Below are 68,065 nucleotides of genomic sequence, written 5' to 3'. Positions count from 1 at the left end.
ATAGCGGGCATTATAAAAGGCCCTAGTAGGACTATTCGACTCTAACTAAGTTACTCAAATAGGGAGTTTTGAAACTCAATTGAGCCATATGCAAACTAAATTGTCTAAAAGTTATGCAACTTGCTAGTAATCAAGGGTTATATGAATTCCCTATAATCCAAAGGGATGTAGATTGCCCACAAAAACTTAGGGTAGGAAATCCTTACTATTGAAAGCTATGTAAGTCTCACGTCAATTCATTTTTTATTACTCTCGTTATGATATAAGACAAAAAATGAGACAAATCTAAAAAAATGAATTAACTACTCTCATTATGATATAAGACAAAAAATGAGATAAATCTTTAAAAAAAAGTGGGTAAGACAACTGACCCGGTCGACCAGGTCCCAACCTGGTCGACCCTAACTAGCTGACCTAGTCGATTGGGTCCCTAGACCACGGTACCTATGGCTACGGATTAGTAGTACCTATGGCTACGGTTATAATCCGTAGCCATAGGTCTACGTTTAAAAGGACATGTATCAGCAATCCCATGGATCTTAAAACAATCCACTAACATCACCATTATTACCTTAAAATTGATCCCATCCCTTGGTTGGACGGATTGGAAGGTAAAATCCCGGGATATGCTGGGTGTACCAAACAAACCCAGTGAACTTGTCCCGGGATATAGCAATCCTGTGGATCTTTTTCCAATCCACTAACACCACCATCATTACCTTAAAATCCATCCCATCCCTCCTAATCCCATGGGATTCGCCCGGCCAAACAAGCCCTTACTGGAGCAGAGTGAAGAAAGGGGGTGAAAACGGCAACAGTGAAAGCAACGCAGTGGAAAGGGGTGAAAGAAACGGGACTGAAATCAGTAGGGCAAACATGAAATTGAGCGGGGGAAACTAGAAAATCAGCAGGGCAAACTAGAAAATTAGCTGGGCAAACATGAAATTGAGCAGGGGAAACTAGAAAATCAGCAGGGCAAACTAGAAAATCAGCGGGGCAAATTAGAAAATCAACGGGGCAAACATGAAATTGAGCGAAGAAAACTAGAAAATCAGCGGGGCAAACTAGAAAATTAGTAGGGCAAACATGAAATTAAGCGCGGGAAACTAGAAAATCAGCGGGGCAAATTTGAAAATCAGCAAGGCAAACTAGGAAATCAGCGGGACAAACATGAAATTACTGGAATTCACCAAAGAGATACAGATCTAACTCAGGTGCAACAGCTAAAACTGCAATATTATGATTCCAATTGACAGCAACCCCCTAAACCCTAGATAAGCGCAGCCCCAATGGTGTTTCTTCCCATAATTTCAGTAAATTTTATGAATTCTCTTGATGGCTTTAGTAGGCTAGATATCTCACATTCATTTTACACTAATTACAAATCAGACAAATTGGAGAAGTTTAGAAACAATTGTAACTCTATCATGATTTTGGATTGGATGCCCCAATTAAAACCATTTCTAGTTTGCCCTGCTCAATTTCATGTTTGCCCCATTCAATTTCTAGTTTGGCCCGCTCAATTTTCAGTTTGCCCCGCTCAATTTCCAGTTTGTCCCGCTCAATTTTCAGTTTGCCCTGCTGATTTTCTAGTTTCCCCCGCTCAATTTTCAGTTTACCCCGCTGAATTTCATGTTTGCCCTGCTCAATTTCTAATTTGTCCCCCTCAAATTCCAGTTTGCTCCGCTGAATTTCATGTTTGCCCCGCTCAATTTCATGTTTGCCCCGCTCAATTTCATGTTTGCCCTGCTCAATTTCCAATTTAACCGCGAAGCGATTGAAATTGACCACGAACTGAATGAAATAGATTTTCGACCATCAACCTGATGGAATCTTGGAAGATAATTAGGTTGGTTCGCTAAATTAGCTTCTCCTACCCCAAAATCATATGTGGTAAGTTAAGTAAATCATTCTAGTTTAGGAGATATGCTTGTTAAATAAATAGACAAAGAAATGACTTTAAAGATAGAAAAATATTTTTATATACTTATATATACATATTTACATAATTATATATTAGAGAAAAATATAAGGGGGGAAAAGTTCTCCATGTAAATTTTTTTTTTTTTTTAAAAAAAAAGAGATAAAAGTGCATAGTATTGCAGCTATGGCTATAGTTCTAATCCGTAGCCATAGGCAGCTCTGACCCGGCCGACCCCAACTCACTGATTCCCTTTCTCTCTTTTTTTTTTTCTTCCCTGTTGTAATCCCCACCGATTTTTGTGGGTCCCATTATGAGGTATGGGTTATATCCAAACCGTCCATCTATTTGGCGAACTCATATTATGGCTTGAGATGAAAAATAAGACAGATCTAGGTATCAAGTGGACCACACTGTAAATGGCAGTGGGGAATTGAACCTCTAAGGGTTACAGAAGTTTTGGATCATTATGAAATTTGTTTTTCCTCTTCATTCAGGTCTTTGTGACCCTATGAATGAACTTAGATGGGGAGGATTTCTCACAAACATCACAGTGGGCCCCACTTGAGTTCCCATCACCGGACCGTCCGTTAGCGCTGGTCTCTGCATGCCAGCCAGAGGAAGGCAGGGGTATTTTCGTCCTCAAATTCGGTGTCTGAGGAGGTCTAAGTGCGTATGTTAAGTTTGTATTGCTTCGTAAAAACCACTGGATAAAAGGTGGAGTCCAAGGTCATAAATTTCTCTATTCTTTAGGAATCTTCCTATGGAGAAGTGCTGTAACATGCTCTGTCAGAGTATGGCGTTATGATTCTCTTGCAGAATCAATGGATATGTGATATGCATGGACCTCAATCCGAACCGTTCAAATTGTGGGATCCCTTATTTATATGGTGAAACTAAAATATTCCATATGGTATTTAATCCTAACCATCTAATTGATTTCTACCAAACACACGGTTGAAAGAAAAAATTAGCTTGGGATGATAAAGATGGTCCCGTCAATGACTCTAGGGATCAGCTTGCATTGGAGTATATTCAAAATTCATGGCGTGTTTGGCAGTGTATATTTGGAGTGTGCTCGGAATCCCCAGTGTGCATTTATCCATACAGGAACATGTAGACCGAAATCCTCCTCAGCTGACGAAGATTCTGAGGGTGCATGCGGATTGGTTCGGTTCCGGGGTGAAATCGAACCGAACCCTTCGCGACTGTTCCAAAACAACCAGAACCGGAATCAGACCATTTGCCTCCTAGAACTGAATTGGTGAGTGGAAAAACCAGTTTGGTTATACGGTCATGGTCTTTTTGTAATCCAGCCTAATTGTATATTGTTTTATAATATAGCCCATTAGGGTTGAAAGTTGGGTGGGTTGAACCCAGTCAACCTGTGACCGACCCGACATTGGGTTGGGTTTGGGCAAGATGTATCGAGTTCGATTTTAGGCTTGAGCTATACAAACACTAACCCGATAATCTTGGGTCGGGCTCGGGTTAAGGTCTAGGGTTGCCCAACCCAATCCCAAACCGATCAATATATAAGTTACTTATAAATTATAATTGCGTGTGGATCATATGTGTTGAAAGCATAGGAAATTCCGATGTCATTGGGTCTCATCGGTCCACATCATTTCCGATGATTCAAGCTAACAAGAAATGTTGGATTTCTCTATTCCAAATAGATTGTGTGCTACACAACACGACTTTTAAATGAGTAGTTGTCTTATATTTTAGCTTATTTGTTTAAAATAAATGAAGTTCTTTACGATAAATAACTACATATATAATTAATAAAATTATAAAAAAAAATGTGTATTAAAATATAATAAATTAATGCAATCATTAAAATATTAGTATGTATCCACCCGACCAACCCGATCGAACCTGCTTGGGTTCCGCTTGGGTTGACAATTTCCAACCCGAGGTTGGGTTGGGTTGGGTTAGGGTTTAGGTAAAAGAACCTTGGGTTGGGCTAGGGTTGAGCACCAACCCGACCCGACCCAACCCAACCCAACCCAACCGACTTTCAGCCCTATAGCCCATGTTCATTCGTGTTGTGATCCATTTGATGAATGGTCTAAATATCGTGTAAGGTGCGCAAAAAAAACTTTTATGGAAACAATCAAAGGACGCATTGTAAACCATAAATCATGAGTCAAATAGGTAACTAAAATACATTGTAAACTTGGTTCAATTCCAAGTTCAATTCTATGGTCCGGTTCTACGGTTCGATTTAGTTTTACAAAACCCCAAACTAAGAACCGAATCTGATTCTTAGGTTTTCAGAATCGAAACTTGAACCAGTGCACTTCAGAACCAGACTAAACCATGCAGTTTGGTTAGTTCCAATCCGATTTACCGATTTTACCAGTTCCATGTGCACCCATATTGTGTAATAAAGAGATCGCCACCCAGCAGACTGCATACTGAGTAACTCAGTACGCTCAACGTATTGAGTAAACTCTATGGGGCCCATAGTTATATATTTATTTTATCCAATCCATCCATCCATTTTAACAGATTATTTTAGGGCTTCAGCGCATAAATGAAGCATATACAAAGCTCAAGTGAACAACCATAGAAGAGGTGTGAATTGAACCTCTACCATTGAAAATTTCTTGGAGGCCACAAAAGTTTTGGAGCAAGTTAATATCTGTGTTTTCTCTTCATCCATGTATTTTTATCTAATGAACATGTTGGATGATAAATAAACATCACTGAGGGCCCTAGGAAGGTTTCAACGGTGAAAATCATTATTTCCACTATTTCCTATGGTATGTCCACTTGAGCTTTGGATATGCTTCAATTTTGGGCTAAAGCCCTAAAAGTATAGGAAAAAACGGATGGAAGGTGTGGATAAACCATATACATTCACAGTGGATCCAACTAAGTTTACTTGGTATGATAAAAGCATATTGAGTAACTCAATGCGCAATCCGATTTTCAGCACGGTGGCCTCGGTGGTGGGGAGGGGGTTCAACTTGGTGCATTTTTTTTTTTTATCTATAACCCTCATTTGTTTTTCCAGCTAATTTTTGTGCATGATCCTAAAATTCAAGGATATCTCAAATTTTAAAGATATTCAAAGTTTTAAGTGGACCACACCACAAAAAAGAGTACGAGGACCTATTTGGGAGCGTGGATTTGGAACTCTCTTAATTTGGAACCCCTTGGATTTGAAATCCTCCTATTGTGTTTGGCACCCTGAATTCAGAATCCCTTGTAATCCAAAAGTAGTGTACTTAGGATATTTACATAGGTTTTAATTTAATATTTACATAGGTTTTAATATAATTACTATGTAATTTAATTTACATAGCCTGTTGAAATATATACTTTGTTCAAAAATGATAAAATTCCAAGTCTTGATGGGCCACAAGCACGAAATCACATTAGAGTGACTTTTAATCATTGATTTACATGGACATTGTTTGGACAACATAGATCATCATATTAAAGTAATTATGGTGATGCAATTGATAACCTAATTATTCTGGGATATCATCAATGGGTAATGTGTCCAATAAATTTAATAATTTGGTGACACATATGTTACACATGTAAAATTTGAAAGTAATTTAGATGTAATATAAGCTTTTACCTTGGATTTCAAAAGATTTGAAATCCCCTTAACCTCTCTTAAAAAAAAAAGAAAAAAAAAACCATAATGCCAAACGACCCCTCATGTTTAAGTTAAAACCTTCCTAAGGCCGTAAGGTCCCACAGATTTAGAGAGGAAACATAAATATTAGCTTGATCCAAAACTTAGGTGCCCTTCAGGAGCTATAAACGGTGGTGTTCAACCGATACCGTTATCTTATGGTGTGGTCCACTTGAGATTTGGATATAATTGAATTTTGCGCTTATACACTAAAATAATCTGAAAAATGGACCGACAATGGCGATAGGACACCTGCATCAAGGTGAGGTGCATAACGGAGGTCACGTCGCAAGTCGCCGCTGAGGGGTACGCGGTTTGGCTAGTTTCGCTGCCATCAGCCAGGTGGTTACTGGTTGGTGCTATGTGGACCCCACCATGATGTATGTGTTTTATCTATGCCGTTCATACATTTTGAAAGATAATTTTAGATTTGATCCCAAAAATTAAATAGATCTAAATCTGAAGTGGACCACGCCATGGGAAAACAATAGTGATTAAATGTCCACCATTAAAAACTTTCTGGGACTCACTGTAATAGTTATTTGACATCTAACCTGTTCATTAGGTCATACAGACTTGGATGAAGGTAAACAATATATATCAGCTTGATCCAAAACTTTTGTGGCCCCCAGGAAGTCTTTAATGGTGGGAATTCAATTAAAAGTGTGCAGTCCACTTGAGATTTATATCTACCTCATTTTTAGGCTAATAACATAAAATGATCTAAAAGAATTACTGAACGGAATGGATGAAACACATACATTATGGTGGGGCCCACAGAACACCGACCACTAGCCATTGGCTAGTGGCAGGGTGAGTAGCCAAAATGAGGTCTCCGTAGTGAAGTAGGTGTACGGAGAATCCACGCCATGGAGGGGTGAGCTTCTAGATACCTTGTTGGTGTTAGGTGATGTAGGCCCAATCTGATGGATGTGCTTCATCCACACGGTCTATTATTTTTTTCAGTTCATTTTAAGGCACGAGTAAAAAAATGAAGCAAATTAAAAGAACAAGTGGACCACACCATAAGAAATAGTAGTGATTGAATGCCCACCGTTAAAAACTTATAGGGACTACAAAAGTTCTGGATCAAGCTAATATGTGCATTTTCCCTTCATTTAGGTCCGTGGGACATTATCAACGTATTGGATGGCTAATAAATATCACGGTGGGCCCGGTAAAGTTTCAATGGTGGGCATCATTATCTCTACCGTTTCCTATAGTGTGGTCCACTTGAACTTTAGATATACAGTAAATTTTGGAATCATGGAATAAAATGGATTGCCAAAAGGATGGACGGAGTTGATATAATTTTTATACATCACAGTGGTCCCCACAGCAGGGGGGTCACCACCCTACCCAATGTAAGGCCGAACACGCAGTATGAAGTAATGGGGATGGGAATCTTGGGATGCGGAAACGGATTGGCTACGCCCCCTGACATCAGCCAATGGCTGGTGGTCGGTGCTCTGTGGGCCCCACAATGATGTATGTGTTACATCCATGCGGTCAGTCTATGTTTATAGATCATTTTACGTTATGAGACCAAAATGGAGATATATCCCAATCTAAAATAGACCACATTACAGGAAACAGTGTTGAATGGGTGTCGACCATTAAAAATATCTTGGGGGCCATAGAAGTTTTACATCAAGCTGATTTTTGTTTTTTCCCTTCATCTGGGCCTGTATGACCTAATCAACAGATTGGATGTCAAATAAAAAGTACATTGGGCCTTAGGAGGATTTTAATGGTGGATATCCAATCACTATTGTGGATTTATATCCCTCTTATTTTTAAAATATAGCCCTAAAATGATCTGAAAAAATGGATGAACGGAATGGATGAAACACATACAACATGGAGGGGGAGTAGCCAATCCGTTTCCTTGGGATGCTGACTGTAGGTTCGTGTGTGGGTCACCATGATTTTGTATCTTTCATCAAACCCTCTTAACAGGAAAGAAGTTTATGAAGGATGGCAGCCGTGTGCAAGATCCTGGGCATCCACCAGGTGGGCCCCATGATCACGTGTCATGTCATGGATGTACAATAAGCAAGTGTGAGAATGGGTAACGTTATCAAATTTTAACCGTCCATTCGGCTGATGACCTAACAGACGTCCAAAGCACGGAGTGGGGCGCACCTGATGAACCGCCCGGATCCTCTGCCCCAATTTTACAGTCCAAACAGAGCGCGAGTAGAATTCCTTGTGCTACTCTCTTTAACTCAACAACCTTTCCATTTCCGAAAGCGAAAGTGCACTCGCGGCGACGCGTATGGTGTGCTAGTTCTGATCCGCTCATCAGGTGGGCCCCACCAGATAGCCAGAATTCGGACGAGTCTGCTCAGTGTCACATGGCACACATGGCGTGAGTAGTAATTCCTTTCTACTCCTTTAACAATCTTTCCATTTCTTAAACCCAAAGTGCATTCGAGACCACACGTGCCAGTGTACTAGATCCATTCCGTCCATCAGATGGGCCCCACCGTTTATAGCCTTTATACCAGAAATCTGACTAGTCTGCTTATCCAGTGGGCCACATAACAATCTCGAACATAAACTACTGATCAATTTTCTTAGCCGTCCATTTCTTTTGTACGCTCACAGCAACCCACTGAAATGAGCATAACCAACCCAAACCCTCTCAGAAAACCTAACCCACATGGCCCACCCAAAGAACGGTCTGGATCTCGAAAGATGGCACGTGTGGCGGTAACTGCTCTCGAAAGTAGCACGTGCGGAGCACTTAAAAGAGCCTTTCTTCAAACAAAAGCAGAAGTGCAGAGGAAACGTTAGCGAAATCTCACCTACCCGAACAGCCTCTCTGCCTGCTCTTTAAACGCGCATCCAATCAATCAGACTTCATTGAATTTTTGATCGTTCCAACCCCTCGAATCCGTCCGAATTTCTCTTTCCTACAAAACCCAGATCTTGGTTTTACTCAATTCGGCCAAATCTTCCAGAAATCACCCGTACTTTTGGGCTCTAAAATCACAGGTTTGGGTTATCTTTTGCTTTGGATTTTGATGAACTGCAATACCATAGCTGTAATTATCAATCTGCTCTTGATTTCTATTTGGGATCTCTTGATTTGGGTTTGCCTTCTTTTTGTCTATTTATTTTATAAATGTATTGAATTCATTCATTCCTCTAGGATTTTCATAGCTGAATATGCCATCTTTTTTTAAAATCATTTCTGAGAATGTAGGTTTATCGGTTTTTCTTCTTCTGAAGAATCCTATCATTGCTTTTCTTAAGATTTGTTTTTTTTTTTTTTTCTTTTTTTTTGATTTTTCCATACAAACACCTATCTTTTAGACCAATTACATAAAAACCCCTCCTTTATTGGTAATCCCAAGTAGACCCCCATATTTTATAGATTTGGTAAAAAAGGCCCTCAGTTTAACTGTAGCTGATGGAAAGGTGTAATATGGAAAGGACCAGTTATAGTGAGAAATGACTGTTTTGCCCACAAGGAAATATTTGTTTGCGCACTGTTTCCTGTTGTTTAGGCCACTCGAGTCTTGGATCTGCCTCTTTTTTGGACTCACATCCTAACATGTGGTGGCAAAAATGATGGACCGAGTGGATCTTACACGGACGGTGTGGGGGGCCCCAAAGAGCTTTTATTTGACGCCCACCATTGAAGCCTTCTTGGGGCCCACAGAATTTTTGAATCAGAATGATCTTTGTATTTTCCGTTGATCGGAACGGTTGGATCGGTGGGGCCTATGAAGGTTAAGTAAGGTAGAAACTAGGGGCATTTTGGTCATAACAAAATACAGTGTGTGATTCATATGCTGGTGGTATGGAAAATTGACAATAGGGGCTTTGTTGACTGACAGCCTAAAAGATGGGGTTTATTTGGGAATAAAAAAAGGAGGGTTTTTATGGAATTGGACAAAAGTTAGGGGCATATCACATATGGGAAAATCTCCCCTTCCCCCTCACTTTTTTAGGAATTTACCACTCTGGTATAATATGATGGACCATACACATGCACTACGGCATTTACATCAGTCCATACTGTCCAAATGGTGGGTCCTTGAGTGGATGGGTTATGGCTGCAAAATTATAATGATTGGATGATGCTAGTGGTTGGATCGGTGGCTGTCGAATAGATGGTTGAAGATCAAACACTCAACTGTTGAAGTAGGAAAAATTGAAGAGAAGTGCTAGGGAGGCTAGAGAAAAGAGAGATCTAAGAGGTGATTCTTACCACATTAGACAATGAGGTACTCATGTTCAAGATCCGGGCCAATCATCAGGTCAGTCCCAATGTATGCCCTAACAAAGGAATCATGCTGACCCACTCATTAGTTTGGTCTCACGTGTGTGAGAAAAACATTGGTCGGAAAATTCGAACAACAATCTGACTTTAATTTACATGTGTGGGCCCCTAGATTAGCATACCATCATTTTAACACCTGAGCATGCTCGTGATGGGACCCAACCAGTGTTCGAAATATCGGTATCGCACAATGTATCGCACCCTTGGGATACAGATACGTATCGGTTATTGCACGGGATATATCGTTTGTATCACATAGTTTATCGTACTTTTTGGGAAACATGGGGAAACATTGGGAAAATGGTTGAATTTTTTAATGAAACTTTGGAGATTGTTAAAAAGGCCCTTAATACACACTTTTAAATCATAAAGTTTCAAAAAAGAAGTGTACATAATAGATTTCCTTTGTATAGGGTCCTAAGCTATGCGCTGTCCGATTGAACTAAGACAATTATATTTAGTATCAACCCCGTCCATCCATTTTTCCATATCATTTCAGGACATTATCCGAAAAATAAAACAGATCCAATAATTAGGTAGACCATACCATAGGAAACAATGGTGATTGACCATTAGTGGGCCACAAAAGTTTTGGATCAAGCTAATAATAGTTTTTTCTCTTCATTCAAACCATAAATTTATCTGGTAAAATGGATGGACGGAGTGGATAAAATACATGAATTATAGTGGGCCCACAAAGTTTACAAAGTACATTGCTCACTAGGGGATCCACTTCCCACTACACTGGGGGTGGGGCGTTGATCGTACGCAGAATTCCTACCAAGTTCCTTCGCTTAAAACCTAGGTGGGGCCCACTGTGATGTTTGTAAGAAATCCACCTCGTCCATTCGTTTTTTGAGATCTGTAACGCCCTGGAAATCGGGGGTCGTGCATACGCTCGATTCCCGAGTTCTCGGGGTCATTTATAACCGGTTTTCATTAATATGCGATTAATCCAGTCTAAATGCACATTCTGGAATTTCCTGGAACATGAAGCACAACCACACAAGTCTACTGAAATGGAAGAAAATCAACTATACCTATATATACATGTCCAAAAGAATATAAACGGGCACACAAGGTGACGCCCAACAAAATCACAAAAAGAATGGCATGTCCAAAAGAATATAAACGGGCACACAAGGTGACGCCCAACAAAATCACAAAAAGAATGGCATGTCCAAAAAGAATAAAGCTGAGCCACTGCTCGGCGATCCAACGACCCATCTACTAATCCGACGGGGTCCCGCTCATCAACTGGAAGTAAGGGAACTCGTCGTCCTCCTCGAGACTTGCATCACCAGGCTCTACGTAATCTGTATCTCCTGCATCTACGAGCGGGTCTGGTTGGTGTTTTAAAACACCGTCCCAGAGTGGGAGTGAGTGATCAACTCAGTGGGTGCTATTAGTCTCAAGTTATTACAGGCATTAATTATAATATGATCTTAATGAAAAGCAGTCAATCATAAATACCTAACTAGTCTTATTAATGTGCATGCATGCAGGATGATATGATGCATGCCCTTGCCACAACGCTTCCTCGAGCGACTCCATCTAACGATCGCAAATGACAACACTCCCTCAGTGCGACCTCGACTGCCGAGTCGCCACCCTAACTAGTGCGATGCAATGCGATCGTGTTAGCCAAGTTATTAATTAGGTCTGTTCATCCAGCAGATTGGGGAATCTGGTATACCCCACGTATCAACGCCCTAATCTGGTTGCGAGGCCAAGACCCCCCAATGCGTGAGGCCGAGACCCCGCGGTTCGTGATCCCGTCGGATTCCTCATCCCCGACTTCAAGCACATGAGGAGTGCCGAGAGAAAGGGATTGCTTGCTGTTACTACGGGGAGGCATGGTACCCCAGCATAGGCCGACAGCTCGGACACAGTGTCCCATTCCACCATGCCCGGCTCACGAGGCTATGGACCAATTTCAAGCGGGTTATTGATGGGCTACCACTGTTGTAGGGTATTCTAGGTTTCATATATGTGTGAGCAAACAGGGTTAACAATCAAGGTTGATCAGACAGTAGGCTAGACCGCACGAGTCATTCGAGCATGAGGAGAGTGACATCGAGCACGAGGGACTCATGTAGTCGAACTACTGTCACCCTAACACACCCGCCCAAACCCACGAGTCCAACCAATAGCGTAGTCCTACCGATGGGACTACCGTCTCTCTTCAAGTTCCTGACCAACCCAAGAGGGTGAGGGAACCCATAACATGTCAACTATCCAGGTTATCAACAAGCATAATAATATCATATTCCCAGACATCTCAACCATACAAAAATGGATATTCCAGCAAGCAAGCGAACATTATCAAGATCAAGTGCATGTGATAGTGTGGGTTTGTGAGGAAGTTAAACACTTCCTTCATCTTGAGAAATCATATGTACAAGGAAAATAAATCATACATCCTATGAAGCAACAACACATGGGGGGAAATCAAACAAGGCATGAACATGTAATCATCCATACACCAAATCATGTGAGAGGCAAGAACAATCATCATAAGAGTTAAACCAACAATTCCATACTATTTCAACAAACCTACAATTCCTAGGGTTCCTCTAGATTCTCCGAATATGACATCCAAACAATCAAAATCATTAATCTCGTACTAAAATTGGTGCTAGGACACCTAAGAACAATAGTTCGCACCTATGGGTTGACCTATGGGTTGACGTTTTGGAAAACGACCTAGAAACGCCGAACTTGGTGCCGATCGGCCGGAATCCTAAGACATTTCACTTGCATGTTAGAATCTCATGCAAAACATCTCTCACACAAGGGTTTCAAGAAAAAAAAAAAGGTAAGGATTTACCTATGCAGGCAACAGAAGCAGTTCTTGGTTGTGGTGGAGGGTTTGTTGAGGAAGAGGCAAGGAGTTGCAAGAGGCGGACTCCCTTGGGCCCCACTTTGATCTTTGGCCCACCTTCACTCTCCTTCACACTCTTTCTTCTCTCTTTACTCTCTTTGCTTCCTCCTTCCCCTTTCCTTTTTTTTTTTTTTTTAATCTCTCCTCTCTCCCGTTGTTCCACCTAGGGCAAATTCGTATGGAGAGAGGGGGTGCCCAAATAGGGCCTTTATATAATGCCAGGTTTGGTGTAAATGGCCCTAAGGAATGGGTTTTTACCATACTAGCCCTAGGGGGTGTTTTTCTACCATTTTGGGGCTATTACGGGGCGTAGGAGTCGACACCCACCGTTGGATAATTGACCCTAGCGATGATCTCAATGTAGACACGAACGGCCTGTCATTTGGATGCGTCGATCGACGGGTAGGATCAAAATTCAGTTCAATGGTCACCGACTATCGATCGGGGCCGCGGCTATACGGATATGAGCAGAGAAATATTCTCACTCCACGCGTGAATTTTGGTCGTAAACCGACGGTCTGAAATCCTCAACTTTGCATAAGAGTGGACGACTTAATTCACTTAAGTTCTAACTCCTTCCTTTGGGGTATTTGCACTTCTCATGCACTCATCCTTCTACTTAAGTTGAGCGGTTCTGGACAGTACCCCGGTTCGACTCTCGCGATGGGCGTCAAGCCTAGTAAGATGGACATTATTCTATAGTTTTGGAACTAGTAGCCCACCAACGAGTGGTCTAGAGTTTGTTTGGAGAATCGGGGTAGTTCTGGTGGCCCTCTAGCTATGAAACTTATAGGATAGGTGCCCCATGGCCCGATGAAGGGCCATGCAAAATTTGGGGACGATCGGATATGGGGTTTGGTCGCACGGGTCCGATTCGTGATCAACGGTCACCGTGCCATGATCGGGACCCAGATTTTGTGGGCTGGCGTAGACAAATACATTAGACCTTTACCGTAAATTTGGAAGAAATCCGATGGTTGAAATGCCTGAAATCCTAGTTTTATTTACCAGTGCCAGCTTCCAATTCTGGCATTGGTGGGTTGCATTTGGCAAGTGCCGTTAGGATGGCCTAAATAGTTTATTTCTGGGTGTCCACTGGGTCCATGGTCCGCGATGGACCACAAGCCCAATGAGATCTATGTTTTCTCAAATTTTTAGATTTTTCTGACCTTCCTCGGCTGCTGCACGGCCTACACAAGCTGTCGCTGGGTACAAACCGATCATCTGACTAGATGGCCTGCACATGGTCTGATCGTGACCAGACTGGACCACTCGTGTATAAGCTAACATTGAGTGCTAATTACGGTCAGTAAGTGATAATATAAGTTAATTAAAAGATAAATTCAAGGAATTTTGAAAATTCAAAATAGTGAAAATTCAGGATGTTACAATCTACCCCCCTTAAAAATAATTTCGTACCCAAAATTGCCTAAGGGTAGTAGTAAAGGTTTCATTATTTCATTTGCCTAGGTTCAAGTTTATATGTGTGGTAGGGTGTATGCTATCTATGCTAGGCTGGCTCATTTTAGTCTACCCCTCTTAAAACCCTTTTTTTTTACCCTGATGGTTTGCTAAAATTTATTTATTTATCTATTTATTTTTAAAGATTTAGATTCATGGCGACGGTTTTCCTCTATCTAGAGTAAAAATATCTGTTTTCAATGTTATACCAATACGGAGAGACGGTTGTAGTGGGCTTGAACCCGATACGTCGATCATCTACCTGACCAGGGTAGAAGACTCATCGTATCCCTTCTTCATCCTGGTGGATCCTGGTCTTCTGCTCGGTCAAAGCAGTGAGTCCATTGGTAGTTGCCCAGGATTGAGAATTGAGTCAAGCCACGAATGCTTCGCAGGTGTATACTTCCGTAATTCCGTAGTCCGATCAATATAAATATTTAGGGAACGACCATTATTGAAAAGTTTAAATCTCCTATTTATAAAGTTGTCATTTGGGTCTTGGTCCGAGAGAGTTCTCATTTTAATTCTTATCTAACTTAGTGATTTAAATCTCCCACGGTGCTTATAGTCAAATGATTATCCTAAAAAGGTTTCTAATAGTATAAAATCTTATATGTATATCACCATTTTGATCTCATGTCTAGTGGGTTAGGAGCAGACTGCACTTCAGTTTCCTAAACTTCGAGAGGGAAGGAAGAATCGAAAGTTCTAAGGTATTTCAGAGGTTTGAAGTGCTAATAACGCTAAGAAGGATGCAGAAAAGGAAAGACGAAGAATGTCGTCTTCTCAATGTGGTAAGAACCTTAATTCTTTAACATAATAGGAAAACTTGACATATTTTTCCATAGTCCGCCTTTAATACGAACTTTCGGAGCCTTAAACTGTAAAACTCAATCCTACTCAAGGGTTACAAAACTCATTAATAGATTCAACTTGTTGTTTAGTTTTTGCTTCTAGAACTATTTCCAACACCCATAGCCTGTCCTGGAACTTGCTTATCAGCTCCTATTTTAGCAGAGTCTTCACCAGTCAACCATCTGTCTTCATGACTGATCTGTTTCCTAGCTACTCCCACACCCAACATTGGTACCAAAATCTAGCATTGAATGTCCATGGCTACAAAGTATCTTTAATTGTGGACAACACAATATTCAGATGGGGATGTGTATATGGAATCACAGTTTATTTATTTTCATCACCTATCTGTGATGAAGCACATTAGATGAATGGATTGGGTGGCAGATAAAGACCATGGTAGGCCTCGTATATAACTAACAGTGGATGTTCCTTCTCAACTATTCCATGAGATGGCCCATTTGAGTTTCAAATGATCATATTCTAGTTCAATGGTTGCCTTTGGAAGAAAGAAAAGAAGAAGAAAGGATTGAAGTAATGGGTTTTTGATGATGGGTTTGAGGATGGGAGAGTGAGAGTGAAGGTGATGGAGTGGGAGTAGAGGAAAATGGGTTTATGAGACAGGTTTGGGAAAGGATTTGAGAATGGGATTGAGAAATGTGGGTTGGATATGAATTTGAAATGGGGTTTGAAGTTTGGGTTTTAAGATGGGTGTTGGGAATGTATTTTGAATTGGGTTTGACAATGGGTTTGGAGAAGATGAAGAGGAATGGGTAGAGGCTGGATGCTCTTGGATGGGTCTCTTGAAAATGGGTTTGAGGTCGGTTTTCATGAATGAGTTTAGAAAAGAAAGTTGAGAATGGGATGGAAATAAATGTTGGGAGTGGGTTTTGGGAGAGGAAAGATGAAGAGAATGAAGGAGTGTTGAAGGTGAGGAGGTTTGGAGAGAGGGTGTAGAAAATGAGGGTGGTTTGGAGAGAGCTAATGGAGTCAATCAAGACTCAACTCCTGGTACAGCTCCAACAGGACAACAAAGGCAACTTTTCGGATGGAATACCTAGCCCAAGCTATTGAAGGGTCAGATCACACCATCCAGGTCGATGTTTTGGATCCTAGAGGCAACTTAAATCCCATTGATTATGTGGACTAAATTGCATCCTTAGTAGCTTTCTTTATCTGGAAAGTTTTGGAGAATGGAAAGAAATTAAAATCTGTGGCCGCAAAACTCAAAGGGTGTGCTCGTTTGGTGGCAACAACACCAATTGACCTATGAAAGGAAGGGAATAGAAAAGATTAATAATTAGGCTAAAATGAAGTTGAAAATGGACAGTAAATTGTTGCCTCTTAATTATTATCAAACCTTATATAAAAATTTTCAATTGCAACAATCTAATGATCAATGTATGTTAAAGTATATAAAATCAATTTTTACAAATCGTTGGGTTTTGTAAATGAGCTTATGGGAGTGAATGAGTGGATAGTTTTGAATGGGTTCTGTTGAAGGGGTTTTGGGAGTTTGTTTTAGGAATGGGTTTTGAAAGTGAGATTGGAATGGGGGTTGGAAAATGAAGTTGAGGATGGTCTTGGAATGGGGAGGAATGGGTTGAATGTGGATGGTTGAGGTTGGGTTTTGTGAATGAGGGATTTAGGTGGAAATAGATATTGGGTGTTAGAGGGGATTTTTGGAAATGAGAGAGTGGAGATGGGTTAGGGAGATGGAAGTGAAAATGGGAGAAGGATGGGCTTTTTTTTTTTTTAAAAAAAAATTAATTAATTTATTCAAGGAAGATGGACTTTAAAGATGTGGTTTGGGGGGAAATGGGTTGAGTGTGGGTTTGAAGAAATGAACTTGAAGATGGGTTGAAGGTATGGGATTTGAGAAGGGTTTTGAGATGGGTTTTATGAGAAATGGAGTTGGAGAATGGGAGTTGAGATGTGAGTTTGAAGAAATGGCTAAGAAGGGTTTTGAGATGGGTTTTGGGAAATGAAATTTTGAAATGGGGAAGAAGAGAGTGAAAGGAGTGGGGTTTTGGTGAATGAGTATTGAAAGAAATATGGGTGGTGAGAGAGGATGGGAAATGTGCAAGAGATAAAGGTGGGTTTGATGTTGAATGGGCGGAACAAGAAGGAATGGGTTTTGTGAAAGAGAAGAAAATGGTTTGGAGGAATGGGTTTTGGGAATGGAGTTTGGAGATGAGGGAGGGGAGAGGGTTTTTTTTTCCAAGTGTTTGGGAGCAATGGAGAGGAAGGAAATGGAAGGAAATGAAGTGGTTTGAGTCCTATTTGCAAGGAGAGGGGACCCCACTCGTGTGCATGTACTAAAGGGGACCTATCTTGTAACGTTTCTTATATATTTGGCAACCGAATTATTTTTAAAATTTTTATAATGTTTCATCATTAAGTTTAAAATCATACCACAAAATTTCATCTCATTTGAAGTTGTAGATAAATTGCTAAAATTCTAGGAGCAACAGCCGTCCGAAATTAATAATTTTTGAATAGTTGGTAAAACATCCTAATTTTATCTATATTATAATTTTTATTTTATTATTTTTATTATTTTTATACAAAACTAGACTCATCAAGCTTAAATCTGGCTTTTGAATCACCTAAATCGGAGTTGTAACGAAGGAGATATGAATTTTTGAAATTGGCCTAAAATACCATGAAATTTCGGCGTGGGCACGCCGGTCGGGCGTGGCCACGCCGAGCCCCTGGAGGTTTGGGCGTGGCCACGCCAAGCTGGCCACGCCCACGCCGAGCCTCTGGACTCCTGGGCGTGGGCAGTGGGCTGGGATTGGGCGTGGGCACGCCGGGGCTCTGCTTGGGTCCCTTTGTTTTTTGATTTTTCGGGCACCAGTAAGGCCCCCCGGGTCATGCCATATATGATTTTGGGGTAGAATGAGCTGATCTACACAATGAACCTATCTATTTCATAAAATTTCCCTCGGTTAGAGGCCAAAAATATGATTTTCCTACATTCCCACTAATTCCGGTAAATTTGTGTTTACCCCTAATTCTCTATCCCTGAATGGGTCGGAACAACTAAGTTCAGTCCGGTATTAGCTCATTTGGTCCAGGACGATGGTTCCGACTGTCAAATCTTTCGATTTCTGACTCGTTCCTACCAATGTACTGGGGAAGTTCTAGGATAGAATGATGTCAGGGGATTATTTGAGGAGATACGTTGGAAAGAGGGATTTTGACTTAGGCTTGTCTGGCTATGGGCATTTAGTTGTACTAAATGGGATTACAATGCTACTCCCAACTCAGATTGGGAATGACATGTCTGGAATGAGTGTGGGATGGGATTTAAAATTAATTTCATAAGCTTTGCAAAATGAGCCTTGCGTTGGAAGGTGTAATGTGGGATTTTCAAATTCCAAGATGATGAATTTCTAAGCATAATTGGGAAGGAAGACCCGGGATTTATCATTAATTGAATACATTCCAACGGGCATTATAGAACATGGGATGTACTCATCCCAGGGACAATACCTTACCTGCATTTATCGTTACTATAAAATTCATTCTACCCTAATCCCACCTATTTCAGTTGGCCCAACGGGCCCTAAGAACTTGGTGGACTAAACTAGCTAAATTTCCTAGTTAATCGAATCGAATCTTGCCGTCAAGTTCCCAATTTCTTGCCTGGGAATGGGTCGTGGCACTGTAAGAATCTCGGATCTCATTCTCTAGCGTCACTATTCCCTCTCTCGCTACCCATTTCTAAGTCCTTGGAAGTCCTACCCTTCGTTTACAATTGTTGGTTCAGGGCCCTGGATGGTTCCTAGCATTCTAAGTCCCTGTTGCGTTTTCTATTGCGTATCCTCTCAAGTCAGCGGACGCGTTAGTGAGATCATGACCCATGACCCAATGGATTCCAAACTATTGCTCTGATACCATTTTGTAACGCCCTGGAAATCGGGGGTCGTGCATACGCTCGACTCCCGAGTTCTCGGGGTCACTTATAACCGATTTTCATTAATATGTGATTAATCCAGTCTAAATGCGCATTCTGGAATTTCCTGGAACATGAAGCACAACCACACAAGTCTACTGAAATGGAAGAAAATCAACTATACCTATATATACATGTCCAAAAGAATATAAACGGGCACACAAGGTGACGCCTAACAAAATCACAAAAAGAATGGCATGTCCAAAAAGAATAAAGCTGAGCCACTGCTCGGCGATCCAACGACCCATCTACTAATCCGACGGGGTCCCGCTCATCAACTGAAAGTAAGGGAACTCGTCCTCCTCGAGACTCACATCACCAGGCTCTACGTAATCTGTATCTCCTGCATCTACGAGCGGGTCTGGTTGGTGTTTTAAAACACCGTCCCAGAGTGGGAGTGAGTGATCAACTCAGTAGGTGCTATTAGTTTCAAGTTATCACAGGCATCAATTATAATATGATCTTAATGAAAAGCAGTCAATCATAAATACCTAACTAGTCTTATTAATGCGCATGCATGCAAGATGATATGATGCATGCCCTCGCCATAACGCTCCCTCGAGCGACTCCATCTAACGATCGCAAATGACAACACTCCCTTAGTGCGACCTCGACTGCCGAGTCGCCACCCTAACTAGTGCGATGCAATGCGATTGTGTTAGCCGAGTTATTAGTTAGGTCTGTTCATCCAGCAGATTGGGGAATCTGGTACACCCCACGTATCAACGCCCTAATCTGGTTACGAGGCCAAGACCCCCCAATGTGTGAGGCCGAGACCCCACGGTTTGTGATCCCGTCAGGTTCCTCATCCCCGACTTCAAGCACATGAGGAGTGTCGAGAGAAAGGGATCGCTTGCAGTCACTACGGGGAGGCGCGGTACCCCAGCATAGGCCGACAGCTCGGACACAGTGTCCCATTCCACCATGCCCGGCTCACGAGGCTATGGACCAATTTCAAGCGGGTTATTGATGGGCTACCACGGTTGTAGGGTATTCCAGGTTCCATACATGTGTGAGCAAACAGGGTTAACAATCAAGGTTGGTCAGACAGTAGGCTAGACCGCACGAGTCAGGCGAGCATGAGGCGAGTGACATCGGGCACGAGGGACCCATGTAGTCGAACTACTGCCACCCGAACACACCCGCCCAAACCCACGAGTCCAACCATAGCGTAGTCCTACCGATGGGACTACCGTCTCTCTTCAAGTTCCTGACCAACCCAAGAGGGTGAGGGAACCCATAACATGTCAACTATCCAGGTTATCAACAAGCATAATAATATCATATTCCCAGACATCTCAACCATACAAAAATGGATATTCCAGCAAGCAAGCGAACATTATCAAGATCAAGTGCATGTGATAGTGTGGGTTTGTGAGGAAGTTAAACACTTCCTCCATCTTGAGAAATCATATGTACAAGGAAAATAAATCATACATCCTATGAAGCAACAACACATGGGGGAAAATCAAACAAGGCATGAACATGTAATCATCCATACACCAAATCATGTGAGAGGCAAGAACAATCATCATAAGAGTCAAACCAACAATTCCATACTATTTCAACAAACCTACAATTCCTAGGGTTCCTCTAGATTCTCCGAATATGACATCCAAGCAATCAAAATCATTAATCTCGTACTAAAATTGGTGCGAGGCCACCTAAGAACAATAGTCCGCACCTATGGGTTGTTGACGTCTTGGAAAACGACCTAGAAATGTCGAACTCAGTGCCGATCGGCCGGAATCCTAAGACATTTCACTTGCATGTTAGAATCTCATGCAAAACATCTCTCACACAAGGGTTTCAAGAAAAAAAAAAGGTGAGGATTTACCTATGCAAGCAACAGAAGCGGTTCTTGGTTGTGGTGGAGGGTTTGTTGAGGAAGAGGCGAGGAGTTGCAAGAAGCGGACTCCCTTGGGCCCCACTTTGATCTTTGGCCCACCTTCACTCTCCTTCACACTCTTTCTTCTCTCTTTACTCTCTTTGCTTCCTCCTTCCCCTTTCCTTTTTTTTTAATCTCTCCTCTCTCCCTTTGTTCCACCTAGGGCAAATTCGTATGGAGAGAGGGGGTGCCCAAATAAGGCCTTTATATAATGCCAGGTTTGGTGTAAATGGCCCTAAGGGATGGGTTTTTATCATACTAGCCCTAGGGGGTGTTTTTCTACCATTTTGGGGCTATTACGGGGCGTAGGAGTCGACACCCACCGTTGGATAATTGACCCTAGCGATGATCTCAATGTAGACACGAACGACCTGTCATTTGGATGCGTCGATCGACGGGTACGATCAGAATTCAGTTCAATGGTCACCGACTATCGATCGGGGCCGCGGCTATACGGATATGAGCAGAGAAATATCCTCACTCCACGTGTGAAGTTTGGTCGTAAACCGACGGTCCGAAATCCTCAACTTTGCATAAGAGTGGACGACTTAATTCACTTAAGTTCCAACTCTTTCCTTTAGCGTATTTCCACTTCTCATGCACTCATCCTTCGGCTTAAGTTGAGTGGTTCTGGACAGTACCCTGGTTTGACTCTCGCGATGGGCGTCAAGCCTAGTAAGATGGACATTATTCAATAGTTTTGGAACTAGTGGCCTACCAACGAGTGGTCTAGAGTTTGTTTGGAGAATCGGGGCAGTTTTGGTAGCCCTCTAGCCATGAAACTTATAGGATAGGTGCCCCATGGCCCGATGAAGGGCCATGCAAAATTTGGGGACGATCGGATATGGGGTTTGGTCGCACGGGTCCGATTCGTGATCAACGGTCACCGTGCCATGATTGGGATCCAAATTTTGTGGGCGGGCGTAGACAAATACATTAGACATTTACCGTAAATTTGGAAGAAATCCGATGGCTGAAATGCCTGAAATCCTAGTTTTATTTACCAGTGCCAGAATCCAATTCTGACATTGGTGGGTTGCATTTGGCTAGTGCCGTTAGGATGACCTAAATAGTTTATTTCTGGGTGTCCACTGGGTCCATGGTCCGCGATGGACCACAAGCCCAGTGAGATCTATGTTTTCTCAAAATTTTAAAATTTTCTGACCTTCCTCGGCTGCTGCACGGCCTACACAAGATGTCGCTGAGTACAAACTGTTCATCTGACTTGATGGCCTGCACATGGTCTGATCGTGACCAGACTGGACCACTCGTGTATAAGCTAACGTTGAGTGCTAATTACGGTCAGTAAGTGATAATATAAGTTAATTAAAAAAAATTCAAGGATTTTTAGAAATTCAAAACAGTGAAAATTCAGGATGTTACAAGATCATTTTAGCACTTGAGAGAAAAAATGAGTAGGATCCAAGACTAAAGTGGGCCGCACTAAAGGAAAAGGTGGGTAGGAAAATTCCTACCGTTGAAACCTTCCTGGGTCGTAGGGTCCACCATAATGTTTATTTTCCATCCAATCTGTTAATTAGGTCACACAGACCTGGATGAAGAGGAAAAATAAATATTATATTGATCCAAAACTTCCGTGACCCTCAAAAGGGTTTCAATGGTAGACGTTCAATCTACCACTGCTGTTTGCAGTGTGGTCTAGTTGATCTTAGGATCTGTCTTATTTTTCGGCTCAAGCCTTACGAAGAGCTCGCCAAATGGACGAACGGCCTGGATATAACACATACCTCATGATGGGACCCACAGAACTTGGTGACGTCAACACAGCTTGGTGGTGCGCGCGTACTTGATTTCGATAAAAAAAGGGGCGCGGATTAGCTGAGTAGCGAGACTCGCTACTGAATTGATGTCACCAAGTTCCATGGGCCCCACCATGATGTATGTTTTATATCCACACCGTCCATCCATTTGGAGAGAACATTTTATGCCATGAGCCTAAGAATGACTAAGATTCAAAGCTCCAATGGACCTCACCACAGAAAGCAATAGAGAGAGTGACGCCCACCATTAAAAACTTCTGAGGGCCACAAAAGTTTTCAATTAAGCTGATATATATTTTTCCCTTTTATAATGCCTTTTTTAAACTTATTAATGGGTTGGATCTCAAATAAACATCACGGTGGACCTTAGGAAGGTTTCAACTGTGTATGTCACTTTCTCCACTGTTTTCTGTGGTGGGGTCCATTACAGATTTTTATCTGCCTCGTTATTTGACTCATGTCCTAAAATGATATCTCGAAATGGATGGACTGTGTGGATATAACACATTCGTCATGGTGGGACCCACGTAACTTGGTGACGTCACTTTAGTAGCGATCTCGCTACTCAACCTGTCAGTAGCTAATCCGCGTCCAAGAAAAAAGGCTCGAACGACCTTTAGTTTTCAAGCAGAGAGGGTTTCGGCTTCCAGAACCCTAAAATATCTCCCAAATCTCATCGGATGTCTCCGGATTTCTCTCAAAAATTGGAGATGTAATTTGCGGTAACCTAGGAATGATGCTTCAATTCAAATGGCCCACCAAATGGATGCTTTCGATCATGGCAATCTCTTCTACAGGTACCGAAATCCACCCTCTATTTTTTTTTTTTGTCCCGATTTTTTCGGATGATGACGTCGATGTTCGACAATAATGGAGAGGAAATTGCGCGATATCGTCAAAATATCGTGCGATATCGACGATATATCGGCCGATATCTGGATTTTGGGTTTTTTGGTATCTTTCGGGGGTTATCGCTAGTGTATCGTCTCGCAGTGGTGCGATAACGATAATATCGGCCGATAGTATCGATATTTCGAACACTAGACCCACCTTGTATGGCCTGGATCACGTACATGTTCTGCAAACTGCCCTCTTCAATTTCTCGTTGTGCAAATTGCTCAACATTCTCAAACTTTGATGGTTAGGGTCATTGTATAATTGCAATTTTGGGCCATGCCTTTTACATAATGTAACTCAATTTGGATGGCCTGAATTGACATAGATGCATGTTGCTTATGGTGGATGTGTGGATACGCATAATCCACCACACAAAATCAGAGTATAATATAAGTACTCTTTTTCTTTAGATAATTTTATAAGAAACCCATTATATTCTTCTTTAAAAATCAAAGTTTAATCTAAATTTCTTTATCTATGAGTATTGTAGATTTCTAGGTTTTTCTGCCTTTGCAAAATCCAAGTATAGATTTTTGGGTAAAAGAGGACCATGACATTCTCCCTTCTATTTTTGTTGTGTTAGAAAACAAAAATCATCTCCTCTTGAGGCTTAATGGGTTTCCCATATGGATGAGTTTAATGTTGATCTAGCCTTTCTTGAGGCTTAATCGGTTCTGCTATCTCAGCAGTTCCTTTCTCTTGTTTTTCTCCCTTCTAATACAAGTTATCTTTCAAAAAAAAAATAACAAATAAAAAAGAATCATCTCCTCTTGTGAAATCAGAAAATTCTGAGCTCTCTCATTTGGATTTTTTGTTCAAGATCCTATCATACTCTTCTTTAAGCTTCAGAAGAACTCCCCCACCCCCGTGGTAGGTTTTGGGTGAGTTTTATTTGAAGATTCCTGTAGATTTTATCTTAATTTGTGTTTTCTTCCCCTCGGTGAATTTTATTCATGAATTCCCTTAAAATTCATCATCATCATCTAAGCCTTATTCTGATCAACTTCTTCTAAGGAAAAAAGGAAGTTCTGGCTTTGTAATTTTTATCCCTGAAGTCCCAACTGTACATGTGTTAAATGTGTATGTTGATCAGAGCTGTATGATCTGGTGGGATTTTGTGTAGATGAGCTACGACCGAAAGTTGTGGAAATTGGTCAATCCTAAGCATCTAGTTGTTTTGATTTTTTCCGGATACTGGTCAGATGACCATCATAGTTTGATCGCCACAATTTCTGGGTCATGGCTCATTCACATGATTGTGTCAACAAAATCAACAGTCATGAATACATTATTCATGTGCCATGTGCATGGTGGAGATTTTCTTCTTTGAACGGGCATTGAATAACATTCAGATTTTCGATCTGGTGAAGAATACCCTCAAATTCTCATCTGCATTCCTCATGTTTGTGGGCTTATGTTTTCATTTAAGAGAATTCAGGAAGCCCATCAGCTGCTTCTCTAAGAAGTGCTTCTTGTTTATTTATTTTTGTTTAATTTCTTATTTTCAGTGGATTCTTAATTTTAATACATTGATACCTCTGTGATTCTCATATTTTTATCAGATAAAAAATGGTTACTCCCTCATCGAACCTATCTAGAATAGGCCTTGCTGGCCTTGCTGTCATGGGCCAAAACCTCGCCCTCAACATTGCCGACAAAGGCTTCCCCATCTCTGTCTACAACCGAACCACGTCCAAAGTTGATGAGACTGTCGAACGAGCCAAACAGGAAGGGAACCTCCCCCTATTTGGTTTCCATGACCCTGAATCCTTTGTGCACTCGATCCAAAAACCTCGTGTAATAATCATGCTTGTGAAGGCCGGGGCCCCTGTTGACCAAACCATCAAGACGCTCTCTGTTTACATGGAGAAAGGCGACTGCATAATCGATGGTGGTAATGAGTGGTACGAGAACACGGAAAGGAGAGAGAAAGCCATGGCTGAATTGGGTCTGCTCTATCTAGGAATGGGAGTGTCGGGTGGTGAAGAGGGTGCCCGTCGGGGGCCGTCTTTGATGCCCGGCGGGTCCTTTGAGGCCTTTAAGAACATCGAAGATATCCTTTTGAAGGTGGCAGCCCAGGTCCCAGATAGCGGCCCTTGTGTTACATACGTTGGCAAAGGGGGATCAGGTAATTTTGTTAAGATGATCCACAACGGGATCGAATATGGTGATATGCAGTTAATTGCAGAAGCGTATGATGTACTGAAGTCGGTTGGGAAGCTCTCGAATGAGGAATTGCACCAAGTCTTCACGGAGTGGAATAAGGGGGAGCTTCTAAGCTTCTTGATTGAGATCACAGCTGACATTTTCGGGATTAAGGATGACAAGGCCGACGGGTATTTGGTAGACAAGGTTTTGGACAAGACTGGCATGAAGGGTACTGGTAAGTGGACTGTCCAACAAGCCGCCGATCTATCAGTTGCGGCTCCGACGATCGCTTCATCTTTGGACGCGAGGTTCCTTAGTGGGTTGAAGGAGGAAAGGGTGCAAGCTGCAAAAGTTTTCGAAGAAGGCGGATTCGGCGACATCTTGAGTGAGCAGGCCGTGGACAAGGAGAAGCTGATCGACGACGTCAGGCAAGCTCTGTATGCCTCAAAGATTTGCAGCTATGCACAGGGAATGAATCTGATCCGTGCAAAGAGTGTTGAAAAAGGATGGGACTTGAAATTGGGGGAGCTGGCGAGGATTTGGAAGGGGGGTTGCATCATTCGTGCAGTATTCTTGGATCGGATCAAAAAGGCGTACGACAGGAACCCAGAGCTTTCGAACCTTCTAGTGGATCCGGAGTTTGCTAAGGAGATCATTGATCGGCAGTCTGCTTGGCGGAGAGTCGTCTGCCTTGCTATCAATTCAGGTATCAGCACTCCTGGCATGTCGGCGAGCTTGGCATATTTTGATACTTATAGGCGGGCGAGGCTGCCTGCTAATTTAGTCCAAGCTCAAAGGGATTACTTCGGAGCTCATACATATGAGAGGATTGATATTCCTGGATCCTTCCACACGGAGTGGTTCAAGATCGCCAAACAGTCGAAGATCTGAACTTCTTCCTTGGTGAGCCTTCTACTTTATATTTTCTGCTGGGTACTGAACGGTAGACCTTACAATGCTGTTGTTCGCTAAGTTGTTGTCTTAAATAAGATTCTCGAAAATCTGTTAACTTGTCGGCTTATATTGTGTTATTTCAGAAATTTGTGCTTCTGCAATCCATACCAACTTTAGGATGGAGCCCACACACGTCTCTAGTAAAGCTCATTTAAATGCCACACGTGCCGACATGGCACGATAGGACCAAGATCCGATCCATCCATCAGAATGACACCACTATATTGATGCCCTAGCCTCAGAATCAGGTTGATCCACTGGTCAGGTTGGCCACAGTTTACAAAACAAATATACAGCTCTGAAAAACTTGGCTGAAGTTTTCTAACCCATCCACCTGTTTTCAATTTTGGGGCCTACATGCTGAGTGGACCAGATGCATTTTTTGGAAAACATATAGAAAGTCAGACCAACCTGACAGATTGAATGGATCTTACACTTATGTGCGATGCTGGTGCATGTGTGGCGGGTACAGATTTATTGCAAATGCATGTGCGCTTAGCAAAGCTCCTTTGGATTCTGTTCAAGGATCCATACCTTCCTCTTTTAAGATGGCTGTATTATTATGTGGGCTTTGCACCTTTTTTTATTTTTTATTTTTTACACACGCACGCACACCCCCACACACTCATCCCGTAGTGGGCTTTCACCACCTATGGATACTCGAACCCTTGACCGGGTGTTGAAACTCCTGAGAGTCTACCACCCGAGCAAGAGCAAGTATCCAGGCTTTGCACCCTTTCGTAAATGATAGCAACTCACTCTATATGGGGTGTCCATGTAAGTCAATCCAGACAATCCGAACTTGGGGCCCCATTTCAGATGTATAATCATCTGGCTTCTGCCATTGAATTAGGTCCAGTGACCATTTTCTTTTAACCATCCATTCGATGTCAACCATGCCTTTTGGTATGTGACGGAAATTTAATTAGAATAGAGAAGAAAAATGTAAATACAAAATCCATCAAACCAATGTATATAGGGGTAGAAAGCCCTTCTTTGAAACAGAAATTGTCCAAATCATTTGCCTCTCCAGAGACTAGTGAAAAGGAAATAGTAATAAGTGACACCCAGAGATCTACTGTCATTGACGGTGAATGAGAAACACAATGGTCCTAGAACGAATCCTGAATGCCCATGAGATGGCATTCCTAGAATCTCTTCCCACCGGTACCAGCTTGGTGAGAGGTTTTTTAAAAACTTCTTCACTTGTCTAGCAAACTCAGGATGTCCTGAATGCCCATGAGATGGCATTCCCAGAATCGCTTCCTACTGGTACCAGCTTGGTGAGAGGTTCTTTAAAAACTTCTTCACTTGTCTAGTGAACTCAGGATGCCCTGAATGCCCATGAGCTTTGGTTTGTATCCAATTTCCACAGCCCCATCAGTGAATTGGACCATGTGGTGAACTAGCGATGGTTACGGTCATCTGGTGAGTGTGATATTTGGCATATGTTCCATCAAGAATGGGGCCCATGATTTGGATGGTCTAGATTGACTTGCATGGTAGTCTAGTCCCTTCCCAGAAACTTGGATGTTTCATGATTGTTTCAGAGGCCATGAATATTTTTATAGAATGTTTTGTAGAAACTACATGATGAATGGATCAATGCTCATCACCATATTATGTTGTTAATTAAAATGGAATTTAGCCCGTTGAAATGTTTTTTCCGTTATCATTTGTCATCTAAAAACGATATTGGATTGGTGAATCTCCAGCCATGCAATGCTTTATACGGCTATCATGTTTGAAAGAGTGTATGGTTTGGCATTTTGCCAACACCATTGCTACGATGCACACACTAACCTTGTTTTCTTTTTCCCTTTTTCTTCTTCTGAAACACGACGTAAAGAAGGGATATTCTGGCAGCATAAGACGCTTTGACACACAGGCAATTAGAAATGGTACACATGGCATATATTAAGTCCAATTAAACCGACTAAATTGTGGAACACACTGCCTCTAAGTTACAGTATAAAGATCTGATTGGTTGAACAATCCTATCCTCTGATTAATGAACAGTTGTTTTTTGAAACGAGACCATTGGATAGTTTTTCATTTTTAGCCATGCAATAAATGTCCAGCAATCTACTATTTAGATAACCAAATAGGAGTAATATTTGGTTGATGATACATCTAAACGGTTTCACATGAGGTGGATGGCATGGTTTGATTGTGCAACATGTGGAAGTTCTCAATATTTCCAAGCGCCTGTTTATCTGGCACACTTTTTCAGAGTATCAATGTATTTCTCTTAATTATGCACTGATTGCATTACACTTATCAGACTCGTATAATGATTGGCATGCGCAGGTGAAGTGTCATTTTCTAGTGGTGCAATTGCACTAGTTTTTTGGTTTTGTTTTGTTTTTTTGTTTTTTGTTTTTGTTTTTGTTTTTGTTTTTGTTTTTTTTTTTTTGTTTTGTTTTGTTTTGTTTTGTTTTTTTTTTTTTAAATAAATTTGTTTTTTGTTTTTTGTGCTTGTAAAAACATTTGTTTGAGCAACGGGTCATGTTCCAGATGTTGCCATGTCCAATAATAACACCTTCGGAGCTATTACACAAATGGGCAGAACTGTTCTGCTGCCTTGTACAAGATGAGTTTTTGCCCACGATCGCTAGTACACTATTGTAATGTCTATTAAGAACTTCCTACCTTTGGTATTTCGTATTGTGACTTAACTTATCTAGAATCTGCAAGCTCTCCTTCCTGATTGGGGATTGTGATTTCTCCTTGTGCTGCTGTCCTTTCCATTGTTATCATTGGGATGTCCATGTCTCTCTATATCCTCTTGGTCTGAGGGCAAACTTGCCACTAACTGTTAAGCCAACACAAGCATTGCATTGCATTCAAAATGTCGATAGGATCGTCCACATTCTTTAACATCAATCACCTTCATTTTGTCCTTTTTATAATACCTTCTTCCAAAGGAATTGTTGATGTGTACTTGTCATGTTGGAAGTACTACATGCTGTGATTCGATTTTGTTTTTTGGTAGCAGTCATTGGAACGGTAGTAGTAACTCGATGCAACTTGGGTGGGTTGGGCTGGGTTGAGGGCCAACCTGAGCCCGACCCGACCACAAGAAGACCCAACCCGCAACCTGACCCTACAGTTGGGTCTTCTTGTCGAAATATCTCCGATATTATCGAAATATCTCTGATATTATCATTATCTCCAGCTTGGCGATACCGATAACGCCGGTAGTGTTGGAAATCAAGGCATCAGCATTGTATCGCTAAGTATTGCCAACGTATCGATATGGCCAATATTTTCAATTGTGTAAATTTCAGGCATCGCTTGTATTGCCAATGTATTGATATCGCCAATGTATTGCCAATATTTTTGACTGTGTAAATTCTAGGCGACACTTGTATCACAATTGTATTGGCAATATTTCAATAATATCGCCAACGTAGAGATATCACAAAAAGTTTGTTTATTAAAAAAAATTCTATTTCAATTTTTTTACGAGCACATTGTTCTATGCAATTTTCAATTTGTCGTTGCTAATATTGATAATATCTCAATATTATCGTTATCGCAACATGCGCGATATCAAGACCACAATCTTTCATTTCTTTTATAGTTGTTGCTGATTTCTTGGCAAAATATCGTGAGTTGTTGATATTCTGCAACATCGATGGATGTTTGGATGGAAGGTTGGATGGATGATTTGATGGTTAGATTGTTTCTTACAACGTCACATGCTTTTAAGCCCCCATTAAATGGAAACTTATTGCGTATACATTCTTTTTACAAATTTTTTATTCCTAAATATGCAAATATGTGTATTTTAGCATCTCCTGAAGTTTCACCGAAAATTCTACCGTTTTCCCCAAATTTTTTCCTGCATTTCCGGTTATCAGCGATATTATCGACGATATCGATATTGTTTCTGTATCCCTGTCTAGTGAAACTTGTAGCAATACCGATACTCCGAATTCCTACCCGAATTCCAAGCCGAGGTGCCCAACCTGAACCTCACCTGAATTCTTCTATACTCAACCCAACCCAGCCCAACCTGTAAGCCAATTTCAATTAGCTCGAACCCAGCCTGATTTCAAATTTGGGTTGGTGTTTTCCAACACCAACCTGGCGTTTTCCAACACCAACCTGACCTGAGGACCTTGACAACTTGACCTGAACTCAGGTTTGTTCAATTGGGTTTGGGTTGATCTGTACCCAAGTTACATCCCTAATAATTCTGTGTTATGTAATGATTGAACAACACCTACTTAAGTAATGACCATTACTTCGAAATTAGGGCACGCTATGTTGAATATGATGACAGTTACAAGGGCTGTTATATTATATAACTGCATCAAGGCTGTTATTTTCGCAGGACGTTCTTAATGATTGAGAAAAAAGAAAAGAAAAGAAAAAATCTGTTGAGAATGGATGACAAGGGCCAATAGACAAACTAGAATGAGGAACACCTCCTTGGCTAGCATATTTGTGATAGTGTAGCATCCCTTGGTACATGGCTAAATTCAACCCTCTATGAAGACAATTTTTTGTTCTTGTTTTTGTTTTGTTTTAAGATATCATTTACCAGGACAGCTTGTTTGAAAGCAAGTTCTTTAACATGAGGTGTTACATGACCAAATACAATGGTGCTTTTGCTAGTAACGGCCGTTGTTTAAATAAAAACATGTCTCTAAAGCTAGTGGACTCCACCTTTTCTTTTTCCTTTTTCTTTTCCTTTCAGGTTTCTTTTTTCCAATTTCCTGCTTTCCCACTACACAACAGATGCCGACTCTATATAATGGTAATGCCTGTTGCCTGTGATAAAGATGATAGATCTGTTTTTATTTTATTTTAATCTTGGTAAAAGCTTATAAATATCATAATAAATTATGAATTTGTAAACAATAATAGCCACACGTGGTCAAACATGCAATTCTGCTAGCTTGACCTCAACGAGTTACCCCCTCTTCCCTTCCGACTCAGCTGAACTCTGAGTCAAACCGGAGTTTTAAAACCTTGGTTTTGGTCATCACAAGCAACAATAATTTCTTAGAAAGATGATAGGACTTCCCAATACAGAATATTCTCTCCCTCGTTAATAGAAAAAAGAGAAGTCCTGTCAGCAACTGAGTAGAATCTCAAAAGAATTCGCGAACTATACAAGGGACGATTCCTATAGGAACAGGGAGGACATCTCAACATAATGAAGGTCTGAAGGCTTGTGGGTCCTCTCGTGGATTGTATTTTCAGCTTTTTGGCTTCTCTTCTAATAAATTATCTTTACCGGTCAAGAGTTCCATGGAAAGATGAATCTACCATACATAGAAACTAATGTGTTAGGTGGGCTTTTTTTTTTTTTTTTCTCTTCTTACAGCATGGAATTTGCTTTCTGCCAGGTGAAACTAAGGAATAGTCTAAATTTGCTCACTTTTCTCGATTCTATTTCCAGTATCTGGGTGCAGTCACATATCGGGTCACGATGTCATTTTCAAACTGAAAGAATAAGGTCATATGACTATGGCATTATGCTGGGATGTGTAAGATTTTACTCGGTGTCAATTAGGCAGTATGTGGAGTTTTGTTGATCTCTATGGTGTTTTCATGGTTGATATGTTAAGGACTCTATGCCGGGATTGCTTGTGATCTGAAAATTGTTGCTTGTTCTCTATGTTCATTAGCATTTGGATGCAATGCCAAATAGTGGTTATCTGGACTTTTGAGCCAACTAGGTGGCATTCAAGGTATTTGGTAACGGTCGGCTGTATGACCATTAAATTTTTTTAAAGGAAAAGAAAGCATTGGCCCCAATTGGCCTGTTATGGCCTTGTATCGTCTCGTTACGGGCCATTTTTTCTGTCTTTTTTTTTTTCTAGATTGGGTGTGACAACCTTATATCATGTAACAGTTCTCACCATTACCGTTATGTGACTACTGTTAACCATTTTTGAATACCTTGGTGGGATTTGCATTTTTGGTGGCGCAGAAGATGGAACCTGCACTAAATGGGCTTCCATTTTCCTCCTTTCCCGCCCCAAATCACAAGTGAGATGTGTACGGGGAAGGTCAGGATCCTTCTTATTTTTTGGCACCTATATAATGCTTATCGAGTGTATTTCTATGTTGAGTTTTAGTTTACGCATTGGATACTACGAATTCCTGATCATGCCTTGTTCTTTTGGTAGGTACGATGGATTGGATCCACAAAGGCCAGGTTCCTGAAGACTATTCAATAGCATGAAGTTTGTGCTTTTACTTGATGAAAATTTCATTAAAAATCCGTCTTCCTGCACTGCTCCTGAATATGGAACATGTGAACAGCTTGATTTGCTTTGTATTACTTAATTATGCTACATTCTATAGCTAATTAGCAGGATTTTTAGCTATATAATTCATCTTATTTTCAATGCATTATGATTTGAGGTGGCTTTACATTCATGCCTGATAGTAGCTATTGGTTCTTGATGCATCAGGATGTACGTGAGTGTCCTGATACGCCCAGATGGGGCCCATTGTTTGGTGATACAGTTTGTTCTGATGGGCCATGCTGTTGACTGGGGGGTCCCAAAATCTCCCAGATCAGAAGATTGTATTGTTAACCCTTTGATCAGTGGTCAGCAATCAGACTTTTAAGAAAGTGCAGCAACGGTCTCAAAAAAAAGTGCAATGACTGACCGTGTGGGATCTTTAATGTAGAAAAAAAGTTTGAGGCCTATAAAATGAACGGTCTGGATTGCCAAATCGTAGGTACCACTTCTATGGATTGGGGCCACTGGCACATTCTTCACGCGTCCTGATGCATGAAGGTATGAAATTCACATGGAATGATTGAAAAATCGGAAGATCTTCAAAGATCAGGATGTCTGATGCACTTTTCACATTGAGGGACAATCAATACAATTTTGGGTATGAATACGGATGTATTTTAATTCTATTGCATTCATCTTACAACAGCCTTCCAAGAAAAAACAAGCATCCATCTGACAATAGAATAGATAGAGAACTAATCACCTACAGCTGGTTGTATACTTGGTCTGCAGCCCAATCTTTCCTACCAACTTGTCACTTTTGTAAGATATCCTATCCACATCAACAGCGGGCCCCACTATGAAGAGCACTTGGAGCATTTTTTTAAAATCCAATCCAGTCATTATCCAGACCACATGGTTGAAATAAATGGACTAGCTGTGTCCTTCCTAATGAGTCGATGGGCCTGATTTTTTGACATGGATGTTCTTCATGGTGGGGCTGCCATTTAAGTGGCTCGGATGATCTAAACAAGTGACTTGTTGAGATGGGGCTGCATGTGAAGTTGGCATGCAATTGTCTGAGGTGACCAGTTCTCTTGATATGAATTTATGTTCAAGTGTCTATTTCTCCATAGATGGGTTCTCTTCATTTGGCATATGAATACATGGTTAGATGGCATGAATGATGAGAACATGGGATGTAAACATTCAAAAACCAGTAAAACAGCTAGTCATCTGCAATCCAAATCTCTGCATAGTTCACATAAACCTCAGGAAATGATGAAATTCTTGAACTATAAACCTCATTGCATCAACGATGGCGCTTTCGCCACCTCATATATGGGTAGACATGCATGCATTTCTACATTGATTTCCCACTTCAGCTACAATTACATAGTTACACTTTATCACAAAGATGTCCGTAGACACTTCTATGAATGGATGGATACATGTTTTACTTATCATATACCTGTAAACCTGGATCCAACAACTGATTGTCTAGCTGCAGTTTTCTGTTAAAGGCTCTTCCGGGCTCGCCAGAGATTTACCTTACAAACCCATTTGCATACTTTGCATGCAAGCATGTATACTATGCTTGCAGACATTCGTAACTTACATACGAAAACACCCATTTGCATCTGGTGCACCTTGGTAGTTCTTAAGAGAGACTTTCAGCTATTTCCTGGGCCTCACCATGCATTTCTCTCTCTCTTTGAGAAGTTACAAGAGAGGAAGAGGAGATTAATCATATGCAAGAACAAACAGTTAAAAAAGAAACTCAAACTCATGGATGAGAAAGACATTTATAGAAAGATAAAAATGCCTACCTTACTGTTTTCCTCTTTTTACTAAGTTGATTTTCCTTACCTTGGAACTACTGCATACAAGAGAAGAATTCCTGTCCGCATGAAGTGGGCCTTCTTTTTCTCTTTCATTCCTTTTTCCTTCATCTTTCCTTTTCTCCTTTTGTTTGGAAACTTTCTTGTATGAATATCCATAATCCTCCTCCTCCCCATCATCACCATCATCATCATCATCATGCTTGGAATGACCCATGCAATGACCCAGGTCAGTATTCTCATATGAATGTTCACGACGACATGGACCGGAAGAAGCGTCCGAAGCCATCGAATCATCGCTATCATCATCACCATATCCGCCGCCGCCAACACCATCATGCTCACTACCATCACCATCATCATCATCATGCATGGGTGAGGCAAGATACATGGTCCAGCCAGATTCACTACTATTACGTTCTTCTTCTGTAACTCCAATGATTTGGGAAGAAGACTCCATTGCTGTAGAATGAAAGGAGAGAGAAACTGAAGAAAGTGATAGGAAGAGAAACAAAACTCCCCAACTAAAACAGCTGTTCCTAAAAACCTCAATCTATACTTCTCTGACCCTTTATCAAATATATAAGAAAAAGAAACGGCTCACCTTCTTAAATAACAACAATCAATTCCCACCACCTGAAAACTCCTATCCCTTTAATTCTCTGACTGCTCCCATCACCCCAAAAGAAAGAAAAAGAAAGCCTTTTTCATGAAATGAAAAACTCAAGAATCCTACTCACAAAAGGAACAAAAGTACCCAAATCCTTACATTTGAAAAAGAAAAAAATGAGGTGGCCCTCTCCTTATTACTCTACACACCTCAGACTCCTAACATCTTTAAAACTCTGCATTGCCATCAATACCATCTTTTTTATTTCTTTTATTTTTTTGAATGCTTGAGAACAAAGGAGAGTGTAAGACCCACCTCCTTAAATAAGGCAAAAGACTCTCTCTCTCTCTCTCTCTCTCTCTCTCTCTCTCTCTCTATTTTGTCTTTCACCACCTTTACTTCCTCTGTCTTGTCATCAACCAAAAAAGCAGCTTTATTTTTATGAAGAATTCAGAGAACCCATCTATTTTTTTTCTTCTTCTTCTTCTTCTGTTTTTGGGTCTCTCACAGATGAGGTTTTGCAAGAGTATTAAGTAGCTTTCCTTGCTACTGTCCTCTCCTGCTGTCTGGGTTTTGCTCTCTTGTCTCTCTCTACCCCCCATAAAGCAGGGCAGTGTCTTGTGTTATAGGGGGAGGAATTTGAATTATAATAGTTAATAATACAAGATATCAATGGCAGTCATGATTTTAGAATTTAAGGTACAAATCCCATGTTTTCCTACAGTAGGAACTCTATCATCCTCAGCTTGAGGATATCTGCAGTGTACTCAGTCTCTTGTCTGTAGTAATCTGACCATTGGTTTTGTTGGGACCTGCTGCGGATGGGACATGCGCCTAAAAATCTTGTTTCCTGTCAGCTTCTGGTTGTTTAATCAGGGAAATGCATCAACGGTCGGCGTTTAACTTATCAGTGGGATTTTTTGGTCATGGTCCATCCACTGTCATGGTCGGCGTCTAACAGATCAATGGTTTGGATCACTTATTCATAGCCCCCAGTTGTAGAAATTGATAAGCTGAGGATATGGTTTGTGGGCATTCTGGGCTGAAGGACCCTACAATTCTTCTTTTAGGTGGGACGCAAAATGACAATGAACCTCCTTTCTGTCTTTTCTATTTTATCCACACCAATCTCCCTTTTCACATGGGAGCGGTTGAATGAGGAAGCGGATTGACTGTGTCCCTGCGCACAGAGGTATTCATGTGCTAGGGCTGTGTGGGTCCCACATAGATGTCCGTGACAAATCCACTCCGTCCATCTGTTTTGAAAGATCACAATAGGACAGAAGTCTACAAATCAGGCAGATCCAAAACTCATGTGGGTCATACCACGTGAAACAGTGGGGATTGAATGCCTGGGGTGACAGAAGTTGTGTCAAGATGATATTTGTTCCTACAGTTTATCTGAGTGGTAATATGCCTATGAACGGTTTGGATGGCATATAAACATCTTTGGTAATAGTAATATGCCTATGAAGGGTTTGGATGGCATATAAACATCTTCGGTAATAATAATATATGCCTATGAACGGTTTGGATGGCATATAAACATCTTGGTCAGCTACAGAACCGTTTCTGTGACCATTGTTTCGTTGGTGTGGCCCACATGAGTTTTGGATCTGCCTGATTTTTAGGGGAGCGGATTAAGTGAGACCCGGTCCACCGAGGTGGGTGGGACCCCTGACTGTGGGGCTAACAGTGATCTATGTGCCATAAATCCACACCGTCCCAACGTTTTGAAAGCTCATTTTAGGGCATGATTCCAAAAATGAAGTAGATCCAAATCTTATGTGGACCATATCCTAGGAAACAGTAGTGATTGAATCCCCACAATTAAAAGCTTAATGGGGGCCACCATAATGTTTATTTTCCATCCAACCTGTTGGTAAGGTCACAAAGATGTGGACGAAGAAACCACACAAATATCAGCTTGATCCAAAACTTTTGTGGCCCATGAGAAGTTTTTAATGGTCGAGTACTGCTGTTTCCTCTATTAAGGTCCACCTATGATTCGGATTTGTTTCATTTTTTGATCAGGCCTGAAATGAGCTTTCAATACGGATGGACGGTGTGGATGTAGTCACATAGACCTCAGTGGATCCTGGAGACGGTCTCACATAAACCGCTACTGATTTTTAGAATCCGTCGTTGAATGATATTTGGAGTATGGTTGATTTTACTCATGCATAGACCTAATCATACAATCTACACGACCCAATATTCAATTTCTATGTTGATCTTTCTTAGTTCGATTTCAATTTATTAGATTATTTAAATCATCTAATCAATGAACATTTGCCTATTGGACTTGGATGGTTAATCATCCTTTACATGAAAGATCGCTTTTCTCATTAGGGCCGTCCAATCATTGTGATTCCAGCAACACAGTGCATGATTTTGGATGGCCTGATCTGAGATAAACAAATGCACGTGGTAGGATGACCATTTTCACCGACATTAACGTGCACTTCCTTTTATTAGCTTTGGAATATTGTTTGGATTCATGACCCTTATCTAACTTGATTACAATCAAGTACTAACTACTGGAAGGGGTGTAACATGAGGACGTTAGTACACCCAAGACTTTCCAAAAGTTCTTTCATTCTAGCATTGCTCTCGCAAAAGCATGCTTAACTATTAGTGGCATCCCGTGGACTAGTGCTGGAGAAATTTTAGTTTGTGAACCACTATATTTTTAAGTGCGGAAGCTTGGTGGAGCTAAAGAATGAAGGATATATTCTAGAGGGGGGGTGATTAGCACCTATTTAAAAACAATAATTGCTTAACTTAAACTAATTAACAATTAAACTAATCAAGGCAATATAACTCTAAAACTTCCACCAAAGTCTTGGTATCGATCCAATAGAAAAAAACTCTAAGGCTTCCAATCCAATAGAAGGTTCAATCACATAGGCTACAAATGATATACAAATAAGCAACTAGTCTATATCAAGATAGTATATATGTGTGTGTGTGATGTGCTACCTATCAATCACTAACCATTCATCTACCATGCATGTACAATGTAAACATTCATACTCATAAGTATAATTAAACAATTGCACAAATGACAATTCCAAACACAATCATATATAAGGGTTTAAGTACTTGCCTACTCCACTACCGGCGGATGCATTCAACACATGAGTGTACCGAATTTCACTATTGGAGGTTTTAAATTAAGTTTACTTCTAAGCTTTAAAGCCCTACACAAGGACTCTAAGATTTATGCCCTACACAAGAGCAATGGTCTTACTCCCGAACCCAACGATTTAGGCCCTACACAAGTGCCAATGTCTCACACAAGAAGCTAAGGATTTAGGTCCTACACAAGAGCCAAGGTCCTGCACAAGAGCATAAAGTCAATGTCCTACACAAGAACCTAAGGTTTTAGGCCCTATACAAGAGCCAAGATCCTACACAAGAACTCGATACGTATTCTCCCGCCAGAGGATCTCGTAAGAATGGTTTGGATAGCATATAAACATCATGGTTAGCTCCAAGAATGTTTCAACAGTGGACATTTCTATTCCCACTATTTCGTTGGTGTGGCAAACATAACTTTTGGATTTGCTTGATTTTTCGAATCCTGTCCTATTGGGGTCTTTCAAAACCGATGGACGGAGAGGATTTTTCACCGACATCTCTATTGGCCCACACAGCCCTAGGCACATGTATATCTTTATCCTCGAGGTCACAAGCAATCCGCTTCCGTTAAATGATATTTGGAGGAGTATGGTTGATTGTACTCATGTGTAGACCTAATGTATGATCTACACCATCCAATATTCAATCTCCTTGTTAATCTTCCATACCATTTAATTGATGGATACTTACCCATTGAACTTGGATGGTTAATCATCCATTAGATGGAAGATCACTTTTCTAATTAGGATCGTCCGATCATTGTGATTCCAACAACATAATATATGATTTTAGACGGCCTGATATGAGATAAACATATGCACATGGTGGATTGACCATACTCATTAAAATTATCATGCACTTCCATTTACTAGCTTTGCTATATTCTTTGGATTCATGATCATTATCTAACTTGATTAAAATCAAGCACTAACTACTAGAAAGGGTGTAACATGAGGACTTTAATACACCTAGGAATTCCCAGAAGTTTACCCATTTTAGCATTGCTCTCGCCAAAGCATGCTTAACTATCAATAGCATCTTGTGCACTAGTCCCAGTTCGGTGACAAACCCTAATTAGTGGGGAGTGGATTGCTGATGACCCCGTGTGTAAAGATATCTTTGTGCCTGGGGCTATGTGGGGCCCATAAAGATGTCTCTGACAAATCCACTTCGCTCATCTGTTTTCAAAGGCCGCAATAGGACCGGATTCTAAAAATCAGGTAGACCGAGAACTTATGCGGGCCATACTACATGAAAAAGTGGGGATTGAACGCCTAGGGTGACAGAAGTTTTGTGTCAGGATATTTGTTCCTACAGTTTATCTAAGTAGTAATAACCCTATAAATGGTTTGGATGGCATATGAACATCATGGTCAGCTCTATGAAGGTTTTAATGGTGGATGTTTTTGTTCTTAGTATTTTGTTAGTGCGGTCCACAAGAGTTTTGGATCTACCTAATTTTTTGAATCTTGTCCTATCGTGGTCTTTCAAAAAAGATGGATAGAGTGATTTTTTCACAGACATCTCTATGGACCCACAGATCCCTGGGTGCAGGTATATCTCTGTCCCGGCCTCCCGGGTCACAGACAATTCAGTTGAATGATATTTGGAGTATAGTTGATTTTATCCATGCGTATACCTAACACACAATCTACACCATCCAATACTCATTATCATTACCTAACTTGATTACAATCAAGTACTAACTACTAGAATGGGTGTAACATGAGGACATTGGTACACCCAAGACATCCCAAAAATTCTCCCATTCTAACACTGCTCTCGCTAGAGCATGCTTAATTACCGATGGATTGCATGTGACCCCATGCATAGATATATCTCTATCCCTAGGGCTATGTGGGGCCCACAGAGATGTCCATGACAAATCCACTCCGTCCATCTTTTTTGAAAGACCCAATATGATAAGATTCTAAAAATAAGGTAGATCCAAAACTCATGTGAGCCATACTGCACGAAACAAGGGGGATTGAATGCTAGATGGTGATAGAAGTTTTTTTGTCGGGATAATATTTATCTCTACAGTTTATCCAAGTGTTAATAACCCTATGAATGGTTTGGATGGCATATAAACATCATGGTTAGCTTTATGGGAATTTCTGTTCCTACTATTTTGTTGGTGTGGCCCACACGAGTTTTGGATCCACCTGATTTTTGACATCCTATCTTACTATGGTATTTCACAACACATGGACGGAGTGGATTTTTCATTGACATCTCTATGGGCCCACATAACCCCGGGCACAAGTATATCTTTGTCCAAGGGTCACAAGCAATCCGCTTTAGTTGAATGATATTTGGAGGAGTATGGTTGATTGTACTCATGCGTAAATCTAACACACAATCTACACCATCCAATATTCAATCTCCATGTTGATCTTTCATACCATCTAATTGATGGACATTTACGAATTGAACTTGGATGGTTAGTCATCCATTAGATGGAAGATCACATTTCTAATTAGGATCGTCTGATCATTGTGATTCCAGCAACACAATGCATGATTTGAATGGCCCGATATGAGATAAGCATGTGCACACGGTGGATTGACCATACTCATTGAAATTATCATGCACTTCCTTTTACTAGCTTTGCTGTATTGTTTGGATTCATGACCATTACTTAACTTGATTACAATCATGCGCTAACTATTAGAAGGGGTGTAACACGAGGACTTTGGTACATGTAGGACTTCCCTAAGAGCTTGTTTGGCCCGGTGGATCGGAAGGGATTGAATGGTATCAGGATAGATGGCATGTATTTCAAGGTAACGATGGTGTTGTTAGTGGATTGTCTTAAGATCCATGTGATTGCTATAACCTGGGATTGCTATATGGAGTCTCTGTTTGGCACGCCGGGCTAATCCGGGATTAAACCCTCCCATCCCTTCCAATCCCTCAAACCAAACACGTCCCAGGCAAATTTGAAAGGATTAGGGCGGATTGGATGGAATTTAAAGCTGATGATGGTGTTGTCAGTGGATTGTCGTAAGATCCATGGGATTGCTATATCCTGGAATCAGATCACCCAGCTTGTTTGGCAGGCCCGGCCAATCCTGGGATTTAACTTCCGATCCCTTCCAATACCATCCAATCCCTTCCAATCCGCCTAGCCAAACAGGCCCTTAAGTTTACCCATTTTAGCATTACTCTCGCCAAAGTATGCTTAACTACCAATAAATATCTTAGTATCCGAGGTTATGTGGGGCCTACAAAGATGTCCGTGACAAACATACTCTATCCATCCGTTTTGAAAAGGCCATGATAGGACGAAATTCTAAAAATTAGGCGGATCTAGAATTCATGTGGGCTGTACGGCATGAATTAGTGGGGATTGAACCGACTGGGGGTGACAGGAGTTGTGTCAGGATATTTGTTCCTACAATTTATCTGAGTGGTAATAACCGTATGAATGGTTTGGATGGCATATAAACATCATGGTCAGCTCCGGGAAGGTTTCAAAAGTGGACCTTTTTATTCCTACTGTTTTGTTGGTGTGGCCCGATAGGTCTTGGATTTGCCTGAATTTTTGAATCCTATTCTATTGTGGTCTTTAAAAACAGATGGATGGAGTGGATTTTTCATAGACATCTTTGTCGGTTCACATAGCCCCAGGCACGGGTGTATCTCTATCCCCACAGTCACAGGCAATCTGCTTCCATTGAATGATATTTTGAGGAGTATGGTTGATTGTATTCATGCGTGGACCTATCGTACAATCTACACCATCCAATATTAAATCTCCTTGTTGATCTTTCATACCATCCACTCGATTGGAACTTACCTATTACACTTGGATGCTTAATCATCCATTAGATGGAAGATTGCTTTTCTAATTAGGACCGTCTGATCATTGTGATTCCAGCATCACAATGCATGATTTTGGATGGCCTGATATGAGACAAACATATGCACACGGTGGATTGACCATAATAATTGAAATTATTATGCAATTCCTTTTACTAGCTTTGCTGTATTGTTTGGTTTCATGATCATTATCCAACTTGATTACGACCGTCTGATCATTGTGATTCCAGCATCACAATGCATGATTTTGGATGGCCTGATATGAGACAAACATATGCACACGGTGGATTGAACATAATAATTGAAATTATTATGCTCTTCCTTTTACTAGCTTTGCTGTATTGTTTGGTTTCATGACCATAATCTAACTTGATTACAATCAAGAACTAATTACTGGAAGGGGTTTAATATGAGAACTATGGTATACTAAGAACTTTTCAAAAGTTCATCTATTCTAGCGTTGCTCTTGCCAAAGCATACTTAACTAGAGACGACATCACCTTGACCCATAGCTCAAGTGGTAGATTGAGCGAAAGATACCTCGTTTCAACACCGAGGTCTTGGTATCAATCCCTAGTGGGGGTGACTAACAGTGAAGTGCGAATGGATAGTAGGGTGTACTAACAAGCTGATGTGCCTGGGTTCGCATTGTCCATCCGTTTGGAAAGACCACAATAGGACATAATTTTACAAATCAAGCAGATCCAAAACTCATGTTGGCCATACCACACAGGATTAAAAGCTTGGTGGTGACAAAAGTTTTGTATCAAGATGATATTTGTTTCTACAATTTATTTGGGTGGTAATCATTTTATGAATAGTTTGGATGACATATAAACATCATTGTTAGATCCAAGAAGGTTTCAATGGTGGACGTTTTCATTCCCATTGTTTTGTTGGTGTGGACCACCTAAGTTTTTAATCTTTCTGATTTTTAGAATCCTACCTTATTGTAGTATTTCAAAATAGATGGATAGAGTGGATTTGTCACAGACATCTCTGTGGACCTGACCCAGCCCCCGTGCACCAGTGCTGTATGGTGGCAACCCCAATTTGTCAAGATAGTTTTTGGTGTTGCTTAGGGTTGTACATCGAGCCAAGTCGAGTCGAGGTGGGTCAATCTTGGCTTGACTCGTCCATGCTCTCCTCAAGCTCAAGCTTAAGCTTGCCCTCGAGCTTACCATTGGAGCTTGGTTTGTTTGCTAAACCTTTTGAAGTGAGCTCAAGGCGAGCGACTGGATTAAGTTGAGGTGAGCTTACCTCGAATCAACTCCAGCCTGCTCCTAATGCCCAACTCGACCCAACTTGACCCAACACCCAATCTAACCCTAACCTTAACCCAGCTTAACCCAACACCCACTCGACCTAGCCCATTTGCCAGCACCCACCCAACCCGACCCAACCCAGCACCCAACCTGACTCAACCTAGCCAACCCGCACCTAACCCAACCTCCAAATAAAATATTCAATTATATATATATATATATATATATATATATATATATATATATATATATATATATATATATATATATATATATAAAATATTCAATTATATATATGGGAAAAGGTACTATGTGCTCGAGTTGACAAGACCGTCCCATGAGGTCGAGCTGTATGGGCCCCAGCGTGATGCGTTTCGAACATCTACCCCATCAGTTAGATGCACCATTCCATCGTGGGCCTATGTCTCAAAAATCAAGTCAATCCGTGACTTGTGTGGGCCACACCACATACAGAAGTGGGGGGGGCGTGCACCATTAAAACATTCATAATCATTTTTTGGGCCCACCGAGATGTGGTTTGCAAATCTAGCCCATCCATTATGTGTGTCCCACTTGGATGAGGGTTCAGACCAATTTTCAGCAGCATTCAAAACTCAGGTAGGCCCCACCAAGTGCTTTTTTATGTTTTAACGGTGCCTTCACATGATTTTAGATGGTATGGCCCACCTGAGTTCCGTATACGGCTGATTTTTGGGATATCCCATAATTTAGAGGGGACCCATCAAATGCACGGTGTTGATGGTCAACACGCATCACGGTGGGGCCCACATAGCTCGACCTCACGGGAGCTTATCGTGAGGTCGAGCGCATAGTACCTTTTCCCTATATATATATAAAATATAATATTAGATAGATGTACTTTCTCATGAGTGCATATATATATATGGAGAGAGAGAGAGAGAGAGAGAGAGAGAGAGAGAGAGAGAGAGAGAGATTGACTATGTAGTCCGGGAGCAAGAGAGAGAGGAGCTTGGGCGCGACAAGTCTAGTAAGGAAGGGAAAAAGGATAAGAAATGGACGAATGAGTAGGGTAGGGTTTTAAGTTTTAAGTTTTATTATTTTTAAATATAATATAATATAATATATATTTGAGTCGAGCTAAGCTTGAGTTTCGATCCGAGTTGAGTTCGAGTTGAGCTGAGTCAAGCTCCACTATATATGCTTGACCTTGGCTCATTTTCAAAACGAGCTAGGTAATATGAAGCTTGGCTCACCTTAAGTTGTCATTCAAGCTGAGGCAAGCCAAGCTACATTAAGCAAAGCCGAGCAAGCTGGCTTTCATCCTCTTAGAGTTATAATGGGATTTGGTGCACTAGTGTTGGTATGATTGAGCCTGAAGGCCTAGACGATAGTGATGATTCTTGTACTTTCTCCCTATTCTTTTGAGCTGATGATCACACATGGTCCACACATGATAATTAAGGGGTGCAGATTGGGTGCTACCCCCACTATGACCTACCTAGAGATGGATGGTTGTGGCAGGGGCTCTATGGGCCCACTATGATGCATATGTTTTACCCATGCCGTCCATCCATTTTGAAAGATCATTTTAGGGCATGAATCCAAAAAGGAAAGGAAATTTAAGGCTCAAGTGAACCACCCACATGAAAAAGTCGGGATTAAAAGCCCACCATTGAAACCTTCTTGGAGGCCATTTTGGATAAAGCTGATATTTATGCTTTCCCTTCATACAAGTCTATGTGACGAACAGGTTGGATAGCAATAGCCTTACATATGCTTCATTTTTGAGCTCATGCCCTAAAATGATCTATCAAATAGATGGATGGCCCAGATAAAACATATACATCACAGTGGGCCCACAAGGTCCCTAACATAACTATCCGTCTCTAGCTAGGTCCTCTTGGGAGTAGCACCCAATCCGCGCCCCTAATTACCATATGTTGGAGTTGTGTGGGCCCACCCCATTGTGTAGGTGCCATCCAAACCGCCCATTAGATGACAAGAGTCCTACGTCAAAGGGAACAAAGGAGGACTTTTGGAGAGAGTGGTGCCAACCGTAGAAACTTCCATATGAAAATGTGGGGTCCACCATGTTGTGCACATGCCATCCAACCCAGCCACATGATTTTATATTGCTAAGTGATTTGTCCCACCCAAACTTTGAATCAGGACGATTCTTTCAATGAACGGTCAAAATGAGGAGATGCACCAGATGCACGGTTTGGATTCCACACACACGCATGTAATCATTCTCTTTTAGATTGTTAGGCAGTCCTTGGTGTGATAATGTTATTATTAAGAGGGTGTATATGGAACATGAGAACACAGGAATTTAAATTCCAATGGGCTGGTGTGTCCTGGCCTATCTTTTAGTGGGCATGGCTTTTCGCTGTTCCCCACTTCATTCCTGCTCTTGCATGCCCTTGTATTATAAGACAAGATCATTTGCTTTGGTGGGCCTTTCTTGCCTCTTCTCTTGGACACTAGCCCTTGACTTAATTGCTCTTGTTCTGGGGCCTCTTCATATGCCAGTGGCATGCTTTGGAAGCTTGCTTTGATTTTCAAACAACATTCTCAAGACTTTAGGGATTTGATTCCCCCCACTCTCATCTTCTGTGGGTGAGATTCAGATAAACAAAAGCAAGATTTCCCTTATGTTCCTTTTTTAAAATTCTTGTTGTTAGTTCACCACCATTTTAAAATATTGTAGTGTCTCATCTGGTGATCTGAACCGTGTAAAATGTGGGCCTTATTATGGATTGGGTGTACCCTGAACTTGTTCATATTGGAGGGTTGATTGGACAAACTTTGGTTTTTGTTTGGGTCCCACCTGAAATCGTAGGTTTTTGTCGATTTATTTCTAGCCACTCATTTTGTGGGCAATGATATTTGATTGGTGTGATTTTTGGGTGATCCTCTGTCTGCTGTAGAGCCCTACCATTTTGATGGTCTGGATTGATGTGCTTGTATGCCATCTCATCTATAGTCTCACCCTGACCTTATACCTCGCCTAAGTGTACTGTGATCTAGATCATGTGGGCCCTATTATGGATAGGGCATAGCCAGGAACTTGCACCGAGTTGTGGATATCTGGCAAGTTTCTTGCTACCCATTCATTTTGGGTACAGCCTAATTGGATGGCTATGATCAGTTGATCAATGTAAAATTTAGGTAATGCTCCATCCACAATAGGCCTTACTATCAGATGGTGTGGATAGACTGCTTTGTGTGCCATGTGTGTGATGGATGAGACGCCATAGCTTAAAAATGGTATCAAACTATCACTGTAATCTTTTGTTGTGGATGTTCCGAGCTTAAGCTTCCGTGGAATTCCAGAATTTCTTAGTTTAGGTTCGATGCTGTTGAACTTACATAAGAGTTAGTTTCGTTTAAATTATATTTGAGCCAAATATCAGTTCACAACGTATAATTTTAATTTTTTATATATTATAAATAAAATGAATACTAAAAAATTGATTCTTCGATATATATATATATATATATATATATATATATATATATATATATATATATATATTTAAAGTAAAATTAAAAATTCCTTTTACTTCCAAGGAGTGAAGATGTATCTTCCATGAAACTCGCTCCCATGGATCTATCGATTTCAAGTTCCTTATATGCAATGAACCCTATTGGTGTTTTTGTTGAGTTCTACTGGGGTCACTCCATGGCTTTTTAAATGGGAGGAATTGGAAATAAATGGAATTGATTACTTGATAGTTCTCATAATACACCTACTTGTAGCTAATGGTGTGTGGGACCCATTCTCAGGTGGGATACATCATAGAAAGCTATACAGCTACTAAAAAAAAAAAAAAACAACCTCCACATTCGTGTGGGGGCATTCCATCTCTATGGTTGGATTGACCTGATTTTTAGGGTATACCGTTTTTATAGTGGAATAATCTTGTTGAATGAGGGAATGTCATACAAATACCATGGTGGGTCCCACATGAGCTATGTGTATATACATACATAGGGGGAAAAGGTTCCATGAGTTTGATCTCATGAGAACTTCCCATGTGGTCGAGCTCCGTTAACCCTACCATGATGTTTTTAGACATTCACCCCATCAATCACATGCACCCTTCTGTGGTAGGCCACCGGCCTAAAATTCAGGCTAATCTATAACTTAGGTGGGCCTCACTACGAACAACCATTGAGAGTGGATATACACTCATTGAAACGCTCCTGATTATTTATACACCCACTAAGATTTGGTTCAAACATCCAACCCATCTACTATGTATGTCTCACTTGGATGCATAGGTACAGAAAATTTCAACCCATTCCAAAACTTAAGTCGGCACCACCAAGTGCATTTAGATGTTTTAGGCATGATTTCCCATGATTTTAGATGGTGTAGCTCACTTGAGTTATGGATACGGTTGATTTCTGGGACATCCTTTAAACTAGAGGGGACCCATCAAATGCATGGCAAGAATGTCTGACACACGATGGTGGTCTACAAAGAGTTAGTGCTCGTGAGAAGCTCCCGTAAGGTCGACCTCATATTAACTTTTCGCATACACATGATTTTCAAGACCATAACAGGCGCATGTTAAAGCTTCACATTGATCATCTAGTAAAGTGAATACGGTTTCTAGGGCTCCACATTTCAATATTTCATTAACTACACTATGGTATACTAACCGTTGTCATGGTTCCATACTTGAACAATATCATGGACTAGCATTAAGACCAAGAGCTAGAGAATTAGGGGTCGCTTGGATGCTTTTAAGTCTTATAAGTAGGAAGTGACTTATGAGTAAGTCACGGGTGGTGTTTGGGAGAGAAAATTCACTTATAATTATCTTTTTTTACGCACACTTTTAAGTTTTCTGTGACTTTACTTAAAAGAAAAATGATAAAAACTTCACGGATCTAGGTTGAAAAGTTACTTCCTTGTGATTTAAAAGATCTGAGTCACTTTTAGATGAAAGTCACAACTCAGGTTCTATCACCTTAAAAGCTCTCTTGCTCGTTCTCCTCTAGAACTTTCCCTCTCCACCCCAATGCATTCAATTTACCTCAGCCCACTTGGATTAGATAATTTTTTTGCATTCAATTTTTACCTCAGCCCCCTTGGATTAGATAATTTTTTGCTATCGTGGATTGGCTTTGTTTGACTTAGTTCCACTCAGCACCGCCGAATAATCCACTCAACTTGTCATTCATCCAACAGAGCTGGCACATGTTACTCGAGGTCCGAGTCACAGGCACAGAAGGACACATGATCTTTTTAGGGAGTTCATTTGATACTCTAGCTACGTCACATGCAGCAGACCCTCATAAATTGTAGGTGTTGCATCAATTATCTAACTCTCCCGAAGTCAAATTCCCATAATGAAATTCTTTGAACAATCTTGGCCTTTAATCTTAACCACTTGTTTGTTGAAATAGGACCATAAAATATTTTTCATACTTTTTAACATTGGGATTTTAACCCATGGCTCAATAATAGACAAAGAAGAAGAAAATTTTCATTTTTAACTATCTAATAACTAGCCACAAATCAGATAGCTAGACAACAAAATATATATGGTAGGTTGTAGTACTTAAATGGACCAATAATTTGGACAGTTTAATTTGAATTACTTGTATTCCAAGTATAAGTAATTCCATTTCTCGTCCTTTTAATGATTTGTTATTGATGAAAATGTTTGGGTTGTTTGCGCATACCATGGAATTTAGATGGCAGAATTTGTCCCTCCATAAAAGCAACCAAGATTAAAATGGTCAGGAAGTCTTATCATTGCATTTTCATTTTGGGTCACCACGGCACTTTAGGTTACAGCCAAACGGGCTGTTGATTAAAAATGAAAATTTAGAGAAACTAAATTAAGGTTAGGAAATTCAATGAGGGGCTCCTCATTATAACAATTGTAAGCGGTCCGAGCCATTCATCAGGTAGTGCACACGGTCAACTGGCTGCATACAAAAAATCAAGGTAGTACCTTGTTTACACCTTATCTAACATTGTCATATCAGACAGCTAGAAAGTTAACACGTGGTGTACGGGAGATTTGGATGAGATCTGCACAACCAATGCGATACAATGGATGGGAGGGAGATTATGATGGGAGACGGGTAAAGATAAAACTAAGCTACTGTTATCATGTGCTATAGTCCTTAGCCTCTTTCAATCCTTTGTTCATTGCACCTTGCTGGATTGTAAGGAAGATTGCTTAGTCTTGAATAGAAGTTATAGGGCTTTCTTGCTACATGCTAAGTAATTTTATCTATTGTTTTATCACGTACTTGGCACCCGTCTTGTTTTTGAAGAGATAGTCAAGCCATCAACAGTCTCACCATGTGACTAAGCCTTGCTAGAATTTCAAATTGACCGTCACTCTCGCATATTATCTCGCCACGAGCTTAGCACCTGCATAGTCAAAGATCTGTTTTCCGTCCTACTATCTTGCCACGGGCTTGACTCTTGTCAGTTTTCGAATAGATGGTTTCCCACACTAAACAGTCGTCTTACCATGAAGCTTAGTCCTTTAGAGTTAATTATAACTTTTATATTATAATTATCAATTAATAAAATAATTTTAGCTCTTATCTAACTATGTTTTGTCTTTACCATATTATGATTGAACTAAGGTCGCATGTATAAAATTTGAAAGTCTTTTCCACAAAAAAAACAAAAAAAGCTTATTTAAAAGAACAAACCATTCTCTTTGCAAATTATCTAATATTTTAAGATCAGTGGTTGGATAAATAGCTCATGGAGACAGACAAAGATTTTTAGTTGATTCACGCCACATGCATATCACGACACGTCTGAATTTTAGCCAAACATATCCTTATAAAGTGAGCCAAACATGTGGATTGAATTTGGACCATTGAACTTTCTTTACCCTTTAGCCATCCGATTTTTATATAAGTTTGACCGGTAACATAATCACAGTGTACCCTGATGAATGGCCCGGATCTCTGACATTTGCTGTGTACAATCAGAAATTTGATATGCCTTTCACTCATGCACACGTGGGTCCACTGAAACATAGAACCTAGCATGGATGGTTTATATCTCAAAATTCACACCTATTAAACAATCCCATCCATCTGACAAGTGACCATTAGAAGGACGGTCGAAAACAAAATTCAACGGTCAAACATGTAAATGAATAAACAATGATAAGAAAAAGGGATAGTACTGTCTGGTGATGTTTATGATAAATCCATCCCGCACATCCGTTTTATCAGCTAATTTTAGGATATGAATTAAAAAATGATATAAATTTAAAACTCAAGTGGGCCACATGACAGGGAAAAAGTGGGAGGAAAGTGCCTACCGTTGAAACCTTTCTGGATTCTGTTTATATGCTATTGGAATATTTATAAGGTCATTTCCCATTAGGATGAAGTGAAAACACAAAAATACTAGTTTGGTTCAAAACTTAAGTGGTCCGATGAATGTTTCAATGGTGTGGATTGAATCCCTACATTTTCGTATCGTGTGGCCCACTTGAGTTTTGAATCTGCCTCATTTTTGGGCTCATGCCATAACATGAGCTTGGAAGAACGGATGGATGGAATGTATTTCTCACAAATATCAAGGTGGACCCCACCTAGCTTCCTAGTGGCAGGCAATCCTCGTCCTTGTCTCATGGCTTATGAGTCATTCATGACTCCATGCGGGAGTGGACCTAATCCATGCATAACCCTGCAATATGTCCCATCGATGGATGGCTCTTGCCATATTTTAGGGTTTTCGGTTCTGACGTGTCATCCCCTCCTCTAAAGTCAGAACATTGTATCTGGTAGACGCGAATTGGACGGGCATTCCTGGCAGGAGCTATGTGGGACCCACTGTCATGTATTTATTTTATCCACTCTATGTAGGCAGATCCAGGGGTCAAGTGGCCAATATCACGTGAAGTAGCGGTGATAATGACACTATCGTTGAGACCTTTTCAGACCCACCTTGATGTATATTTGCCTTCCGGCCTACTCACAAAGTCACATGACAACCAGACGAAGGGAAAACACAAATTTTGATAGAGGTGCACATGGAATCGGCAGTAATTGGCCAAACCGCACCAGTTTTGAAGTGCACCGGTTCCGAAAATTAAAGAACTGATAAGTTTGGTTCAGTTCTCGGTTTGGGGTTATGTAAAATTGAATCGAACTGTAGAACCGGCCTTGAAACCGAACCATTCCAAGCAATAAATAATTTTTTTTAAAAAAAACCTAATATCTCGATTCTCTTTATGCCGCCTGCTGTCCCATTTCATTCCCATCTCTCTCTCTCTCTCACAAGATAGCCACCGGCTACCCATTGCTCGACGCTCCAGCTCACCCAACCAGCGGCTCTCTCTCTCTCTCTCTCTCTCTCTCTCTCTCTCTCTCAATTGGGCTGGATTATAAAAAGTCCAGAACCATAGAATTGATCCGAATTGAACCGGTTTTTATAGTCCGGTTCTTGTTTCGATTTTTCTGAAATTGTTAGTAACGGTTTGGTTAATGTTTCACCTCATAACCAGACTGTAACAACCCAGTGTGCACCCCTAAATATTGATATATAAAAGATATGCATCCTTGGAAAAATTTTCAAAGATAGGGATTTTATTCTACTTTTTCCTTTGGTGGGTCTATTTGTGCATTAAATCCGTGTATTATTTTAATGTATTTACTATATATTCACGTTTTTTCGGCTCATTTTAGGAAATGAGCTTAACAAACGAATCAATACTACACCATAGGAAACAATGGTGATCAACCTTTAAAGGCTTCTTGTGGCCACAAAAGCTTTGTATCAAGTTAATATTTATTGTCTTCTTTTATCTAAGTTTGTTTGACTTACAAACATGTGGGATGCCAAATAAATATTACTGTGGATATTAAAATGAGCCCCGGCGAGTTTTTCTTATGGTGTGGTCCACTTGAGATATGTATCTACTTTATTAATTTTTTTTTTTTTTTTGTATATAATCTAAAATGAGCTGTAAAAAAGATGGACGGTGTGGATATACAATACATACATCAAGGTGGGCTCCATAGTCAAGGCCACACCGTGCTGGGTGAGGCGGTGCAGGCCTTACAATGGGGCCTACCTTGGTGTATTTATTCTGTATCCAAACCGTTTATCAGTTTTCTCATATCATTTCAGGGCACTACACAAAAAATAAAGCAGATCCAATTATTAAGTGGAGCATACAGTCAGAAAGAGTTTTGATTGACCATTAATGGTCCACAAAAGTTTTGGATCAAGATGATATTTATTTTCTTCCATTCATCCAATATTACGTGACCTTATCAACAGATTGGATGGAAAATAAATACTACGAAAACTTTAATTTATGCCCTAAGAAGTAGGGCTGAAAGTTGGGCGGGTTCAACCCGACCGACCCATGACCGACCCGACATTGCATTGGGCTTGGGCAGAATGTATCGGGTTTGGTCTTGGGCTTGGGACATACAAACACTAACCCGATAAAACTTGGGTTGGGCTCGGATTAAGGTCTCAGGTTGCCCGACCCAACCCAACCCGAACCCTGTCAATATATAAGTTCCTTATAAATTAATTATAATTGAGTGCGGATCGTCTATGTTGAAGGCACATGAAATTCCAATGCCGTCGGGTTTCATTGGTCCATGTCATTTCAAATGACTCAAGCTAACAAGGCACGTTAGATTTCTCTCCCAAATAGATTGCTTGATACACTATGATTTTTAAAAGTGTAGTTGTCCTATATTTTTGCTTGTTTGTTTAGAAAAAATGAACTTCTTTTTGATAAATAACTACATATATAATTAATAAAATTATAGGTACAAAAAATAAGATGTGTATTGAAAATATAATAGACTAATGTAATAATGAAAATATTAGCATATATCGACCCGACCAACCCGGCCAACCTCACCGAGCCCACTTGGGTTGGGCTCGGGTTGAGAATTCCCAACCCGGGGTTGGGTTAGGGTTGAGGTCTAGGAACCTTGGGTTGGGCTAGGGTTGAGCACCAACCCGACCCAACCAGCTCGACTTTCAGCCCTACTATGAAGATTTTAATGGTAGGGCGTTCAATCAACATTGTTTCTTATCATATGGTCCACCTGATAATTGTGTATCATTCATTTTTTTGGATTCTGCCCTATAATTATATGGAAAAACGGATGGACGGTGTGGATACGGAATAAATACATTAAGATGGCCCCCACATTACTGCCTTTGGTAAGTCCTGAGTCTCACCCAATCCGCTCCCAAATTCTCGAGTCGCGTATGAAACTTGTTACGCAGGCACTCAGGAGTTGTACACGTGGCATTAATTCCAATAAAACCGACTAGATTATGCAGTCTACTGTTTATAACTCACAATCCTAAGATAGGTTGAAAATTCTATCTTCTGATCTATGGACACCTGTTTGGATCGTTAGATTTTTTATTTCATTTTTAACCATCCAATAAATGTCTGATAATCTGAAAATCAAATAAGTTTAATTTTTGGTTCCCGAAAGATCTATAATGGGTACCATAATTTGGACGGTTTAATTTGGCTACTTGCATTAGACATATGTAATTTTCAAGAAATAAAAAATGTCCGTGTATCGTCTATTAAGCTCTTCCAGAGTATCAAAGTTTCTCCTCTTTGGTGTATTAAGTTTATTCGGACGCGGATTGCGTCCTACCCCCGCCCAGACAGTAATCCGTCCTGGCGGGGCTCTGTGGGCCCCAAAGTGATGTAAGTGTTTCATCCACGCTGTTCATCGCTTTTCTCATATCATTTTAATGTACGAGACAAAAAATGAGGCAGGTTCAGGGATTAAGTGGACCACAAAATGGGGACTTAACTTCCACCATTAAAAACTTCTTGGGAGCTGGAGAAGTTTCGGATCAAGTTGATATTTGTGTTTTCACTTCATCCACGTCTGCATGACATTATTAATAGGTTGGATGGTAAAAAAACATCATGGTGGCCCTTAGAAAGGTTTTAACGGTGAGAGTCATTATCACTGCAGCTTCCTTTGATGTGGTCCACTTAAGCCCTGAACCTGCCTCATTTTTTGTTTTGTACATTAAAATGATCTAATAAAAGCTATGAACGGCGTGGATGAAACACTTACATCACTTTGGGCCCCATAGAGCCCTGCCCGGACGAATTACCATCCGGGAGGGGGTAGGACGCAATCCACGTCCAGTTTATTGTGCCCGTTGGCGCCAGTGCGGGTTTTGTACCGTACTAAGCCTATTCGGACTGTTACTCAGTGGGACATTTCAAAAGTCGGTCATTCATCTATTAAGTGAGCCACTATAACACCTTAGCCTTCTACACGGATATGGAATGTCTTTGGGTGTTGGTGTTGGGGAATTTTTTTTGAATAAATAAGTAAAGCCCTAAATTCGAGAACCTACGACAAAATTAGACCCTGTGTATTAGAAAATCAGATAGAGCCCTAACATTTGTGGGACCGGATCACTGGATTCGCATTCATTAACCTAAACGTTTGATTAGGTAGAATCTACCATAAAAGCATATTAAATTTGAATATTCAACTAAGAAATTGTTCAATGTGACACATTCGATCAGTCTCTAGCACTGTTTAATCGAACCCTTTTACAAACTCGTTGAAGACTAGAGTTCCCCAGTCTAGAATTACCGATAAACCCCACCATTTAACTCTTAAACTCTTAGAACCCCATAACAATGAATCAAGCCAAAGCAGGACATGCTTTGCATCTGTCGGCCTGATCAACAACTCGCATTAAGTTGTGAAATCTTTTAGGGTAATAAATAATAAATACCATTTTTCGTCGTTTTTCTTCCTTCATTCATTCAGGCCCTAATTTAGGGGAAATGAGAGAGAGAGAGAGAGAGAGAGAGAGAGAGAGCTGTATCTCTTTGCCCTGAATCTCATCGGCTCTCCTGGATCCTCCATGACTGGTAGTCTCTCATCATAGCTTGGATTTTAGAGCCCTACCTGCCATGTGCCCTTGTTCGTCTTTGCGCGAAAGTCGTATGCGAGGCATAACATTGCTAAAGCCTTAGATTCATGCCAAACCTGCCGCCCTAGCTGATTGCTAGACCCTTAAGGCAAGAAACCCTTTTGAATCCTCAATTAAATCCTAATTTGAATAGAATTGGTTTTGATATGCCAAATTAACATTGTATTTTGGGTTTTTTCTAATTTTCAGCCCTAAGAATCATCGTCATCGGACCACACCCAAATCAAAGTGGTAGAATTGAGAAACCTTAAACCCCAAGGTGATGAAATGCCCTTTAAACTTTCCTTCGATATTTTTAGTCTTGCGATAATCTCAATAATTGATAATAATGTTAATTAATCTGAGAATCATGCCATAACTCTGGTAATGTATTTTGTATGTGAAAATTTTAGGATTATTTATAGAAATCCTTAATTTTGAAAGTTATATAGGAAAACATAACATGCTTCACCCTTTTTATAGGTTGATTCACATACCTGCACTCTTTAGATAATGCTCAAACACTTGAATGTAGCTGTTGAGGGTCAAATATTGTATATTATCCCTCATTTATATCTTGCTTTTATGAACATGATACTGCTTAATGTCCTATTTTACTCATGTTTGTGTTGCAAGGTGAATTTAAGAGCTTGGATTGGAAAAGGTGCTAAAAGCATGGATTTGACGCTCAAAGATCACCAAGGCAAAGAATGGATCTTAGGAGACAAAGATTAAAGATTTCAAGATCCCAAGATTCAAGAAAACCAAGTGGAGAAGGAAAGAAGTCGAAAGCATAAGTACAGTATTCACATTGACTGTGTCATTGATCACCATTCAATTACATTAAAGCTACCATTCGATGACATTGAAGACGGGTCGATGACATCGAATTTATGAAAGAAAATTGAGTTGGTTGCTAGACAAATTGAAGACATTTTTCGATGACTCGAGGTCTTGTTCGATGACTCAAAGCCTTGCTCGATGACAATGAATTTTTCGTGGATTTTCGGCAAAACTCGTTGGGCACAATGTTCGATTACTCGAAGTACTCCTCGATGATATCGAAGGCCTCTTCAATGACATCGAATTTATTGAAGAAATTGGATTAACTTTCTGGACTGTTTTGGACGCATTATCGATTTCTCGAATAACACTCGATGACATCAAAGACACCTTCGATGACATCAAAAGTAGGTTCGATGACATAGAAAATTACGCAGTCCGGATGAAGTTACACAGTGCAGAAAAAGCATGGGTTTAAGGTACCTTCGATGACATCAAAGGCAGTTTGATGTCATCGAACGACTTATGTAGAGTTGAGCAGAATTACGCGAAGTGCATAAATTTAAGGTAGTTTCCAAATTTTTCCAAGGAGGTGCGAAAGGAAGTGTTACACAAGTATAAATAGGAGTCTCCAAGGCATTCCTGAGCATCTATCTAGGGTTTGGAGGAGCAAAGCATAAGGGCGGAGAGCTATTGCCAAGCATTTTTCTTCTTTCTTCCTTAGTTTTTTATGCTTTCTTTTAGGGTTTTAGATCCAATCATGTCTATGGTTGGTTAAATCTCTTAGTTAGGGCTAAGAGGTGAAGCTTGTAGCGTGATGGGATGTTGTTATTGCTTTGATTCGTATTTATGTTAAAATCTCTTTGATTCTAGTTTGATATTTATGTAATAATTTTAGTTTTTAATGGTTTATTGTGACTCAAATTACAGTAGATCTGTAATAACTTTGAGTATTTTCTTTTCATGTATTGAGATTATGAAGTTAAGAAATCCTGTTGTTCACCATCGTCCCTTGGGCATGATTGGATGATGAAATTCCTTCTAACCTTTACAATTCTCTTATGATTGATTGTGGAATTGGTATATCCCGTTGTTTGGGATAGGTGATAGAATCACTTCCAATCCTCATAACTCTCATCCATTAAGAATTAGGTCAAAGAAAATTCAGATTTGGTTTTATTGAGATATCTTCCAATTGGATAGGATAAGACTCCAATTCCAATTGTGTCCTTGAACAAGTAGACTATTACCCTGATTGCTACAAGTGGGTCATTGGAAACCCTAGTTCACACCTTTGAATTTCTTAAGTTTCTAATTAAATTTCTTACAATTACTCCCTTTAATTTCAGATTTAGATTCACATCTTCTTCTAGTTCTACTTCTAGTTACTTTCAGAATACACATGAGGTTAGTCCTTGTGGATTCAACCTCGGTCTCACTGAGATTATTACTACATCGTGACCCTACACTTGGGGTTGTGAACAGTAACATGCTTAGCCCTTTATATAGAAACACATAATATGCTTACCCTTTTCATAGGCCGATTCACACACGTGCACCCTCTAGAATGCTCAATTACTCAAATATAACATTGCCTCATAAAATTCACATGAATATAGATTATGACATGATAGTGTAAATTATATGCGATTATATGCTAAGATGTTTGGAATCACGAATCTTGACAATCAGAACTCACTTGCGATATCCATAGGGATAATGGACGATTGTGGATTGACACATGCAACCTAACTGCCCCGTTTGTGATTGATATAGTTCTAGCATATATACAGATTGTACCCTAAACTATTTGCCACCTTAAAATGGATTAAATGAAAATTTGGTTGTAGGATTACCATCACTTGGAAATTATTGTGCTTATTGGCTTTATTTGGGTCAAATCCCATTTGTGCCTTGTTGTCTTGCCTTACTAGCTTTTGTTGAGAGGAACCCTTTGTGGATTTATATATGTATTGTTGTGGTAAGATCTACTTCTTGGATCAAGTTTAGCCATTGGTTGAAAAGTCTTGTTAAATTGGTGTTTGTGAATTAGACTAATAAAAGTTGGATTAATTATATATTCATGGCACACGGGCATTATTGGGTGGCTAATCGGAATGCTGTCGATGTGATGTACCTCGAGTACTTTTGCAGGCTCCCAAACCACTGTTGAACGACCTCTTTTTTGAGCTGGGTCAACTGTTTGAAAGACCTAGTCTCCTACGTTTTGAAAATGGGTCAACTGTTTGAAAGACCCATTCTCCTGCATTTGGTCTAGCTAGATGTGCATCTCCATAGCGAAGAACATTTTCATGCATCTATGCATTTAAAATAAGATGCATTATAAACTACGATTGCTTGTATATTTTCCTCGAAACTATACTCAATTAATATGTCAATTATGTAATCTTGATGGGACTTATCACTGAGTTGACCACTCATCATCATTTGCTATGTGTAATTGCACCGACCAAGTGTGGTGGGGGTAGATCGATGCCACAAGTTAAAGGAGGTCCTGGTAGGAGTTATGGAGAGTTAGCTATCGTGGAGTGTTGCCTACGTGGCTCGATTTATAGGAGCTCTAGCACTAGGTGTTTATCTTTTTGCTTTTTATTTTTTATTTTTTTATTTTTTTTATATCATCTTCTGCTTATTTCTGTACCTATGCATTTGACTATTTGTGGATTGTAGTCCCCATATATGCAGACGCCTTTTAGATTTATATGTATTTCTAGTATAGTTACCCTTACTTTACTCTTAACTCTGCTATTAAAATGCGCATTCTTTGATTTGAAAAACTGTGGGACGAATGTAAACTTGCTTGTGTAAGAGTGTGGGGATTATACTCACGGTGTGATTTTTCCTAGTGTGACACTCAGGTTTTTGTTGCACGGGCATGGTGCTCTGGTGATGGAAACCTGGACATTTCAAGGGCTGGTATCAAGGCATTCATGCAATAATTGGCTAACACTCTCGAATTTGAGACCTGAGTCGCCAATACTCAGGTGCTATGTTTGGGGCGTTACAACCACCACATGAATTTAAAGGTTTTTGTGGGATTTTCGGGCGTGACTTGGGTGGATCCTTGAATGTAGGATTCACCATGATGTATGTGCCACACTAATAATCCATTTTGTCAAATCATTTTAGGGTATGAGCTAAAAAAATGAAGCAGATCCAAATCTCATGTGGACCATACCATAAGAATAGTGGGGATTGACCATTAGCGCATGTTTGATTTTCTTAAGTAAATGTAAATGTGTTGCAAATGGGTAATAATTATTTCCTTTGTTACTTAGGGTTGATTTGACTCATACTTTTTTCAACGCTAAAATTGAGGATGTTGCCAAATATATATGGGCCCACTGTGATGTATGTGGATTATCCACACCGTCCATCCATTATGCCAACTGAATTTAGGGTATGAGCCAAAAAAGAGGTAGATTCAAAGTTCAAGTGGACCACACCATAGGAAAAAGGCAATCGAACACCCACCGTTAAAAACTTCTTAGGGCCACTATTTACTTTCGTGTGGGCCACTTGAGTGTTGGATTTGCTTCATTTTTCGGTCCATGACTCAAAATGTTCTAGTAAAATAGATGGATGATGTGGATATGTCATATACATCACGGTGGGGCCCACAAGTTTAAGCTAGTCCTTTTTGAACGTTTTTTGAAGCAGAAATACCTGCCTATTTTTTGTAATAATTGGTTATTTACGGGGCATTTACAATGAATTTGGAAAATCAAAGAGGCCCTTAACTTCTCGGGGGCCACAAATGTTTATTTTCCAGCCAACCTATTGATAAGGTCACAAAGATCTCGATAAAAGGACCACAAAAATATCATCTTGATGCAAAATTTTGTAGCACCTAATAAGTTGTTAATGGCCAATTACCACTGTTTCTTATGGTGTGGTTCACTTGGGATTTGGGTCTGCTATATGTTTGGGCTCATGCACTAAAATGATCTGACGAAATGGATGGATCGTGTGGATATAAGATACATCATGGTGGGCCCTACAATCATCCACGATTTCCATTTTTCCGTGGTATGGCCCACTAGATAATTGTAAAAGCTGATTTTTTTCAGGATTTGTTATTGTACCCTATTTCTGACCATTCTTGAAGTAGTCAATTAGAGATGGACACATGTTATAGCATGTTAAAGATCTTTAAGGATATTTTTAGTGCTTTTTATAGAATCATAGCTGGCAGGATGATAAGATAGGGAGCCGCAGACCGAGCAATCAAGAGTCGTCCAAAAGCGAAACGAGAGGTGCTCGAAAGCGGAAAGAGGTTGAGCGCGAGAGAAACGTCAGAGGAACACATATCAAGAAGAAACACAACAAAAAGAAGGATCTAGAGAGAGACTCTTTAAATGTCATAACCAATGAATTAAAGTAGAGAAACATATGGGGAGTAACTGCGGAAGAAATCTATAAATAGTAGAAGAAATAAACAAAGTAAGGGATCGTCTCATACCAACCAAATAAAATCAAATCTACTTTATCTCGGTTTATCCTATGAGTAACGATAATCAAGTAGAAGTAATCCTTAGAGGTAATCCTTATTCGTAATATAACTCTACGCTCATACGCTGGACTTGATTTTTATCCAATATCAATAGTTCTTTTAAGAGACTCATTCTTGCAGTTACTCTTAGTGACTAATTGTGAGTTTTTCCTTTTGTTTGATTGCACTGGTATATTGAAAAGTCCTTTCTCGTGAAAGGCAAGGTGCAACCCATTTTCGAAGGAAGAACCCTACCCTTTTATAATTTCTTGATAATTATAAATATTCTGCAAGTGGCTGAGTGGGAGACCAATCTTCTCAAATTCTAGTCATATCTCTTTATTAAAACTAAATATTAATGAATTGTTCAACATTCAAATCAAATAACATAAATCAAAGTATACCAAGCATTAAGAATAACTACCTGCTTCACTTGTTAGCCCCCTAAATAAGAGATTATCCAATTAAAGACATGTTTGAACTAAAAACTCAAAAAGAAAAACATAAAAACTAACTAAAACTGAAGAATTAGAGAAAGACTCCTTGGAGGCTCCACAACTCCTTGCTCTACATCTTCTACCCTAATTCGTATTTAAGAAAGTGTAGAACTTCCCTTTAAATAGGAAAAACCGCAACTAACTTGGAACCGACTCCAATTTATGCACTTTTGTTATACTTCGGCTACAGTCAATGATAAACTTCGGTTGCACCGAATATGGCGTTCGGTTGTACCGAATTAACTCTTAGTTGTAGCTGAATTTTCCTTATTTGCATCTAAAGTCTCTGTCTTCCTTAGCTCGCACCGAACATCACTTTGGTGGCACCGAACCTGGCCTTGGTCACACCAAAGTGGTCTTTGATTGTAGCCGGATTAGCTCCGAAAGTCACCATTCATTGCTAGACTATTTTGTGCACATTTGGTCGGATTGAACCGACCTTAGGTGGGATCGAATAGTCTATTTATTCTGTTGTCAAACTTGTGATTCAGCCAGTCTTTTCTCTCTCATTCGCACTTGGTTTCCTTAGATCTTTGACACTTAAATTCTTCATTAATCACCTCCAAAACTCAAAATATTCTTTTAGTCATTCTTTGGGCATTAAATCTTCTCTTGAAGACTCTTTTCACCTTAGCTCTCCAAATTATTTCGAATATGAAAACGTATGTAATTAGATTTATTAAGCACATCTATTCTCATAAATTCAATGCATAACAAGGGAAAATATACAATATTTTACACTCACCAATCATTTTAAGGTTCGAAGTCCAGACATGATTTGGCTTTAAATTCCTCCGATTTAAATCTCCTAAACTGATATAGCTGGATTTCTCAATGCAGATCTTCCAACATGCATAATTTGCGCAAAAATCATTTTCTTTTTTACAATACTCCTCCATAGATTCAAGCGATTAGCGTATGGTTAATCCTCCATACCTGTTAGTTAAATCTAGGGTTTTCAGATGGAACTTCATGAAAAATAAAGAAGGAATTAATGAAAACTTATTGGATCTAGAAGATTCCACTGGGGTTTTAAGGATTTTGCCAAAAATATAACAATTGCAATGTGAAAAATTGATCCACCAACCTATTCCTCTACTGAGAATGCTCCTATTAACTATACTAAGTGCTTGGTTTTGTTAATAAAAGAAAAACCAAATTATTAATTTGTTTAGTCAGAATCTTAACTGAGTCACAAAAATTCAGGGTCGTTACAATTCTGACATCTGATAAATAGCCTATAAAATGGAGAGTCAAGATCATCTATTGGTTTTTATAAAAAAAAGTCCAATCATCAATTTTACATTTTTAATGGTCTCATTAGGATATTATTTCCAGAAATAGACTAAATGATATTATAGCGGTAATATCGTGAGATTTTCAAAATATTAGAAGTTTTTATTATTTATTTTTCACAAAATTATCCCTATATTAATGTAATTATATATAAATGTTTATTATTTATGATAAATATTTTTATTATTTTTTATTTTTAGCAAGATTTTTCTCATGATAATACAAGAAAATCCTTAAAAAAAACTTTAAAAATTACAAATAATCCCCCCGAATAAGACTTGTCACCACCCTTGTACATAGAGGTGTGCATGTTGGACCCGATCCGGTGGATCCGACCTGACTCGGTATCGTTCCGAACAGAACCGACGGGGTAGATTGGCCCTGATTGAGTCCGTCCATCTAGATCCGATCGTTTTTTGGGTCGAGTTCGGATAGTAGTGTATCCGGACAGAACTGATCCGAAAACCGGGACCGAAAGGGTCCAAATCGACCCGACCCGACTTGACTGGGATGTAAATATCCCTCTATTTCGTAAAATTCTCTTTCTCAATAAAGTCTTACCGCCCATCCATCTTTGGCTTTTCGTCTAGCGCCAAAAAACCCTGCTTAATGTACACCCGAGCCCCCCAACTCTATCTCTCTATATCTGTCTATTTCTCTCTATATCTCTCTTTCTGCCGTTCAGTTTTGAAGCTTTACGGGATCTCTCTATGTTCGGAAGAAGGAGAAAGAGAAAGAGAGTCGTAGCCGGCATTGAATGATTCGCATACAGCTGTTTACAACCTGTAGTCTTCACAGTCGGACCGAGTTAGCGGAAGCGGATTAGCTGGTGTACGAAGCGAATTGGTTGGTGTAATGTTATCAAGTTTTGTGGGTCTGAACACGAGGTATGTGTTATATCCAAATCGTCCATCCATTTGGCAATATCGTATTAAGGCTTAAGACAAAAAATAAGACAGATCTAACTATTAAGTGGACTACACTGTGGAAAGCAGTGGGAGATTGAATGTCTACCATTGAAACCCTTTTTGGGTTCACAGAAGTTTTGGATCAATATGAAATTTGTTTTTCCTCTTCATTAAGGTCTTTGTGATCTTATGAATAGATTGGATGGAAACTAAACATTATGATGGGCCCCACAAATTGTTTAACGGTGAAAATCATTATCTCTGTTGCTATTTATGGTGTGGTCCAGATGATCTTTGGATATGATTCATTTTTTTGATAATGCTCTAAAATGATCTCTAAAAATAGATGAACGGTATAGATATAATAAATACATCACTGTGGGCCCTGTAACTTTGATCTCCAACCGTTCGTACAACTCGGAGCTCGAGGAGGTCAGTGCTCGTCTTCGCACGACACGTACCTAGAGCCGCAGTGGCGGTTTAAGTCTCCCAACAGATGAGGAGAAGCATGTGAACTTTCACATACAACTCCATATTTTCTGCCAACTTGTCATATTTATAGAAAATCCAAGCCATTCAAAAGATGGGTCACAATATGAAAATTTTCTACTCAGAAATTTGGCTGATCCACTCATTATGTGGGGCATACATGAATGTTGAATCAAATAAGTAGGTTTCATTGATTTTGGTGGTGTGGCTTGTGTGATCAGTGGACCAGATTTATCCTTGCAATGGATGATCTTTGTATTGTGCCCCACTTTCTTCACGGCTCAGATTTTCCATATTAGGACGCATTGACAGGAAATGCTGGGATATACCGTGCTCGTATGTAACCACTACGAGTTCATGTACAAACGACAGGCTATAGCAGGGAAGGGGATTGCGTACTGAGTAACTCAGTACCCTAAGCATACTGAGTAAATCCCGTGGGGTCCACCGTGATTTATGTATTTTATCCACTCCATCCATCCATTTACCAGATAATTTTAGGGCTTGATAATAAAAATGAAGTATATATAAACCTTAAGTGGACCACACCACAGGAAACGGTGCAAATTGAAATCTACCGTTGACAATTTCTTAGGGGCCATGAAAGTGTTGGATCAAGCTTGTATTTGTTTTTTTTTTCCCTTAATCCATGTCTATGTGATCGTATGAACAGGTTTGATGAGAAATAAACATCACCGTGGGCCCTAAAAAGGTTTCAACGGTGGAAATCATTATTCCAACTGTTTCCTATGGTATGGTCCACTTGATCTTTGGGTATTATTAAATTTTGGACTCAACCACTAAAATAATATGGAAAAATGGATGGACGGCGTGGATAGATCACATACATTCAAGGTGGGCCCAATAGATTTTACACAGTACAACAAGAGCGTACTGCGTATGCAATCCGATTTCCTAGAGCAGCTGTATAGCTGGTGTCAGCTATAGCCTATAGCCAGTAGTACGAAGCTTCTTCAAGAAGCCATTTCATACTGAGTTATTTTATCTCGCTAAGTAAACTACGTGGGGCCCGTTTTGAAATTTTTTTTTTTGGTTTATCCATACTGTTCATTAGTTTTTTCAGATCATTGTAGGGATTGATGCTAAAATTTTAAGTATATCTAATAATTAAGTAGATCACACCATAAGAAACAGTTGAAATAATGAAATGGACGATCCGGACTTTGCCCAATCCGATCCGACTCAGTTTTCCTGACCGAGTTGGTCTCGGACCGGTTCAGGCCAATAGGGATTCGGATAGGTTCGAGTCAAATGACTCGGATCCGGCCTCGGATTGGATCGAATTCGGGTCAAGCCTTGCAGATTTCGAATAGAGTTGGGTTGGACCGAATCCGATCCGACTCGGTCTGATGCCCAGCTCTACTTGTACATTTATCCTGGTTTTTGTTCTTGGTAGCCATGGAGAAATTCTTTAGGAAGATATGGTACATGGGACTCAAATCTCTTTATCTAGCATGGGACATGTCTCTCTACCAGCTCACCTAATAGATACAGAGTGTTCTTGCATGTTTCTAATGCATTAATTTCATTGGGCCATCCCGACCATTGCATTCATGCCATGAAAAACGAATGGGTATGAAAAAAAAGATATTTTTACATATGAATTTATCACCTTAGTGGGTTTTTTTTTTTTTTAATGATGATCCATGAAATGTATATATGTTGGTTTAGGACAACTTGCATTGGTCTCACCCCACGTGCTCATTCCACACACACACACACACACATGTAGTCTTCATCCCATGGGGATGTTAGCATCATTCCCTTCATCCATGCCCTAGAGGTAAGCAATGATGTACAATTCTCATTGATGGGACAATTTATTGGGTGCATAATCAAAACATGTCAAATCATAATCTTGAAACATTCAACAAGTGCCACCATGCACTTTGTGAAAGTGGAAATACCAAAAGTATGATAATCTAGAATTTTCAAAAAGTGGAATGATCCCAAATGCATGATTACAGTCTCTTTCGTTGTACAGAAACATGCTAGAAGACGAATGAAACCTTCCCAAAGATGTTAATTCTCAATTATAAAGAAAGAGAATACTATACACATTATAAGATTGTAAAATTTAGTTAATTATAGTTTCTAAAATACGATCCGATATCTCGCGGTTTTCCTGGAGATTATTGGATCCGAATGTACATCAAAGTACGATCAGACTGAACTTCAGTGTCAGCTCCATTATATTAAATGTTAATGCTCTGAAAAGACGATAGGCCAAGACTAATAAAGAGAAATCATCCAAACAACAAAAAAGACAAATTGTAAACTAAGTGTCAAAACCAGAAGATTGCTGAAAAGAGGTCACTCGCACATACTTAGATGTGGATGCTTACAAAATTTGATCGAGTCCAAGTTGGCATAGTGAGTTACCTGTAAGGTCGTAGAAAGCGCATGACATTTAACTACTTTAATGATAAAATAAAACAAGTACTCCTAGGGGTGATCTGGGGAAGCAGCAGACAATCCAGTACCGGGTTAATATCCTCGTAAGGCAGTAGAAAGTGCAGGGGCTCTACTGTACCTTTTTTATATTATTACCGATCAGGAGTGAAAGGGCTGCGATTGGCGGCCCGTGCAAGGACAGTCGCAACGTCTTCCTCAAGCCCTCATGATATGTGCGAGTTATCTATTTTCAAGCAACCAACTGACACAGACACAAAGGAAAGCAATAAGTCCAGATCGCAATTCATGACTGACTAGCAAGGGTAGGGTGTCCACTTGCTTTGGCATTCTGTTGCACATAACCTCTACCAAAGGGGGGCATCTGTAGATACCGTACAACAGGCTGATAAGTTGATTGTGTTTAAACTGATTGATGGACAACCAAACCCCAATCATAAACCTTAACACTAGAAGCCTAAATCCCAGGAACCCCAGTCCTAAACCCTCAACTCAGCCCATTCAACCCAGTTAACCCAGGTAGCCTAACCTTAAACCCTATGAACCTAAAATCCTAGAGCCTTGAGTCAGCTCGATGAGTTGACGCATCAAGTCAACTCACTCGATCAGCCTACCCAACCCTATAACCTAGTCAACTCACCTAGTTAATCTCAAAACCAAGCCCGAACCCAAACCCAAAGCCAAGTCTAATCAGAGAAATTGTCGAAACTTTAGAGGAACAACCCTCATAGCAAATCCTCCACATGTTTGAAGGATGTTACTTGCCAAAGCAGAAAGTCCAAGTGGAGACCGATGGTAGCCAAGCAGTTACCGACCACGTGGCACTCCCCCTCTTTAGGGCAAAATCCCTTAAGCATGTGGAACTCTTTTTTTTTTTTTTTTCGAACCTTAAATATGCGGTTGAAGTGCATTTACTCTGATACCCTTCTCCTTACCCAAAATTACCCTTTCACTACCTTATCCAACTCATGAGATGATGCCATGTGGAAATCTCTAATCTTAGCTATTCAACTACGTTTTGCCCCTAGGACCTCCAAGAATTACCAGAAAATCGGTTGGGAGACTATAAATACTCCCTTCCCTTCTCATTTTAGGTATCCCCTGTCATCGGAGACACCTCTTCTCATTTCAGAAAGCATACCCATTAAGAAACATCCCTCCACCAAGGAGAGTGAGAGTGAGAGAGAGCCCAATCCTGGTCTAGCATAGCCTAGCCTAGATAAAGTCTAAGCCTCATGAGCCACCTAAGTTCAAATCTGAGCCACTCAATATGATAATATATGTTTATTATTTTTTTTCAAAATAATTTGTAATACAATCTAAACATTCATTGGATTCGACCCTTTATATGGCTTCTGTGCACCAACGCCATTGTGTAATTATATACGACCTTCCTCTAATCCATCCCTATAACCCAATCTTGATTTTGCCACTTTTTCAGTGTACTTTTGACCTATTCAACTCTCAGTGCACGGCTTTGAGAATGCATACAAAAGTAGCGTAACTATATCATGACCTTGTCAGGTAGTGTGGAGTAATAAGGATACAAGAGTCACGAGATTAACATACTCAAATAACAATTGAACTGAAATTTATCCATTGCTTGTAGGTAATTGGT

At 40.2% G+C, this 68,065-nt stretch overlaps 2 protein-coding genes across 4 annotated transcripts; one reads left to right on the top strand and one right to left on the bottom strand.

Moving 5' to 3' along the window:
• The first annotated feature begins 8,356 nt into the window (after window positions 1-8,356).
• LOC131255632 (6-phosphogluconate dehydrogenase, decarboxylating 2) lies at window positions 8,357-33,098 on the top strand. Of its 3 annotated transcripts, XR_009176213.1 has the most exons (4): window positions 8,357-8,579; window positions 25,163-26,651; window positions 31,411-31,470; window positions 32,852-33,098. XR_009176213.1 is itself a non-coding variant. In XM_058256396.1 (3 exons), the coding sequence occupies exon 2, from the start codon at window positions 25,170-25,172 to the stop codon at window positions 26,637-26,639; it is 1,470 nt and encodes a 489-aa protein (XP_058112379.1). In that variant the 5' UTR covers window positions 8,357-8,579; window positions 25,163-25,169; the 3' UTR covers window positions 26,640-26,651; window positions 32,852-33,098. The 3 variants fall into 3 exon arrangements, 2 of the variants coding, with proteins under 2 accessions (XP_058112379.1, XP_058112380.1); XM_058256396.1 differs by lacking the exon at window positions 31,411-31,470; XM_058256397.1 differs by lacking the exons at window positions 31,411-31,470; window positions 32,852-33,098 and adding an exon at window positions 32,653-32,671.
• A 1,048-nt stretch (window positions 33,099-34,146) lies between these two features.
• LOC131255635 (protein SOB FIVE-LIKE 4-like) lies at window positions 34,147-36,054 on the bottom strand. The gene has a single exon (XM_058256398.1). It carries the CDS (start codon window positions 35,213-35,215, stop codon window positions 34,745-34,747), a length of 471 nt encoding a protein of 156 aa, XP_058112381.1. The 5' UTR covers window positions 35,216-36,054; the 3' UTR covers window positions 34,147-34,744.
• Window positions 36,055-68,065: the final 32,011 nt, after the last annotated feature.

This window comes from Magnolia sinica, chromosome 9 (assembly GCF_029962835.1).
Source record: "Magnolia sinica isolate HGM2019 chromosome 9, MsV1, whole genome shotgun sequence".
Taxonomy (NCBI): Eukaryota; Viridiplantae; Streptophyta; class Magnoliopsida; order Magnoliales; family Magnoliaceae; genus Magnolia; species Magnolia sinica.
The sequence above is the reverse complement of the archived record's forward strand: the minus strand, read 5'-3'. Positions and strand labels throughout refer to the sequence as shown.

Excerpts from the sequence above, each read along its gene's own strand:
- LOC131255635 (XM_058256398.1), bottom strand. The coding sequence starts at position 35,215 with ATGGAGTCTTCTTCCCAAATCATTGGAGTTACAGAAGAAGAACGTAAT.
- LOC131255632 (XM_058256396.1), top strand. The coding sequence starts at position 25,170 with ATGGTTACTCCCTCATCGAACCTATCTAGAATAGGCCTTGCTGGCCTT.